This window comes from Salmo salar, chromosome 04 (assembly GCF_965601325.2).
Source record: "Salmo salar chromosome 04, fSalSal1, whole genome shotgun sequence".
Lineage (NCBI taxonomy): Eukaryota > Metazoa > Chordata > Actinopteri > Salmoniformes > Salmonidae > Salmo > Salmo salar.
The window spans coordinates 83,229,957-83,302,045 of NC_138294.1; the positions used below are offsets into that span (position 1 = coordinate 83,229,957).

Sequence of the window (72,089 nt, forward strand, 5' to 3'; positions counted from 1 at the left end):
GAATGATTGGTGGATTGGTCGCTGTGGGTGAAAATCCAGCACTTGAAGGAAGAGGAAATTAGGAATATATGTATAATTATTTAACTACATGTACCTTAACCTGTTGGGGATAGGGGGCAGTATTGACACGGCTGGATAAAAAACATACCCGATTTAATCTGGTTACTACTCCTGCCCAGTAACTAGAATATGCATATAATTATTGGCTTTGGATAGAAAACACTCCAAAGTTTCTAAAACTGTTTGAATGGTGTCTGTGAGTATAACAGAACTCAAATGGCAGGTCAAAACCTGAGAGATTCCTTTACAGGAAGTGGCCCGTCTGACCATTTATTGTCTTTCTTTGACATCTCATTCAATTACAAAGGATCTCTGCGGTAACGTGACACTTCCCACGGCTCCAATAGGCTCTCAGAGCCCGGGAAAAACCTGTTAAAATGAGTGAAAATAGGTGTAAGTAGCAGCAGGCGTATTGTTTACCGTTAGTTTACTCTAATCATGGGAGGGGTGGTAAGGGTAAAAAAAAAGGGGAATTAGAAATGATGCAAACAATTAAATTGATAGAACCCAAAACATATCTGCAATATTAAAGCTGATCTACACCCCAGAAAAAGCTGGGCCATCTTAATCAAATCTCCTCACTGATGTTTGTTTACTTGCCATATAGATCTAAAGCAACTTTAATCAGAAAATGTAAGTTTTCTAGTTTCACTTAATTATTTATCATTTAATTATTTATAATCTAATTAGCCCTCCACAATAAAACATTGTCATTGGAAGTAGTGTTTTTTCATTTTGAGTTATTAAAAGTTACAACATTAGAGGGCAGTATAAACCTACCAAAATGGATGCGTCTGTTCACAGCCATGTGAATTTGCCGACATGAAATTGTGCCATTTTCTCTCCACATCACAACTGAATGGAGATTGTGCTCTAAACAACACAGGAAATAACATTAACTCTTGTGGGGTGTTCAGGTTTGTGGGACCCATTTTCAATGTTTACTAAAAGAATAATGATACAATTAATAATTTTTTCAACCTGAGTCTGTGAAGAACATGTAAAAGAACACATTTTCATTGAGTGTGCACAGTGCACCCCCCTACACATTTATATTACATATGTGGTGTTCGGGTCCACTGGACTTGAGGGTAATAAAAGTGTGGAAAAGTGTTTGTGTAGGAGAAAATAATGGCAGGAGTGTCTTCCACTTTGGAAAATATAGAATTTTCCAAATATGAGGATCATGTCTCTGTCAATTAGGAGTCTGACAGTGAGTTAGAAGAAGAGGATGAGATTGACCCTCTGGGGGGGGGGGGGGGGGTCAGAATCATTGTGTCACCCGAGCCCAGAACCACGAGGTGGCAAAAGGGGACATTGCCCCCTCAGTTGAAACTTGTGCCTTCTCAGTTTAGTTGTATGTCCCTGTGGAAAAAAAATATCTGGAGCATTTTCAATTGCGGTTTTGTCACAGTTCCTTCTAATGTGTCCTGTGCCGCTTGTGAGCGTAGTAGAGGGAAAAAGCCCTGTTTCTGACAGTCATAGCTTTCAGGCATGTTGTAATAGCTAATAGCCCCAACAGTTCAAAAGCAAGGAACGAATTCGGAGGAAGAAAACAGAAACAAATCCGTTTCTGACAACCGCTATAATAGTGCATATCGGGTGGCCTCAAGCGGAAAAGGAAGGCAATATAACAGCAATGTATGTATTATTAAACAAATAAGTCCGCCACTGCCTAAGGTATGGAATGGCACAATGACTTATATTTTCATTGTCAAAACGTCCTTGCTTTAGTGAGTAGGGCCCTGTCCATGGTGCTGATACAGCGCAGCAGAGATGCAGATTTCCCGCCAAACTGTCACTTCAAAAGCATTCAATGGTCTCTGCATTTGAACTTTTATGTTTATTGTGGTATAGTGTGATATAAGCAGAATTGAAGGTTTGGCCGGGGTAGGCCGTCATTGTAAATAAGAATTTGTTCTTAACTGACTTGCCTAGTTTATCACGAATCAAGGTAAGACCCAAGTGCAGACAGTGTGAAGTAACAATGATTATTGTAACACCAGGGGCAGGCAAATGACAGGTCAAGGCAGGCAGGCTCAGGGTCAGGGACAGGCAGAGTTCAGTAATCCAGAGGTGGAGCAAAGGTACCGGACGGCAGGCAGGCTCACCCTTTACCTTGATGACAGCTTTGCACACTCTTGGCATTCTCTCAACCAGCTTCAGCTGGAATGGTTTTCCAACAGTCTTGAAGGAGTTCCCACATAAGCATTTATTTGGGCTGCAATTTCAAAGGCTGGTAATTTCAAAGGCTGGTAACTTCAATGAATGTATCCTCTGCAGCAGAGGTAACTCTGGGTCTTCCTTTCCTGTGGCTGTCCTCATGAGTGCCAGTTTCATTATAACACTTGATGGTTTTTGCCACTGTACTTGAAGAAACTTTCAAACTTCTTGAAATGTTCCAAATTGACTGACCTTATTGTCTTAAAGTAATGATGGACTGTCATTTCTCTTTGCTTATTTGAGCTGTTCATGGCATAATATGGACTTGGTCTTTTACCAAATAGGGCTATCTTCTGTATACCACCCCTACCTTGTCACAACACAATTGATTGGTTCAAACGCATTAAGAAAATAAATTCCACAAATTAACTTTTAACAAGGTACACCTGTTAATTGAAATCCATTCCAGGTGACTACCTCATGAAGCTGGTTGAGATAATGCTAAGAGTGTGCAAAGCTGTCATAGTTTTGATGTCTTCACCATTATTCTATGTCTGCTTAGAAAGTAGTAAAAATAAAGAAAAACCCTTTAATGAGTTGGTGTGTCCAAACTTTTGACTGGTATTGTATATACAGTGCCTTCAGAAAGTATTCACACCCCTAGACTTTTCCACATGTTGTTCTGTTATAGCCTGAATATATATATATATATATATTAATTCAAAATGAAAAGCTTAAATGTCTTGAATCAGTAAGTATTCAACTCTTTGTTATGGCAATTCTAAATAATTTCAGGAGAAAAAACGTGCTTAACAAGTTACATAATAAGTTGCATGGACTCAATCTGTGTGCAATAATAGTTTTAACATGCTTTTGAATGACTACCTCATCTCTGTACACCACACATATAGTTATCTGTAAGGTTCCTCAGCAGAGTAGTGAATTTCAAACAGAGGTTCAACCACAAAGACTAGGGAAGTCTTCCAATGCCCAGCAAAGCAGACATTGAATATCCCTTTGACCATAGTGAAGTTATTAATTACACTTCGGATGGTGCTTCGATACACCCAGTCAATACACAGATACACGTGTCCTTCCTAACTCAGTTGGTGGAAAGAAAGGAAACCACTCACTAATTTCAACATGAGGCCAATGGTGACTTTATAACAGAGTTTAATGGCTGTGATAGGAGAAAACTGAAGATGGCTCAACATTATTGTAGTTACTCCACAATACTAACTAAATGACAGATTGAAAAAAAAGATGACTGTATAGAAAACAAATAATCCAAAACATGCATCCTGTAAAGCGTCTGTGTGTAGCTGGTGAGATGAGTCAGGCGCAGGACAGCAGATATGAGTAATGAAAGCAATTTTACTCACAATTAATTCAATACACGTCGTATAAATACAAGGCCACAAATACGGACCGCAATACAATAAACAATTACTCACAAACAAACATGGGGGAACAGAGGGTTAAATAATGAACAAGTAATTGGGGGATTGAAACCAGGTGTGTAAAACAAAGACAAAACAAATGGATAATGAAAAGTGGATCGGCGATGGCTAGAAGGCCGGTGACGTCGACCGCCGAACGCCGCCCGAACAAGGAGAGGGACCGACTTCGGCGGAAGTCGTGACAGTACCCCCTCCAGCCGCGCGCCGACACCGACCTTGGGGACGACCTGGAGGACGAGGCACAGGGTGATCTGGATGGAGATGGTGGAACTCCCACAGCAACGAAAAGGGTCCAAGACGTCCTCCACCGCCACCCAGCATCTCTCCTCCGGACCGTACCCCTCCCACTCCACGAGGTACTGAAGGCCCCTCACCCGACGCCTCGAGTCCAGGATGGCTCGAACAGCATACGACGGGGCCCCCTCGATTTCCAGCGGGGGCGGAGGATCCTCCCGCACCTCAGACTCCTGGAGTGGACCAGCCACCACCGGCCTGAGGAGAGACACATGGAACGAGGGATTAATACGGTAATCTGGGGGAAGCTGTAACCTGTAGCATACCTCATTCAGTCTCCTCAGGACTTCGAATGGCCCCACAAACCGCGGACCCAGCTTCCGGCAGGGCAGGCGGAGGGGCAGGTTTCGGGTCGAGAGCCAGACCCGGTCCCCTGATGCGAACACCGGGGCCTCACTACGGTGGCGGTTGGCGGATGGCGCTCGCCTTCTGCAGCCTCACGACTTGTTGCAGGTGCACATGGGCGGCGTCCCAGGTCACCTCCGAGCGCTTAAACCATTCGTCCACCGCAAGAGCTTCGATCTGGCTCTGATGCCAAGGTGCCAGACCCGGCTGACACCCCAGTACGGACTGGAAGGGAGAGAGGTTAGTGGAGGAGTGGCGGGTTGAGTTTTGGGCCATCTCTGCCCAGGGGATGAAGCCGCCCACTCCCCCAGCCGGACCTGGCAATATGACCGCAGAAACCTACCCACATCCTGGTTTACTCTCTCCACCTGCCCGTTACTCTCGGGGTGAAAACCTGAGGTGAGGCTGACTGAGACCCCCAGACGTTCAATGAATGCTCTCCAGACCCTGGACGTGAACTGGGGACCCCGATCAGAGACTATGTCCTCAGGCACCCCGTAGTGCCGGAAGACGTGAGTGAATAGGGCCTCCGCAGTCTGTAGGGCCGTAGGGAGACCGGGCAAAGGGAGGAGACGGCAGGATTTAGAAAACCGATCCACAACGACCAGGATCGTGGTGTTGCACTGCGAGGGAGGAAGATCTACCAAGAAGTCCACAGACAGGTGCGACCACGGCCATTGTGGAACGGGTAGGGGTTGTAACTTCCCTCTGGGCAGGTGCCTGGGAGCCTTGCACTGGGCGCACACCGAGCAGGAGGAAACATAAACCCTCACGTCCTTGATCAAGGTGGACCACCAGTACCGCCCACTAAGGCAATGCACCATCCGACCAATGCCAGGATGACCAGAGGAGGGTGACGTATGGGTCCAATAGATCAAACGGTTGCGGACAGCAGACGGAACGTACAAGCGCCCAGCTTGGCACTAGGGGAGAGTGGGCTCTGTGCGTAACGCCCGCTCGATGTCCGAGTCCAGCTCCCACACCACCGGTGCCACCAGGCAAGAGACAGGAAGTATGGGAGTGTGATCCATGAACCGCTCCTCTGTGTCATACATCCGGGACAGTGCATTCTGGGAACCTGGTCTGTAGGACAGAGTGAAAACAAAACGGGTAAAGAACATGGCCCACCTTGCCTGGTGAGGGTTCAGTCTCCTCGCTGCTCGGATGTACTCCAGATTGCGGTGGTCAGTCCAGATGAGGAAAGGGTGTTTAGCCCCCTCAAGCCAATGTCTCCACGCCTTCAGAGCCTTGACAACAGACAACAGCTCCCGGTCCCCCACATCATAGTTTCGCCGGGCTGAGATTCTTCAAAACGAAAGCACAGGGGCGGAGCTTTGGTGGCGTGCCCAAGCGCTGAGAGAGCACGGCTCCTATCCCAGCCTTGGATGCATCCACCTCCACTATGAACGCCAAAGAGGGATCCGGATGAGCCAGCACGGGAGCCGAGGTAAACAAAGCCATCAGGTGACCAAAAGCCCTGTCCGCCTCAGCCAACCACTGCAGTCGCACCGGTCCCCCCTTCAGCAGTGAAGGCATCCTTTCACTCCCTCCTCTCTACATTTTCCTCTTCTGTCTCTGCTGCTAAAGCCACTTTCTACCACTCTAAATTCCAAGCATCTGCCTCTAACCCTAGGAAGCTCTTTGCCACCTTCTCCTCCCTCCTGAATCCTCCTCCCCCCCCTCCTCCCTCTCTGCGGATGACTTCGTCAACCATTTTGAAAAGAAGGTCGACGACATCCGATCCTCGTTTGCTAAGTCAAACGACACCGCTGGTCCTGCTCACACAGCACTACCCTGTGCTTTGACCTCTTTCTCCCCTCTCTCTCCAGATGAAATCTCGCATCTTGTGACGGCCGGCCGCCCAACAACCTGCCCGCTTGACCCTATCCCCTCCTCTCTTCTCCAGACCATTTCCGGAGACCTTCTCCCTTACCTCACCTCGCTCATCAACTCATCCTTGACCGCTGGCTACATCCCTTCCGTCTTCAAGAGAGCGAGAGTTGCACCCCTTCTGAAAAAACCTACACTCGATCCCTCCGATGTCAACAACTACAGACCAGTATCCATTCTTTCTTATCTCTCCAAAACTCTTGAACGTGCCGTCCTTGGCCAGCTCTCCTGCTTTCTCTCTCAGAAGAACCTTCTTGATCCAAATCAGTCAGGTTTCAAGACTGGTCATTCAACTGAGACTGCTCTTCTCTGTGTCACGGAGGCTCTCCGCACTGCTAAAGCTAACTCTCTCTCCTCTGCTCTCATCCTTCCAGACCTATCTGCTGCCTTTGATACTGTGAACCATCAGATCCTCCTCTCCACCCTCTCCGAGTTGGGCATCTCCGGAGCGGCCCACGCTTGGATTGCGTGCTACCTGACAGGTCGCTCCTACCAGGTGGCGTGGCGAGAATCTGTCTCCGCACCACGTGCTCTCACCACTGGTGTCCCCCAGGGCTCTGGTCTAGGCCCTCTCCTATTCTCGCTATAAACCAAGTCACTTGGCTCTGTCATATCCTCACATGGTCTTTCCTATCATTGCTATGCAGACGACACACAATTCATCTTCTCCTTTCCCCCTTCTGATAACCAGGTGGCGAATCGCATCTCTGCATGTCTGGCAGACATATCAGTGTGGATGACGGCTCACCACCTCAAGCTGAACCTCGGCAAGACGGAGCTGCCCGTTCCATGATCTCGCCATCACGGTTGACAACTCCCTTGTGTCCTCCTCCCAGAGTGCTAAGAACCTTGGCGTGACTCTGGACAACACCCTGTCGTTCTCCACTAACATCAAGGCGGTGACCCGATCCTGTAGGTTCATGCTCTACAGCATTCGCAGAGTACGACCCTGCCTCACACAGGAAGCGGCGCAGGTCCTAATCCAGGCACTTGTCATCTCCCGTCTAGATTACTGCAACTCTCTGTTGGCTGGGCTCCCTGCCTGTGCCATTAAACCCCTACAACTCATCTAGAACGCCGCAGCCCGTCTGGTGTTCAACCTTCCCAAGTTCTCTCACGTCACCCCGCTCCTCCGCTCTCTCCACTGGCTTCCAGTTGAAGCTCGCATCCGCTACAAGACCATGGTGATTGCCTACGGAGCTGTGAAGGGAACGGCACCTCCATACCTTCAGGCTCTGATCAGGCCCTACACCCAAACAAGGGCACTGCGTTCATCCACCTCTGGCCTGCTGGCCCCCCTACCTCTGAGGAAGCACAGTTCCCGCTCAGCCCAGTCAAAACTGTTCGCTGCTCTGGCACCCCAATGGTGGAACAAGCTCCCTCACGACGCCAGGACAGCGGAGTCAATCACCACCTTCCGGAGACACCTGAAACCCCACCTCTTTAAGGAATACCTAGGATAGGATAAAGTAATCCTTCTACCCCCCCCCCCCCCTTAAAAAATTTAAATGCACTATTGTAAAGTGGTTGTTCCACTGGATATCATAAGGTGAATGCACCAATTTGTAAGTCGCTCAGGATAAGAGCGTCTGCTAAATGACTTAAATGTAAATGTAAATTTAATGGGAGCCGCTACCTGACCAAAACCCTGGATAAACCTCCGGTAGTAGTTGGCAAATCCTAGAAACCACTGCACTTCCTTTACCGTGGTGGGAGTCGGCCAATTACGCACGGCTGAAATGCGGTCACTCTCCATCTCCACCCCTGAAGTGGAAATGCGGTACCCTAGTAAGGAGACGGACTGTTGGAAGAATAGACATTTCTCAGCCTTGATGTACAGGTCATGCTCCAACAGTCGACCAAGCACCCTGCGCACCAGGGACACATGCTCGGTGCGTGTAGCGGAGTATATCAGAATGTCGGCGATATACACCACTACACCCTGCCCGTGCAGGTCCCGGAAACTCTCGTCAACAAAGGCCTGGAAGACTGATGGAGCATTCATCAACCCGTATGGCATGATGAGGTACTCATAGTGCACTGAGGTGGTACTAAATGCCATCTTCCACTCGTCTCCCTCCCGGATATGCACCAGGTTATAAGTGCTCCTGAGATCCAATTTTGTGAAGAAGCGTGCCCCGTGCATTGACTCGATTGCACTGGCGATGAGAAGCAGCGGGTAGCTGTACCTCACTGTGATCTGATTGATACCCTGATAGTCAATACACGTGCGCAGACATCCATCCTTCTTCTTCACAAAAAAGAAACTCGAGGAGGCAGGTGAAGTGGAGGGCCGAATGTATCAATGCCCCAGGGATTCGGAGACATATGCATCCATAGCCGCCGTCTCCTCCTGTGACAGAGGATACATGTGACTCCTGGGAAGTGCTGCATCTACCAGGAGATTTATCGCACAATCCCCCCGTCAATGGGGTGGTAATTGAGTCGCCTTCTTCTTACAGAAGGCGAGAGACAAATCGGCATATTCTGAGGGGATGCGCACGGTGGAGACCTGGTCTGTACTTTCCACCGTATTCGCACCGATGGAAACTCCTACACACCTGCCTGAGCACTCTCGTGACCACCCCTTGAGAGCCCTCTGTCACCATGAAATAGTGGGGTCATGACAGGCCAACCAGGGTAGGCCCAGCAACACGGGAAACACAGTAGAATCAATAAGGAAGAGACTGATTCTCTCCTTGTGACCCTCCTCCTTGTGACCCTCATGCTTAATGGAGCGGTGGCCTCCCTAATCAGCCCTGACCCTAATGGTCGACTATCTAGGGCGTGCACAGGGAAGGGCATATCCACAGGAACAAGGGGGATCCCTAAACTATGAGCAAATTAACAGTCAATAAAATTCACAGCTGCGCCTGAATCTACAAGCGCCTTATGCTGGGAATGCAGGGAAAACTCAGGAAATTTAATAAACACATACATGTGAGCAACAGGGGGCTCTGGGTGAGCCTGGTGCCGACTCACCTGGGGTGATACGATAGTGCCCTGCCTGCTGCCTCGACTCCCTGAGGAACCTCCCCAGCACCCACCAGCAGTGTGCCCTCTGCGGCCACAGATGGTGCAGGAAATGGCCCCTCCTCCGGTCGCCCTAAGCGCAGCACCTCCCAGCTCCATGGGCGTCGAAGCGGAGGTGCTGGGGGATGGAAATGACAGGCCCCGATCAGGATGTCCGCGGGCAGCCAGCAGGTTGTCCAGCCGGATGGACAGATCAACCAGCTAGTCCAACGTGAGGGTGGTGTCTCGGAAGGCCAACTCCCGACGAACGTCCTCGCGCAGACTGTACCGGTAGTGATCGATCAGGGCCCTGTCGTTCCATCTCGTGCCGGCGGCCTAGGGCCCGGAAGTCCAAAGCGAAATCCTGCGCACTCCTCGTCCCCTGCCTCAGGTGGAACAGACGTTCACCCGCCGCTCAACCCTCAGGCGAGTGGTGGAAAACTGGCCGAAGTGGCGGGTGAACTCTGTGTAATGGTCCAACGCAGAACGCTGCCCGAACAAGGAGAGGGACCGACTTCGGCGGAAGTCGTGACATCCTGTTTGCAACAAGGCACTAAAGTAATACCGCAAAAAATGTGGCAAAGCAATTAACATTTTGTCCTGAATACAAAGTGTTACAGTGAGGGAAAAAAGTATTTGATCCCCTGCTGATTTTGTACATTTGCCCACTGACAAAGAAATGATCAGTCTATAATATTAATGGTAGGTTTATTTGAACAGTGAGAGACAGAATAACAACAAAAAAATCCAGAAAAACGCATGTCAAAAATATTACAAATTGATATGCATTTTAATGAGGGAAATAGGTATTTGACCCCCTCTCAATCAGAAAGATTTCTGGCTCCCAGGTGTCTAATATACCGGTAACGAGCTGAGATTAGGAGCACACTCTTAAAGGAAGTGCTCCTAATCTCAGCTTGTTACCTGTATAAAAGACACCTGTCCACAGAAGCAATCCATCAGTCAGATTCCAAACTCTCCACAATGGCCAAGACCAAAGAGCTCTCCAAGGATGTCAGGGACAAGATTGTAGACCTACACAAGGCTGGAATGGGCTACAAGACCATCGCCAAGCAGCTTGGTGAGAAGGTGACAACAGTTGGTGCAATTATTCGCAAATGGAAGAAACACAAAGGAACTGTCAATCTCCCTCGGCCTGGGGCTCCATGCAAGATCTCACCTCGTGGAGTTGCAATGATCATGAGAACGGTGAGGAATCAGCCCAGAACTACACGGGAGGATCTTATCAATGATCTCAAGGCAGCTGGTACCATAGTCACCAAGAAAACAACTGGTAACACACTACGGCGTGAAGGACTGAAATCCTGCAGCGCCCGCAAGGACCCCCTGCTCAAGAAAGCAGATATACATGCCCGTCTGAAGTTTGCCAATGAACATCTGAATGATTCAGAGGACAACTGGGAGATAATGTTGTGGTCAGATGAGACCAAAATGGAGCTCTTTGGCATGAACTCAACTCGCCGTGTTTGGAGGAGGAGAAATGCCGCCTATGATCCCAAGAACACTATATCCACCGTCAAACATGGAGGTGGAAACATTATGCTTTGGGGGTGTTTTTCTGCTAAGGGGACAGGACAACTTCACCGCATCAAAGGGACGATGGACGGGGCCATGTACCGTCAAATCTTGGGTGAGAACCTCCTTCCCTCAGCCAGAGCATTGAAAATGGGTCGTGGATGGGTATTCCAGCATGACAATGACCCAAAACACACGGCCAAGGCAACAAAGGAGTGGCTCAAGAAGAAGCACATTATAAGGTCCTGGAGTGGCCTAGCCAGTCTCCAGACCTTAATCCCATAGTGCTTTTATATTTAATAATGTCAACCTACTCAATTCAAATTCATTATATAGATACAGTAGGCACGCTTTCTTGTCTGGTTTAGCATCCCAGATAAAGCTAAATATTTTTTCAATTTCAAAAATGAATCATCAGGAGTAGGCAGCGCCATAAGTAAGTGAGTAAACTGAGATATGACTAAGAAGTTAATCAGGGCAATGTTTCCATAAATAGACAGGTATTTATCTCTCCATAGTTGCAGGATCTTGTCTAAGTTTTCTATTGAAATTCATTGTGGAGAGCTCATTTATATAATTTGTGATATGTATACCAAGTACTGTATGTCTACTTCACCGTCAGCCCATTTTTATAGGTAAACTGCAGGGTAATGTAAAAGTAGTATTTTTTAAAGATCCAATACTTAATATTGTACACTTATCATAATTCAGTTTTAGTCCAGAGAGTCTAGAAAAGTTATCTAGATCTTCAATGAGACATTGTAAGGATCTAGCTTGCGGTCCTAATGTAAAACTTGATTCATCGGCATACATGGACATCTTTCTTTTTAAGCCCGGGATTTCTAATCCTCTAATGTTGTTATTTGATCTGATTTTAATAGCTAGCATTTCGATGGCCATAACGAATAGATATGGTGACAGTGGACAAACCTTGTTTAACTCCTCTTGACAATTCAAAACTCTCTGAGAAGTAGTCGCTATTTACTATTTTATACCGAACTTAAGTCTTGATTGAATCTTTGCTATGTGCATTTCAGTCATCATGCACTGTTGGAATTAAGATATCTAAAGGCTTTCCCAAAAAGCCTTCCCAATTAAATATTGACAAAGTATAACTACCTGGCAGAATGATATCATGATGATTTGTATCAATCAGGATGGCATTTGTTTTACTAACTCTGCCATCACACTGCTAGCCAAATGCTATCTTGCTAGGTACGCAATTGAATTAAAGGGGAACTACACACTCCCCCCCCCCCAATTTTATTTACATTTTTTCCAGACCAACATTTTTTGAGAGAGTCAAAACTTTTTAAAAAACCTATAGGAAAACTCAAACTATAGGAAAACAGCATTTTTCACACAGGGCACCTTTCCTTCAGGCCATTTGGAAAAACATTTGCAAAATTAGAGTATACCTACTTCTCCAGGCACCACTACACCACGGGGTATCAGTTATCCCAAGTTTTTATTTATTTAACTAGGCAAGTCAGTTAAAGACAAATTCTTATTTACAATGACGGCCTACACCGGACGATGCTGGGCCAATTGTGCACCGCCCTACGGGACTCCCAATCACGGCCAGATGTGATACAACTTCTAGCACTGAGATGCAGTGCCTTAGACCGCTGTGCCACTTGGGAGTTGTTACCTCGGTAACTCAAACACCTCTTCCCCCTCAGGAGGTTAAAAAAGTTTGGCATGAACCCTCAAATCCTCAAAAAAGTTCTACAGCTGCACCATTGAGAACATCTTGACTGGTTGCATCACTGCTTGGAATGGCATCAGCACCGCGGAAACAGTACATCAAGTCTGACACCAACGGGCTCTTGAACAGGTTCTATCCCTAAGCCATACAACTACTAAATAGCTAACAAAATTGCTACACGGACTATCTGAGTTGACCCTTGTATTTATTTCACAGGACTTGACACACTCACACACACTGACACTCCAACACACACATAACATGCACAAACATTGTATTGACTCAAACATTGTACACACACGCACACACTCAAGTACAATCTTCATTTACCCTGCTGCAACTCTGTTTATCATACATCCAGATGCCTAGTCATCTTACCCCTATACATATCTACCTCTATCACTCCAGTATCCCTGCACCTTATGGTATTGGAACTGAGCCTGTATATATACAGTAGAGCTTCTTACTTACTTGTGTTCTTCTTATTTCTTATTTTTATTTATTGCGTGTTTTTTGTTCTACCTTATGTTATTTTTAGTGTTACATTGATATTGATTACTGCATGTTGGGTTTAGAGCTGGAAAGAAAGGCATTTCACTGTACTTGTGCACTTGACATTTAAACTTGAGACTTGAAAACCGGATTCGTAGTATAATCCTCACAGTAGCCAAAAACCATATTTGATTGGTTTAGTTGGCAGAACACTAATCAAGGAAGAGTCTCTCTATCGCTACTGAAGCTGCTCCTGTATAGGTAGCTGTAGGAGAGTTAAAACCGCTGTGTATAGCACCCTGAATTGGCAACATCAGTGTACTGTGCACTATAAAGACCATTACGCTCAGAGACTGAGAGAGACATGAGAGGATGTGCCTACACTTTGACATTTAATGAGCTAGTGTAGTTTGTGGGCTCCTATCACACGAATTGCAATGCCAATATTTTATTTTAAACTAATGGGATGGTGGATGTCACATGAGTGCTGCAACACTGAAGAGCCTCCGTTAGAGAAAGGAGTATTGATTTCTGCATCAGAAATGGTTATCCTCGGTCCCCAAGAGAGCTGCATGTCGAGGGTTCATTGCTTCCGAGGTAGGGTGAAATCATACATCTGATAGCACTCAGAGAAAATAAATCATCCCCAACAACCGTGGAAATCTTCTTCACAAATACCACACAGAGTGCTTTCAGTTTCCATACAATGTTCTCTCTTTCTCTCTCAATAAATCACACAACGTGGCATACTTCACAGAGAGCACTGAGTGGTATTTGTTTAGTTCTGTGGCCGGATACAGTAGATGGGAATGGATTTTGACACTTGCAGTGTGGGTGAAAGCCAGCCCATCTGTGATGAAGACAGAGTTGTCGTTCTCCCATCAGTCCCAATCAGAGCTATAAAGTGCAATGAATTTGGAAACCTCAAGAAACCTTTTCTCGGTAGAAAAACCACAAAGGACACTTAATATATAATTTAAATCATCCTGTAATGTTGTGACAGCTAGCCCGTGTTGATGTCCATCCATAGAGGGTGTGTGAAGAGGGTGTGTGCTGTGTTGAGAACACTGTCATATAAGATATACAGCAGATAAAGCCCATGTTAGGGTAAATTCCATGCCTGCTCATATGTATTTGAAAGATCAACATACTGTCCTAAAACATGCTTTGATCTAGTTCCAAGAATCTACCCTTAAAGATTGAGTGTGTTTTTTCCCCAGTCAGTGTAAGAGTTAATATATGCCTTGGTAAAGTATTCAGACCCCTTGACTTTTTCCACATTTTGTTACGTTACAGCTTTATTCTAAAATCACAATACCCCATAATGACAAATTCAAAACAGATTTTTTTTGCAAATGTATTTCAAAAATGAAAAACTGAAATATCACATTTACATAAGTATTCAGACCCTCTACTCAGTACTTTGTTGAAGCACCTTTGGCAGTGATTACAGCCTTGAGTCTTCTTGTGTATGACGCTACAAGCTTGGCACACCTGTATTAGGGGAGTTTCTCCCATTCTTCTCTGTTGATCCTCTCAAGCTCTGTCAGGTTGGATGTGGATTTTTCAGGTATCTCCAGATATGTTAGATCGGGTTCAAGTCCGGGCTCTAGCTGGGCCATTCAAGTACATTCAGAGACTTGTGCCGAAGCCACTCCTGCGTTGTCTTGGCTGTGTGCTTAGGGTCGTTGTCCTGTTGGAAAGTGAACCTTCACCGCAGTCTGAGGTCCTAAGCACTCAGAAGCAGGTTTTCATCAAGAATCTCAGCGTACTTTGCTCCGTTCATCTTTGCCCCGATCCTGGCTAGTCTCCCAGTCCCTGCCGCTGAAAAACATCCCCACAGCATGATGTTGCCACCACCATGCTTCACCGTAGGGATGGTGCTAAGTTTCCTCCGGAAGTGACTCTTGGCAATCAGGCCAAAGAGTTCAATCTTGGTTTCATCAGACTAGAGAATCTTGTTTCTCATGGTCTGAGAGTCTTTGGGTGCCTTTTGACAAAGTTTTGGCTATCATGTGCCTTTTACTAAGGAGTGGCTTCCGTCTGGTCTCTCTACAATAAAGGCCTGATTAGTGGAGTGCTGCAGAGATGGTTGTCCTTCTGGAAGGTTCTCGCACATCCACGGAGGAACTCTGGAGCTCTTTCAGAGTGACCATCAGGTTCTTGGTCACCTCCCTGACCAAGGCCCTTCTCCCCCGATTTCTCAGTTTGGCTGAGCGGCCAGGTCTAGGAAGGGTCTTGGTGGTTCCAAAATCTTCCATTTAAGAATTGTTGTACATAATTCTCAAGGATGATCAATGGAACCAGGATGCACCTGAGCTAAATTGTTAGTCTCATAGCAAAGGGGCTTAATACTTATGTAAATAAGGTATTTATTTATTTTTATACATTTGCAAAAATGTCTAAAAACCTGTTTTCGCTTTCTCATTATTATTGTGTGTAGATTGCTGAAGAAAAAGGTTAATTGAGTCCATTTTAGAATAAGGCTGTAGCGTAACAAAATGTGAAAAAAGTCAAGGGGTCTGAATACTTTCCAAAGGCACTGTAATACTGAACAGCTGGAGTTGTGATGAAATAGGGTATGGTCCAGCCTCTCATAGATCAAAAGGTTTCAACCAGTTTCAACTGGAGGTGGCGAGAGGTCACGACGAGCCAGCTGGAGGGGAGAGAGATGGACATAGAGGTGGATGACCTGGAGAGGAGGGGTGGGAGTGGCAGGAGGTATACTGTAATAGAGATTTTAGCCAGGGTCGTACACTCTGTCCCTTTATACGTGACACCAAATCACCATCACGCTGAAATCCACATAAACCTTATTAATTTTCAGTTTTTATAATCTGGGTTTAATCCCCACTATGGAATAATGCCACAGGTTATTATCTACATTTCTATAAAGACAACAGCAAGCCAGCAAGCCAGTTGAGTGGTGAGAGCCGAGAGAATAACAGGGTAGGACTTTATATCAACACCTTGTAATAAAGCATTTATTTAATGGATTAATAAATAGTTTATTCATCCTTTATTAATCACTACTCCCACATCTGTTAATGTTAGTAAGCTACTTATTTATAAACAACTTTTAAAGCATTTAAATAATGATTGCTATTCATTCATAAAGTGTTTAATATAGGAAGCATGCACTGACCAACTGGCAAATTCAACCTCTCCCTGTCCGAGTCTGTAATACCAACATGTTTCAAGCAGACCACCATAGTGCCTGTGCCCAAGAACACTAAGGTAACCTGCCTAAATGACTACTGACCCATAGAACTCACTTCTGTAGCCATGAAGTGCTTTGAAAGGCTGGTCATGGCTCACATCAAACCCTAGACCCACTCCAATTTGCTTACTGCCCCAACAGATCTACATATGATGCAATCTCTATTGATCTCCACACTGCCCTTTCCCACCTGGACAAAAGGAACACCTATGTGAGAATGCTATTCATTGACTACAGCACAGCGTTCAACACCATAGTGCCCTCAAAGCTCATCAATAAGCTAAGGACCCTGGGACTAAACACCTGTCATGATGTTGCCCTCTTTGAGTACAGGGAGCACAGTTGACCCCCTCCCCCTTGCACCATCCCCCTACCTACCTCTCCCTACCCAGGCCCTGTGAAGGCGGTCGTAAAATTCTAAAGGAGAATGTCCTGCCGCATGGCCCAGTTGAGACAGAGAGGGGTTTCATAGAGAGACAAAGGAAATTCTTCCAACTCACAGAATTGGAGAACCGAACGACATTTATGTTCTGGAGAAGGTATAAAAGATCGGTGAAGAATCCAGCTACGAACTGGTCCGCTTGGTACAATTTTGTGATACTCATTGGAGACAATAGTACCATATTACCATACTAAGGTTTATATAATAGCCTCAGCTATGGGACTTGCATCTAAATGGTTGTATACAATGATTTAATAAGATTAAAGCTATTTGGAATATGTTGAGAGGCTATGTACTGATGTTAATGTGATAGAATTGTATTTCTGTTCAAAGCTTCACTCAGTCATCGGCACGCCCCCAGGGACACAGACAAAACCTGGTGTCACGAGACAGCCTTTTTCTGTCATTCCGAATAAAACCCCCACCCAGGGTTACTTTCTTTAGACCAGGCCTCCACTCCATTACGAGTGGCCAATAGGTTTGACCCTGCATCCCTCTACTTAACTTTAACCATACCACGTGGTTAAACTTTTAGACTATCGATACCGACAGAATAATAACAAGTCTTTGATATTAATTAATAGTCTGCAGATAGAAATTCTATCATTGAACGCGAAGACTGACGAAACATCCATTCTATAACGACATTAATGAATGTCGCTTTGAAAGATCCATTCTAACCGAGTGAGAGAGAGCGAGAGAGAGAGAGAGAGAACTCTCCAACAGAACGACCTTTTCAACGAAGATCACAACAACACACTGAGCGTAAATATATATATTGATTGCAATTGTTTCCGAATGAGTGAGCGTTCATGTGCAAAGGCTTAGCATATCAATTGTTAATATTTATCAACTCTGTAGTGTTTTCTCAGCTGACCCCCACCACCCTTTGTTTAACAAGCCGCCATGCCGGTTTAGCCCACTAGGGCACATTCCTCTACCATTTCTTTGTAACGATAACTACTGTTTGTATGCTTTCTGTGAATTACTTAGTTTAGTAAATAAAAGATTATAATATAGGAAAGTTATATTAGGAAAATTATAACTTTGTAATTTGAATATTTTCCTTGGTGCCCCGATCTCCTAGTTAATTACAGTTAAACGATTAATCAGTTTATTCGCGTAATAATAATAACAGGGAGTTATTTTGATAAACATGTCTTCAGTTAATGGTGCCCAAAGACACGACACACCTCCCTCTGTAACTGGATCCTGGACTTCCTGACAGGCTACCCCCAGGTGGTAAGGGTAGGTAACAACACATCCGCCATGCTGATCCTCAACACAGGGGACCCTCAGGGGTGCGTGCTCAGCCCCCTCCTGTACTCCCTGTTCACTGATGACTGCACGGCCAGGCACAATTCCAACACCATCATTAAGTTTGCCGATGACACAACAGTGGCCTGATCACCGACAACAACGAGACAGCCTATAGGGAGGAGGTCAGAGACCTGGCCGTGTGGTGCCAGAACAACAACCTCTCCCTCAGCGTGATTAAGACAAAGGAGATGATTAAGATGATTGTGGACTACAGGAAAAGATGATCGAGCATGCCCCCATTCTCATTGACAGGGCTGCAGTGGAGCAGGTTGAGAGCTTCAAGTTCCTTGGTGTCCACATCACCAACAAACTAACATGGTCCAAGCACACCAAGACAGTCGTGAAGAGGGCACGACAAAACCTAAGATTTGGCATGGGTCCTCAGATCCTCATATGGTTCTACAGCTACACCATTCAGAGCATCCTGACTGGTTGCATCACTGCCTGGTATGGCAACTGCTCGGCCGCCAACCGCAAGGCACTACAGAGGGTAGTGCGAACGGCCCAGTACATCACTGGGGCCATGCTTCCTGCCATCCAGGATGTCTGTACCAGGCGGTGTCAATGGAAGACCCTAAAAATTGTCAAAGACTCCGGCCACCCTTGTCATAGACAGTTCTCTCTGCTACCTAACGGCAAGCGGTACCGGAGCACCAAGTCTAGATCCAAGAGGCTTCTAAACATCTTCTACACCCAAGCCATTAGACTCCTGAACACCTAATCAAATGGCTAGCCATACTATTTGCATTGCCCCCCCCCCCTCTCTCTTTTACACCGCCTGTACTCTCTGTTGTTATCATCTATGCATAGTCACTTTATTAACTCTACAGTGAGGGGAAAAAAGTATTTGATCCCCTGCTGATTTTGTACGTTTGCCCACTGACAAAGAAATGATCAGTCTATAATTTTAATGGTAGATTTATTTGAACAGCGAGAGACAGAATAACAACAACAAAAAATCCAGAAAAACGCATGTCAAAAATTGTATAAATTGATTTGCATTTTAATGAGGGAAATAAGTATTTGACCCCCTCTCAATCAGAAAGATTTCTGGCTCCCAGGTGTCTTTTATACAGGTAACGAGCTGAGATTAGGAGCACATTCTTAAAGGGAGTGCTCCTAATCTCAGTTTGTTACCTGTATAAAAGACACCTGTCCACAGAAGCAATCCATCAATCAGATTCCAAACTCTCCACCATGGCCAAGAGCTCTCCAAGGATGTCAGGGACAAGATTGTAGACATTTACATTACATTTTAGTCATTTAGCAGACACTCTTTTCCAGAGCGACTTACAGTAGTGAATGCATACATTTTTTCATACATTTTTCTCCGTACTGGTCCCCCAGGGGAATCGAACCCACAACCCTGGCGTTGCAAACACCATGCTCTGCCAACTGAGCCACACGTAGACCTACACAAGGCAGGAAAGGGCTACAAGACCATCGCCAAGCAGCTTGGTGAGAAGGTGACAACAGTTGGTGCGATTATTCGCAAATGGAAGAAACACAAAAGAACTGTCAATCTCCCTCGGCCTGGGGCTCCATGCAAGATCTCACCTTGTGGAGTTGCAATGATCATGAGAACGGTGAGGAATCAGCCCAGAACTACACGAGAGGGTCTTATCAATGATCTCAAGGCAGCTGGGACCATAGTCACCAAGAAAACAAATGGTAACGCACTACGCCGTGAAGGACTGAAATCCTGCAGCGCCCGCAAGGTCCCCCTGCTCAAGAAAGCACATGCCCATCAGAAGTTTGCCAATGAACATCTGAATGATTCAGAGGACAACTGGGTGAAAGTGTTGTGGTCAGATGAGACCAAAATGGAGCTCTTTGGCATGAACTCAACTCGCCGTGTTTGGAGGAGGAGGAATGCTGCCTATGACCCCAAGAACACCATCCCCACCGTCAAACATGGAGGTGGAAACATTATGCTTTTGGGGTGTTTTTCTGCTAAGGGGACAGGACAACTTCCCCGCATCAAAGGGACGATGGACGGGGCCATGTACCATCAAATCTTGGGTGCGAACCTCCTTCCCTCAGCCAGGGCATTGAAAATGGATCGTGGATGGGTATTCCAGCATGACAATGACCCAAAACACACGGCCAAGGCAACAAAGGAGTGGCTCAAGAAGAAGCACATTAAGGTCCTGGAGTGGCCTAGAAACCTTAATGACTTGGAGAAGATCTGCAAAGAGGAGTGGGACAAAATCCCTCCTGAGATGTGCGCAAACCTGGTGGCCAACTACAAGAAACGTCTGACCTCTGATTGCCAACAAGGGTTTTGCCACCAAGTACTAAGTCATGTTTTGCAGAGGGGTCAAATACTTATTTCCCTCATTAAAATGCAAATCAATTTATAACATTTCTGACATGGGTTTTTCTGGATTTTTCTGTTGTTATTCTGTCTCTCACTGTTCAAATAAACCTACCATTAAAATTATAGATTGATCATTCCTTTGTCAGTGGGCAAACGTACAAAATCAGCAGGGGATCAAATACTTTTTTCCCTCACTGTACCCACATGTACATACTACCTCAGCTAACCAGTGCCCCCGCACATTGACTCTGTACCGGTACCACACTGTATATAGTCTCACTATTGTTATTTTACTGCTGCTCTATAATTACTTCTTACTTTTATTTCTCATTCTTATCCGTATTATATATTTTTTTAACTGCATTGTTGGTTAGGGGTTCGTAAGTAAGCATTTCGCTGTAACGTCTACACCTGTTGTATTCGGCGCATGTCACTAATAAACTTTGATTTAATTTGATTTGATTCAGTCCTTGGATCTATAGCTCTGTCAATGAATTTGAGAGTGGTTACGTTTCTCATTATATAAATGCTTTAAAAGTTATTTAGAAATGTGTGAATAAGTAGCTTACTAACATGAACAAATGTGTGAGTAATGATTAATAAATTATGACTAAACTATTAATTAATCCATTATAAATGCTTTATTACAAGTTGTTATTATAAAGTGCTTGGTCAGTCACTCCCTATAATTGAGTTGGATTCTGTGTGCAAGATCATATTCCCTAGAAATTAAACAGAGAATCACGGGTTGAAATGGGGGAAGGCTACAGTAGTGCATTATTTCATGAATATTACAGCCATATTAGATCCATTCTATATTCCGTTCCGTAAATCCCCATTTGAAAAACTGAATAGCCTATTATGCTGTCGCCATTGTGGCCTTGTCACCGGAAAGCACTGTGCTCTTAGAACAATATAACTCTCCTAGGGAACAGAACGAGGAAGCACGTCTGTTTGTGCAGTTAGACCACTCTCCATTCTAAATTCCCATTGGCCTTTTGCCTGTTGAATAATACAAGGAAAGTATAGCGTCCACAGTCTGAATTTTCAATATGTTATTGCCTTAATTTTGTATCAATTAGGTAACACTTTTACTTGACATCCAGTGTCATAACCTTGTCATAATATGTCATAACAGCTGCCATAACTTCTCATAACCTGTCATAATATGGTCATAACACTGTCATGACCCATATATTTACACCTGTTTTGACATATATTGTGTTATTTTATGGCTGGTTATGACACCTACAGGAAAATACACTTTATGACACTGTCAAGAAGCATTATGACCATCATAATCATATAAGCCAGATAGGCCTATCACATACAGGCCATTGTATCAGTCATCAGTCAAAAACAGGGTGTCTTGACCTGCTCCTGAAAACTACTCCTGCATTCATCACAGTCATTAGCAACAGAGCATTGGTGTAGGTGCATTTCTGACATCAACGTGTGTGCAATTACAATGGTAATTTAACATGGTCAATTTAAAAATATATACAGCGCCTTAGGAAAGTATTCAGATCCCTTGACTTTTTCCACATTTTTGATATGTTACAGCCTTATTATAAAATTGATTAAATTAAGAAAAATCCTCAGTTAATTTACACACAATACCCCATAATGACTAAGCAAAAACAGGTTTTTAAAAATCTTAGGTACATTTATATATATATATTTTTAAATGTACATAAGTATTCAGACCCTTTGCTATGAGACACGAAATTGAGGACAGGTACATCCTGTTTCCATTGATCATCCTTTAGATGTTTCTACAACTTGATTGGAGTCCACCTGCAATGTGGAAAGGCACACACCTGTCTATACTATATGGCCCCACAGTTGACAGTGCATGTCAGAGCAATAACCAAGCCATGACGTTGAAGGAATTGTCCGTAGAGCTCTGAGACAGGATTGTTTCGAGTCACAGATCTATGGAAGGGTACCAAAACATTTCTGCTGCATTGAAATTTGGAACCACCAAGACTCTTAGTAGAGCTGGCCGCCCAGGCCAAACGGTGCAATCGGGGGAGAGGGGCCTTTGTCAGGGAGGTGATCAAGAACCCGTTAGTCACTCTGACAGAGCTCCGGAGTTCCTCTGTGGAGATGGGAGAACCTTCCAGAAAGACAACCATCTCTGCAGCACTCCACCAATTAGGCCTTTATGGTAGTGGCCAGACGGAAGCCACTCCTCAGTAAAAGGCACATGACATTCCGCTTGGAGTTTGCCAAAAGGCACCTAAAGACTCTCAGACCATGAGAAACAAGATTCTCTGCTCTGATGAAGCCAAGATTGAACTCTTTGGCCTGAATCTCAAGTGTCACGTCTGGAGGAAACCTGGCACCATCCCTAAGGTGAAGCATGGTGGTGGCAGCATCATGCTGTGGGGATGTTTTTCAGCAGCAGGGACTGGGAGACTAGTCAGGCAAAAATGAACGGCACAATGTACAGAGAGGTCCTTGATGAAAACCTGCTCCAGAGCGCTCAGGACCTCAGACTGGGGCGATGGTTCACCTACAACAGGACAACGACCCTAAGCACACAGCCAAGAAAACAAAAGTGTGGCTTCAGGACAAGTCTCTGGATGTCCTTGAGTGGCCCAGCCAGAACCCGGACTTGAACCCATTCAAACATCTCTGGAGATAAATTAAAATAGCTGTGCAGCGACGCTCCCCATCCAACCTGACAGAGCTGCAGAGAAGAATGGGAGAAACTCCTCAAATACAGGTTTGCCAAGCTTGTATCATCATACACAAGAAGACTCAAGGCTGTAATCACTGCCAAAGGTGCTTCAACAAAGTACTGAGTAAAGGGTCTGAATACTTATGTAAATGTGCTATTTCATTTTTTTATTGGTTAAATACATTTGCAAAAACTTCTAAAAACCTGTTTTTGCTTTGTCATTATGGGGTATTGTGTGTAGATTGTTGAGGGGTTAAAATGATTTAATCCATTTTAGAATAAAGCTGTAAAGTAACAAAATGTGGAAAAAGTCAAGGGGTCTGACTACTTTCCGAAGGCACTGTGTATTACATAAACATACTGTTGACACCTAGGCTATGGTGTAATGGAATGTTTTGCCTTGTGTGGTTTTGACAGTCTTATGTAGGTGTCATAAACAGACATAAAATAAAGCAATATATGTCACAACAGGTCTAAATATGTGTCATAACAGTGACCATATTGTGACAGGTTATGTCAAGTTATGTCAGCTGTTATAACATAACTTGATATGACGCTGGTGTCAAGTAGTGTTTCTAGTTTTTACGACAAAGGACAATAGGATGACTTATTTATTTGACAGATTATTGTCAATACAATGACAAAATGACAAAATCAAGACTCAAGACTTAACAGATTCCTTGTATTATTCAACAGGCATAAGGCCAATGGGCTTTAGAATGGACAGCTGCCCTAGCTGCACAATCAGACATGCTTCCTCCTTCTGCTCCTGTGATCTTTGCTGCCACTTAAAAGCACATAAAAGCAGTTGATTGTATTATGTGTTCGAAATGGAGTACTTTCTCACTCAGTTCAGAGAACAGATAAGTGTTGTCATTTTGGCAAAGTATTTCATCAAAGGGAATTCACTTGGGGAGTAATGAGGTTTACACAAAGGCACTGATGAAAGTTTGTTATAAAAAAATAACACAACTGCCAAACAGAGCCTGATGTTTTGATTGATACACCCAAGTAACCCCCCAAAGTCTATTCATGTCCACTAATGGAAAACGATTATGACAGAGCTTCTATGGATGAAAGTGTCATTGGTGTCGTAAGGATTGGACCAAGGCGCAGCGGGTAAAGTGCTCATCTTCTTAATTTATTAGAAATAACACTTAAACAAAAGAAACAAACGATGAAACAGTCCCATAAGGTGCACAGACTATACAGGAAATAACCACCCACAAAACACAAGTGAAACAAACCTCAACTAAATATGGCCTCCAATTAGAGACAACGACAACCAGCTGCCTCTAATTGGAGGTCCTACCAAAAACCCAACATAGAAATAGAAAACTAGATTTAAACAGAAACACCAAAACACACAAAACAAACATCCCCTGCCACGCCCTGACCAAACTACAATGACAAATAACCCCTTTTACTGGTCAGGATGTGACAGAAAGTGTGACATGACATCATAAGGTCTAGCCAGCTATCACTGATGTCTTTGATCGACATGTACAAAACAGTTGCCAACAGTTGCCAATTTGTCCGTAAAACTTTATTGCAGGCTATGTCAAAGCTAATTTTCATGGCTCATGGTAGTCATAAGCAGTTTGTGTTTGCAACAAGTGTTGTCAATTTGCCAAACAGAAGCAAGCTCTGGGATAGCACTGTTGTCTGGCATGGCACTTGGAAATATATGATGGGTTTGTGCAAATAAAATCAAACCAAACACATTTTTTATTTCATCTTTACAGCAAAGGTCTCTTTGACTCAACTTAAGGCCAGCAGTGACTACACACTCCTAACATGTGCTTGATTACCTTTATTCCTAAAGTGAGTCATAAAAACCAGTCATGTAAAATACATCTTTACTGCCCCATATTACTCTTTGGTATACTGCAAGCAGGGTATTTGCATCTCTCTCTCTCTCTGTCTCTCTTCAATTAAATCCAAGGGGCTTTATTGTCATGGAAAACAAACGTTTACATTGCCAAAGCAAGTGAAATGGATAAACAAAAGTAAAATAAACAATATAAAGTGAACAGTAAATGTTACACTCACACAAGTTCATATTATGTCTATATACAGTGTTGTTGCGATGTGCAAATAGTTAAAGTACAAAAGGGAAAATAAATAAATACGGGTTGTATTTACAATGGTGTTCGTTCTTCACTGGTCACAAGTCTTGCTGCTGTGATTGCACACTATGGTATTTCACCCAATAGATATGGGAGTTTATCAAAATTGGATTTCTTTCCGAATTCTTTGTGGGTCTGTGTAATCTGAGGGAAATATGTGTCTCTAACTCTCTCTCTCTCTCGCTCTCTTGCTCCCTCTGCCCCTTTCTCCCTCTCTCTCTCCCTCTCCCTCTCCCTCTCCCTCTACCTCTACCTCTCTCCCTCTCTCTCTCTCCCTCACTCACTCACTCACTCACTCAATCTCTCTCTTTCTCACTCCGTCTCAATCTGTGTGGCAGAGTGCTTGCTTTGGACATGTGAGGCTGAGACCTAAACTTGACCAAATTCAATTTAATGCCAGGATCATGGAAGTCACAGGCTCAGAGTGAAAATGAAAGAGGTGACCTGAGGACTTGGCTTCAAACAGCCGTGACATATGTTATCTCTCCATTCCACATCACTGACTTGCCCTTTAATATACACAGAGGGCTAATGTCAACAGTATGCATGTCAGTTTCTCTTGGCTCAACGTAGAGGATAGGTAGACTGCATCAATTCTTGCTTTTGAGAGAAATATTAATGTTGAAAATTCTAAATTGTCTGTATAATCAACTTGTCACGTCCTGGCCCTAGTAAGATGTCATTTTCTATAGTAGAGTAGGTCAGGGCGTGACAGGGGGTGTTTTGGGTTTTCTATGTTTTCTATTTCGATGTTTAAGTTCTAGTTTTTCTATTTCTATGTTGGGGTTGTTTGGGTTAATCTCCAATTGGAGGCAGCTGATCCTCGTTGCCTCTGATTGGAGATCGTATTTAAGTAGGGGTTTTCTTTCTGGGTTTTGTGGGTAGTTGTTTTCTGTTTAGTGTATGTCACCTGACGGGACTGTTGTCGGTTGTTTTGTTAAAGTGTATTCATTAAAAGTTAATATGAGCACTCTACACGCTTCGCCTTGGTCCCCTTTTTACGACCCACGTTACACAACTTACATATACCTCTGAGAGACATACAGTACCCACCCCAACAGAAATGCCACCAGGGGTCTCTTCACAGTCCCCAAATCCAGAACGAATTCAAGGCAACTCTATTATATAGAGCCCTGATCACATGGAACTCCCATCTCAAATTACTCAAGCAAACAGCTAAACTAGCTTAAAAAACAAACAAATAAAACAACATCTCACAGCATAACGGCTCTGCCCTATCAGACCTAAATAACTCATAGGCATGTGTAACTGTCTGTAGGACCTTTTTAGCTTCCATTGTTCTTATGTAAAATGTGTGTAGTTCAGTCCTTGAGCTGTTCTTGTCTATTGATGTTCTGTATTTTGTCATGTTTTATTTTTTTGTGTGGACCCCAGGAAGATTAGCTAGTGCTTTACCAAGAGTTAATGGGGGATCATAATAAAATACTAAAATACTAATACTGACCATTGCCATGGGCCACTTGAAGTGGTGACAGCTCAATTTTCAAGACCCAGTCTGTTGGATGTAGCTGCGACCGAACTAACCCAAATGTAATATTTACCCAGTCCTATGGACACTTAGAAACTGTTGAAATAGACAGTAATAATTACGGTATAAGGGCTGTTTGGAAAGACAACAGGCACATTGACAAAAGCAGAAACAGACTTCTGTGTGGGTCATGACCTCTCCCAAGGTCATGGCAGCCATTTGAAAAACCAAATAATTTCACCCCCTATCTGAAGCTCCGAGCACAAATTCAGATGAGTTTCATTCCTCTTTCTAACAGTTTTGGTTGCTAATGGATATCGTCACTATCACTTTATTATTCTATTGAAATATAGACTTAAAAGTAGCTGCCTTGATAGTGTTACCATTTCATCTTCAAGGAATTTGGAAAAGACGCCCAGTGCAGACTTTCTCCTTTTCATTGCTGTTAATGTGCTCTGACAACTGTACAGCTCCCCACTGAAAGTCATGAATATAACTTATTTTCAATGTAGCACCAGGGGTGCACAAACTGCTCAGTTTCACCATTTCACCTTAAAAAGGTTGCCTGGGAAGGGTGCAAGGTGAGAGCTAGAACAAGCTGCTGACTTCTCTTGGCGTTAGTTGATGTACCGGTAGCTATTTCATGCTGTACGATTCTGATGATTATGCAAATGTTATTCCATGTTGGAACGAGTTCAACAGTATGTAGAGTAATGGAGGCACGAACATGCTTAAGATTGGTTGTCATGTATTGGTTGACCTCTTATCAAGTCAACATCCAATTAGAAATGCAGTACTAACAAACCACATGGCAATGACAAACCAGGATTATAGCTTAGTGCTCATTTTAGGGGATTCTTTTTATTTATTTTTATTTTATTTCACATTTATTTAACCAGGTAGGCCAGTTGAGAACAAGTTCTCATTTACAACTGTGACCTGGAATCTCCTCACAGGGGGAAGGGGAGGACCATCCTCCTCAGTGAATTTAATAAAAATAAAAATAGTTAAACATGAAAAAAGTTATCCTTTTTAGAAATAACTATATTAAATATATTCACATCACCAAATAATTGATTAAAACACACTGTTTTGCAATGAAGGTCTACAGTAGCCTCAATAGCATTCTCTTGGATAGCACCATGGTGTAGCCAGGGGACAGCTAGTTTCCATTGACTTCAATACAAAACTTGGAGCCTCATGGTTCTCACCCCCTTCCATAGACTTATACCGTAATTATGACAACTTCCGGAGGATGTCCTCCAACCTATCAGAGCTCTTGTAGCATGAACTGACGTGTTGTCCACCCAATCAAAGGATCAGAGAATTAATCTAGTACTGAAAGCATAAGTTACAGCTAGCTCGCACTGCAGTGCATAAACTGGGGTGAGGAGTTGACTCAAAGAGACAGAAGGACAATAGCTGAACAGTCTAGCTAGTTTAGCCTACTCAAAGAGAGGGACGCTATGTGAGCTAGCTGGCTATGGCTATCCAACACTGGAACTCGTCCAACTGAAGGTAAGATTTTGGTTTTACTAATGTACTGCCACCGGAGCCCGCCAGTGTAACCGCTAAACTGCTTGCTGTACACTGTACTGCATGACTGTAGTGGGTTTACTAATGCGTTAATTCTAGTAGCTATGTTGACTATGACGTTAGCTAATATAGTGACAATGATGTAAGCTGTGTGTAGCGGTTAGTGGTTATGGTATGAAGGTTTGGCTTGGAAAGTTTTTTTTGCCTGGTCACAGACAGCTGTTGCGTTGTTCACTGTCCACAAGCGAAAGGAAAAAGTGAGAGGAGGAGAGTGTGTAGAAGCAAGAAGGAATTATACAATTATACAATGAGAAAATTGATATGTGGCTGCTATGAAAGTGAACTGTGTTTACGTGTGATCAGGGGTGTATTCATTCTGAAGATTCTGTTGAAACATTTTTCTTAAATGGAAGCAAACGGAACGAAACGGGGATAAACATACTGGAATTTGTCCAATAGAAATTCCTGTTGGACTAATGATTACACCCTAGATCAGCTAGATGCAGGCAAGAGTGTGCAGATGAAATATGAATGACAGTCATCCAATATGCTGTTGTAGAAAATAAGGCCATGCTAATAAAAAAAAAGAATCGTCCTCCTTCATCTTAAACGGCACAGACCACGACTGGCTCATATGAATATGGCACATTGTAGGAAAATCTATGTGAATGGGATCTGCACTATTTAATTCGGTAAACTGACATGTTACTGATAGTCTGTAGTCTGTAGAGCATCTACAGATGTACCATCCAAATCAAGTGTTACCTTATGCTCTCTGTCGTAAGACCTGAATAGTTTACAGATGTATTATCTTAATTTGATCACCCTGTTGCAGGAGACCTTTCCTGCAATGCAGGACATTTACAACTTGTAAAATATTTGAGGTTTAAAAAGGCTTCTGAAGTTTGTAATTTCCACGTAGAAATTTCAGACATGATTTTCTCTTACAAAAAAAGTATCAACCCCTACAAACATGTGGCCTCCCAAGTGGCACAGCAGTCTAAGGTACTGCATCGCAGTGTTTGAGGCATCACTATAAACCCAGGCTGTGTCACAACCGGACGTGACCGAGAGTCCTATAAGGCAGTGCACAATTGGCCCAGCGCCGTCCGTGTTAGGGGAGGGTTTGGTTGGCAGGGATGTTCTTGTCCCATCGCGCTCTAGCGACTCCCGTCTGTGGCGGGCCGGGCGCAATGCACGCTGACACGGTCGCCAGGTGTACGGTGTTTCCTCTGACACATTGGTGTGGCTGGCTTCCGGGTTAATTGGGCATTGTGTCAAGAAGCAATGCAGCTTGGTTGGGTCGGGTGTGTTCGGAGGACACACCGCTCTCGAACTTCGCCTCTCCCGAGTCTGTACGGGAGTTGCAGCGATGAGACAAGACTGTAACTACCAATTGGATACCATGAAATTGGGGAGAAAAATGGGGTAAAAAGTAAAAAAATATATAATAATTAGAATATGAAATATTGTACAGTATATGATGTGGCTTCCCTGTGGCTCAGTTGGTAGAGCATGGTGTTTGCAACGCCAGCATGGTGTGTGCAGGGTTGTGGGTTCAATTCCCACGGGTGGCCAGTACAAAAAAATGCATGAAATGAAATGTATGCATTCACTACTGTAAGTCGCTCTGGATAAGAGCGTCTGCTAAATGACAAAAATGTATTTTATATTAAATAAAATGTTATGAATAAGGCTTGAAATGACTTATATTTTTCCTAAATATAGTATAATCATTTTATAAAACGACTAACTATAAGATTTCACCTTCCTTATAACTGTATAATTCATATTTGTATATTTAGTGTCCAGTGCACTACTATTGTGTATTTTTTTGTTATGATTTTTTATGGGGTGCTGCAGCACCCTCAGCACCCCTACTTCCCGCGGCTATGTACGGTGTCCACAGATAGATTTACAGTTCATTCGGAAGGTATTCAGACCCCTTGGCTTTTTCCACATTTTGTGGAAAAGCCTTATTCTAAAATGTATTCAATTTTTTCCCCTCATCAATCTCATCAATCTACACACAGTACCCCACAACGACAAAGCGAAAACAGGTTTCGTTTGGACATGATTTGGAAAGGCACACACCACAACATCCCACAGTTGACAGTGCATGTCAGAGCAAAAACCAAGCCATGAGTTAGAAGGAATTGTCTGTAGAGCTCCGGAACAGACCAAGGCACAGATCTGGGGAAGGGTATCAAAAAAAGAAGTTTGGAATCACCAAGGCGCTTTCTAGAGCTGGCCAAACTGAGCAATCAGAGGACACGATGTTCACTCTGACAAAGTTCCAGACTTCCTCTGTGGAGATGGGAGAACCTTCCAGAAGGACAACCATCTCTGCAGCACTCCACCAATTAGACCTTTATGGTGGAGTGGCCAGATGGCAGCCACTCCTCAGTAAAAGGCACATGACAGCCCACTTGGAGTTTGTCAAAAGGCACCTAAAGGACTGTAAGATCATGAGAAACAAGATTCTCTGGTCTGATGAAGCCAAGATTGAACTCTTTGGCCTGAATGCCAAGTGTCACATCTGGAGGAAACCTGGCACCATCCCTACGGTGAAGCATGGTGGTGGCAGCATCATGCTGTGGGGATGTTTGTCAGCGGCAGGGACTGGGAGACTAGTCAGGATCGAGGGAAAGATGAACGGAGCAAAGATCTTTGATGAAAACCTGCTCCAGAGCGCCCAGGACCTCAGACTGGGGCGAAGGTTCACCTTCCAACAGGACAACAACCTTAAGCACACAGCCAAGACAACGCAGGTGTGGCTTCAGGACAAGTCTCTGAATGGCCTAGCCAGAGCCTGCACTTGAACAGGATAGAACATCTCTGGAGAGACCTGAAAATAGCTGTGCAGCGACGCTCCCAATCCAACCTGACAGAGCTTGAGAGGATCTGCAGAGAAGAATGGGAGAAACTCCCCAAATACAGGTGTATCAAACTTGTAGTGTCATACCGATGAAGACTCAAGGCTATTATTGCTGCCAAAGGTGCTTCAACAAAGTTTTTATTTATTTATTTTTATTTAACTAGGCAAGTCAGTTAAGATCAAATTCTTATTTACAATGACGGCCTAGGAACAGTGGGTAAACTGCCTTGTTCAGGGGCAGAACGACAGATTTTTACCTTGTCAGCTCGGGGATTCGATCTCAAATCAAATTAAATCAAATCAAATTTTATTTGTCACATACACATGGTTATCAGATGTTAATGCGAGTGTAGCGAAATGTTTGTAAAATGCTAGTAACCTTTCGGTTACTAGTCCAACACTCTAACCACTGGGCTACCTGTCACCCCAAGTAAAGTACTGAGTAAAGGGTCTGAATACTTATGTAAATATGATATTTAATTTTATTTATTTTTTTATACATTTGCGAAAATTTCTAAAAACCTGTTTTGCTTTGTCATTATGGAGTATTATGTGTAGATTGATGAGGGAAAAACTATTTAATCCATTTTAGTATATGGCTGTATCTAACAAAATGTGGAAAAAGTCAAGGGGTCTAAATTCTTTCCGAATACACTGTATAAGCTAAAATGTCGGTCGGGAACCAGTACCAGAGCCACGCAGGTCCCCTAAATAAGGGACTTTACATTGAAGAGGATTTATAATTCACATAATAATTAACATTTCCTGTTGCTGCAGGATTATTTTCCTGCTGTAGTAAACTGACTCAAATGAAGATCCTACATCTGTAGTGGCTGAGTTATATTCTCTGTCAACAGACCTGAATAGCCTACTATATTAATGTTCATTTGATAGGTTTCTTAACTGTAAAAATTATTGTTCTTATATGTGTAAATTCTATGAGCTTCCACAAACAGATTGCCTGAGAGCTTAAAATGTGTGCAACAAGTATGTACTTTGCCGCTATAACTGATTTGCAGAGCATCATTTTCTGAGAACTAAATGAGTGGTTTTATTGGCAACATTCTGAATCATGTGTGCAGATTAACCCAGATCTTTATTGCCATGCTTTCATTGCCAAGAAATTATTTTGACACTATCAAATGGGGCTGTGGACAGATGGCATAAATATTAACAATTGAAGTGGTGATAATGGGAAGATCCTGCCCTTTCAGAGAAGCCAGCTGTTTAAGTGTACCGTAATAACATAGAATATGACATTGTCTCTGTCGTATACCTCAGGTGCGGTACAAGGGAGGTTATTTAGTCTAAGAATGGAGACTCCACTCTCATTACTGAGACCCATTTAAAGCTTCAGAAAAGTAATCTGAAGAGTCACTGTAATACCCCTAAGCTCTTAGACAACATCTCCCGACGAGCAGAACTTCAAATGGCATTCGAAAAACCATGAAAATCCCCTGGTTCAGTCTGCAACAGCCAGAGCAATTATGTCTCCTTCATTTCAGAGTAAGAATAGATGCATGCTGTTGAGTGTGTGTCTTCTGGCAGAGATCTGGGATTACTGCCAAACATCCTCTCCCAGTCTTTCTGATGAGCTGGAGACCTGGAGACCAATATGTGGCGAGGTGACAGAGGATTTGTGGGAGTCGGATTGCCTAGTAGTCTAAGCATTGTGTTGCTGATGACAGGGGGTGACTGTCGACATGAAATTGCAAGGTTTGTATCTGTGAAATCCCCTAAATCCCCTAAAACCCACTCACACACCACATCTTTGCTTTACAAGCTTCTTAATCTTTCTGTGGGCGTTTGTTGATGCAAGATGAGTCAGAGTATCTTTATACACAGTAGTATCTTTATATCTTTATACTATGTTAGCCTAGTCAAATGCTGGATATGATTCGCAGGTGAGATCAATTACAGCTATAAAAGCATAATCTCCAGACAATTACTATTGTAGCGGGGATTTGAACCAGACAGAATGAGTAGTGGAGAGAACTGGGTCACTCAGTTCTACACAAGGTGATTGGGAAGCATGTGGGAGAATGATGGATCACACCATCATCAGGTCCAAGGTCTGCCTCAACTGGGTCATGTTCAATAGGCCAAAACAAGACAAAACGTTTCCAACAGGAAGACGGAAATTGTCATACATACTGGACCCAGTGCTATATCCAGGGCTGTAACCAGGGTCGGAGTTTTAGTGACATTTATACGACACATTTTGCTAATATTTCTACTTCTTTCTCCATGTTGAAATGGCTTCCAATATATTTGTAACATCACTAATGTATACATGTGCAAATGCAAACATATTTGTAAATACAGCACATGCTGGTATCATCTTGTCCAACCCATAATCTCCCCTTACTACTTATATATATAAAAAAAAGAAATATTAATAATAATCATCATCATCATCATCACGATAATAATTTCCCCTTACTACTTATATCATCACCACCACCACCACCACCATCACCACCACCACCACCATCACTACCACTACCATCACCACCACCACAATCACCACCACCACCATCATCACTACCACCACCACCACCATCACCACCATCACCACCACCACCACCATCATCACCACCATCACCATCACTGCCACCACCACCACTACCATCACCACCACCACCACCACCACCACCACCACCACTACTATGACCACCAGCACCACCAGCACCATCACCACCACCATCACTACCACCACCATCACCACCACCACCACCACCATCACCACCACCACAATCACCACCACCACTACCATCACCACCACCACCACCACCACCACTACTATGACCACCAGCACCACCAGCACCATCACTACCACCACCACCACCATCACCACCACCACCACCATCATCACCACCATCACCATCACTGCCACCACCACCACTACCATCACCACCACCACCACCACCACCACTACTATGACCACCAGCACCACCAGCACCACTACCATCACTACCATCACTACCACCACAATCACTACCATCACCATCACCACCACCACCACCACCACCACTACTATGACCACCAGCACCACCAGCACCACTACCATCACTACCACCACAATCACCACAATCACTACCATCACTACCACCACCACCACCACCATCACCACCACCAATTTCCCCTTACTCCTTACACTGAGCACACTCTGTTCATTTTCTACTTGGTTAGGAAACAATACTACAGCTCTGAAATTATAAGTATTAAGTAATCGGTTCACCACAAACAAAACCATAACAATACAAAGATACTTCATTACTCTGTAGCATCCCTGCAAGTCCATCCCAGCTATTGCACGGGTTCATTTGAAGACATTCCAGTAAATGTTATATAGTGTATGTTGAAATAGCATACAATTACTGTAATTCTGAATTCCATTCCATTATGTTATGCAAATTGCAATATGTGGCCTATGCCAAGGGGCGTGATTAACCATCTTTCTGGCTCTGACGCTGTCATAGACCAGTCTTAGTCTTAGTCTCTCAGTCTTATACCATTCCTCCTATCAGAGACAACCAGGCTGGGCTCTATGCCCTGAGACATTTCCTGTCGTCCCATCAGTCATTAGTCATCAAAGATCCGACAATATGAATATCAGCTCTGACGTGCTCTTTCATGACTTTTCTAGAAGGTTGAATTTTGGATATAAATATTTGAATACAGTATGTGATTTTGCTTTAGGATGCGATGCAGAAATAGATGACCACGTGGATGGTGGTATGTGGTGACAGGGAGACTGAGCTTTGACTGAATGTTGCTGCACGCACGTCTTTGCTTGGTGCTACAAGGAGAAGTGGGCGTGTAATCCGCCAGGCCTCAGACACTTGGTTGTCTACATGAATTACTCACACATGTATACTACACATCAGCGGAGGCTGCTAAGAGGAGGATGGCTCATAATAATGATTTGATTTGATTTGGAATGGAGTGAATGGAATGGAATCTGTTTTTTATGTGTTTGATACCATTCCATTCACCCCATTCCAGCAATAAATCTCCATTCCAGACATTATTATGAGCCAACATCCCTTCAGCAGCCCCCACTACTACACATAGATGGCAGTATGGAAGGGTCCATTGACATTTTCAACTTGCTAAACAGTCCAAACTGGCCATTTTGTTGCCTGTAGTCCACACAGACCTATGTCAACACATACTGCACATGTGTCCTTTCTTATTGCCTCTGGAAAATATTAGATGTATTGGTGTTCTTATTCGGTGATGTCGATGATGATGATAATAGCCTAACATAACCTTGCAGCATCCCACGTTTTCATTTGTTTTATTATTAATACATATGGTCTCCAGTAGATGGCCTCATTGTGCCTATCTATCCACAGCGATTGCCTTCAAGTTCAACTTTGAGACAATTTCAGCATGAGATGTTTCATAATTTCGTGGTTCATTTTATTTAATACCAATTTGTGCTATCTTATCAAATCCCTTATATGATATACGGGAGAACCGGGACCGAAAGTAACACTTTATTTTTGGCACTCACTCCACACAGTTTTAGTAGACTAAATCAATTGCTGTAATATTACGCTACTGTATAATTAATCATGTAATTATAAAAGTAATATCAATATCGAAGCGTGGGCTTTAATAGGAACAAATGAACACATTTCAGCTAAAAATCCTGTTGATGCATGAGATGAAACAAGCTGGTGGGGACGTTTCCAGAGACCCTGGCGCGCAGCTGAGTGCATATGGCGCACAAAACGTCTCATCTTCCCTCAACCTACAAGTGAGAGACTTCACTTCGGACACGTCAGTGGTGGATAAGGACTGGAGACTTTGATAGAATGGGGATCTCTTCACAATAACTTCAACATAAGAAGAAAAAATGACATCTAGTGCGTTTAGAAAACCGTGACTAACTCGTGCTCGTATTCTTGTTGATCTGGAGCTTATGGGAAGATGCACACGTTGAATTGATTCTATCGGATGGTATTTTGACCTTCTCTGGATGTGGTCACACAGTTTTTCGGGTGAAGATAGAAGGAAGTTTGAAAGGACATATAATGAGAATAACACACTGCTAGCGGTACTGAGGCTGCGAGCTGCATCTGGAGCACACGCGAGGAGAGCAGACAGAGGCGCGCGCTTCTGTTGTAGACAGATACGTGGGAAAGAGAATGTGTAGAGCCTGCTATTTCGAAGTAAACCATGGCTTACCATTGAGCTTTCTTTGAGGATTTAAGGACATTTCCAAAAAAACGGTTGTTTAAAAGAAGTTGACAGCTCATCTTCTATGGAGTCCCATTGCAATTTTGGAGACTCGATGTGGGACAAAAATGGACCGCACGAACGGACTGAGCTCCAGGATTATCGTTGTGTTGCTCCACAGTAAGATGTAGCCTGTTGTGTGTTCTTGGTGCTTATGGAAACTTAATTGCTACATTTTCATAAAACATAAGCTACAGATGCCACGTTTCATGCGTAAAGATTCGGACGATGTATTTATTTTGTTGTAATGATGCGTGTGCATTTCAATTCAACAATATTGCAACTGCATGTCTACATTTCCATCAGCGTCCAAAGCATCAGGCAGCTTGTCCAGTGCATGTGCCCTGCAATTGCTTGTCCTGGATGGAGCGTCAATAAGGGCACGAATATAATCACACGGACACGCCTCGTCAGTCATTAAACAAATCAGATAAACACAGTGTTAATATGATCAATAGACTGTATCGACGAGCCAGTATATAAGGCTAATGATTGGCCTAGCCTCTGTTTACTTAACATGCCTACGAGAATATGGTGTAAAATTTTCAGATGACTGCTGACAGGTCATTGAAATAGACATATGATAAAGCAGAGTAAAAGTTTAGATTCGTAGGTACATCATATTAAACTCTTCAATAACAGATGGAATACCCATAGTTGAAAACTGCTGCTCTAACAGTAGAATGTCTTCAAGAATTCATGAACAGGGTGCATTTTTTGGCTAATTTATAAAGAGTGCTTTTTGAAATATTTATAGACACTATTCTGCAGGATGATTGCTGTGATGAGCATGGTGAACCAGCCTCCAGACTTGATGGTCCCCAGGCAAGCGGCCAAGGGTCCATTTTCCATCTAATTGGCCTGAGTTCAGGTGATTGGAATTATGGGGTGATTTCTATCTCTACAAGCTGACAGAAACATGGATTTGAACTTCTCCACGGTCCGCGATAGCGATAATTTGCTGGAGAGAGACTCATCCAAGCGCGTTCTGACAGGCTGCTTTCTCTTTGCGCTCATCCTGACCACACTGCTGGGGAACACACTGGTATGTGTTGCAGTCACCAAGTTCCGCCACCTGCGCTCAAAGGTCACCAACTTCTTTGTGATCTCTTTGGCCATTTCAGACCTGCTGGTGGCCATCTTGGTGATGCCATGGAAGGCAGCAACAGAGATCGTGGGCTTCTGGCCGTTCGGTGCCTTCTGTAATGTTTGGGTGGCGTTCGACATCATGTGCTCAACAGCGTCCATTTTGAACTTATGTGTCATCAGCGTGGACAGATACTGGGCGATCTCAAGCCCATTCCGCTACGAGAGGAAGATGACACCCAAGGTGGCGTTTATTATGATCAGTGTGGCATGGACGCTGTCTGTGCTCATCTCTTTCATCCCTGTGCAGTTGAACTGGCACAAGGCTGCGGCGTTGGAGCTCAACGGCACTTACGGTGAGCTGCCGCCGGACAACTGCGACTCCAGCCTTAACAGGACCTATGCCATCTCCTCCTCCCTCATCAGCTTCTACATCCCTGTGGCAATCATGATCGTGACTTACACCCGGATTTACAGAATTGCCCAGATACAAATCAGGAGGATCTCAGCACTGGAGAGGGCTGCGGAGAGTGCCAAGAACCGCCACAGCAGTATGGGGAACAACTCCAACATGGAGACGGAGAGCTCCTTCAAGATGTCTTTCAAAAGAGAAACCAAAGTCCTAAAGACCCTCTCTGTCATAATGGGGGTGTTTGTGTGCTGCTGGCTACCCTTCTTCATCCTCAACTGCATGGTACCCTTCTGTGAGCCCAACGGCACCTCTGATTTCCTCTGCATCAGCCCCGGCACCTTCGACGTGTTCGTCTGGTTCGGCTGGGCCAACTCCTCACTCAACCCCATCATATATGCCTTCAACGCGGACTTCCGCAAAGCGTTCTCCATCTTGCTGGGCTGCCACAGACTCTGCCCGGGCAGCAATGCCATAGAGATAGTGAGTATCAACAACAATGGATCCCAGCCGCCTGCGTCCCAGTATCAGCCCAAAGGGCACATTCCCAAGGAAAGCAACAATGCCACCTATGTGATTCCCCACAGCATCCTGTGTCAGGAGGAGGAGCTGCAGAAGAAGGATGGGATTGGGATTAAGACCTTGGAGAAACTGTCCCCGTCCCTTTCTGGGAACTTGGGCAGCGATGCCGATGTGTCACTGGAAAAGATTAATCCTATAACTCAGAACGGCCAACACAAAACTGTGACATGTTGAGGGGTGTATGTATTGGTATACAAACAAGAGAAGGAACTCAAAGGGAGAGACTTGGCAGTATGCCTAGCAGAAGTGTGATATATACAAACTGAGCTTCACTGCGAACCTTAAAACTCGAATCACTATGGAAATCTACAGAATGTTTCAAATGAAGGCACTTTATCCTGGATAACTATCTGCAAAACACCTTCAGCATTTATTATTAAAGTATAGACAGATTTGTTGATAAATGTTCCATAACTTGAATAAAGTAAAACAAAATACACACGTGTATACATGTGTTGTATTTACAAATATGTATACATTTGCATGTGTACACAGTAGTGACAAATATCCTGGAAGCTGTTATAACATGGAGAAAGAAGTAGAAATATTAGCAAAATGTCTCGTAGGTAAGTGCTTTACATTTATATGTACAGCGTGTTTCATATTCTTACAAAGATAACTATAAAGATAATTGGTTTTGATTGTTTTTTTCGGTGTCAACCACATTGTGTAATTATTTTACATTTTATTTACAATATTCATCATAATTTATTAGAGAGTTGAATACACTTCTGGTTAATGATAACTGACTAAAATCATATGGAGAGAGACCATAGGACGGTGAAAATGGTTCAAAACAACCCTCATCAACTCTTGCATTTGTGTTGTTGTGAAATTGAAGTGGTAAGCCTCAGCGTGGGAGGGTTGTGGTAAGGTATGCATGTATGCATTTGATATTTGGAACACGTTGTCAGTAACGGAGGCTTTAAATACCTTTCATTTTCACAGAGATACAACGTCTTATGCCAAGTATGTCATATTTCTATATATTTTAGTTGCATTCCCCTTTTGTAGTACATGATTTTTCTAATTGGGAAATGCAAAAGTGTTGATGGAGCTCACTCTGATTGTCACACCGGATTTCAAAGAATCTTCTGTCAAACCTGATTTTAAAGAACCTTCTGTCAAACCTGATTTTAAAGAACCAGCTGTTAAACCTGATTTTAAAGAACCTTCTGTCAAACCTGATTTTAAAGAACCTTCTGTTAAACCTGATTTTAAAGAACCTTCTGTCAAACCTGATTTTAAAGAACCTTCTGTCAAACCTGATTTTAAAGAACCTTCTGTCAAACCTGATTTTAAAGAACCAGCTGTTGAACCTGATTTTAAAGAACCTTCTGTCAAACCTGATTTTAAAGAACCTTCTGTCAAACCTGATTTTAAAGAACCAGCTGTTAAACCTGATTTTAAAGAACCTTCTGTCAAACCTGATTTTAAAGAACCTTCTGTCAAACCTGATTTTAAAGAACCTTCTGTCAAACCTGATTTTAAAGAACCTTCTGTCAAACCTGATTTTAAAGAACCAGCTGTTGAACCTGATTTTAAAGAACCTTCTGTCAAACCTGATTTTAAAGAACCTTCTGTCAAACCTGATTTTAAAGAACCAGCTGTTAAACCTGATTTTAAAGAACCTTCTGTCAAACCTGATTTTAAAGAATCAGCTGTCAAACCTGATTTTAAAGAACCAACTGTCAAACCTGATTTTAAAGAACCAACTGTCAAACCTGATTTTAAAGAACAAACTGTAAAATCTGATTTTAAAGAACAAATTGACAAAACTGATTTTATAGAACACACGCTCAAATCTGATTTTAAAGAACAAACTGTCAAACCTGATTTTAAAGAACAAATTTACAAACCTGATTTCACAGAACAAACTGTCAAATCTGATTTTAAAGAACAAACTGTCAAACCGGATTAAAGAAAACTAACTGGCAAACCTGATTTAAAAAAATAACTGGCAAAGCTGATTTTAAAGAACAAACACCATGTGTCTTTAACAGTCCCGTGTGAAACAGGGCCTACTTTCTAAGCCCTCCTAGCACCCATCATCGTATCAGCAAGTCAAGTCAAGTCTACCAGTGTAGCTGTAGCATAGGCATCACCGTGGACACAGCTCTCTCCCAACTTCATCCCCATTTCTCTCTCTCACTAGACACTTCTTCCCCTAAAAAGTGTTACCTCTTCACACTCTTAGGGCATCAGTGATCCTTTTGGCAAGTCAGGGCCCATCAGACATTTCTTCAAATGTTTTAGAATGGGCATCCTATTCCCTAAAGGCTCTGGTCAAAAGTAGTGCACTATATTAGGAGGCAACCTTCTACTGTCCTAATGCAGAGAGCTGATTCTGATTCTATTAACGGTCAGTTTGCATGGAAACAATCAGCTTAGTGAGCAGTAGTAAATGCTGTCAATGCATAATTGAAAAATGTAATTATTGCACCTTATGCAAGTCAACAGTCACACAACCAGAACACAATTGACCTTTGGTAAACCGCTGAAAACTGATATTGTGAATTGTTTTAGCTGGAGCTGTGATGTTTTAGGGAACAGTGGGAATGTTGTTGTGCTCATAGCAGCCAGATTGAAAACACCCACTGTATGCTTTGGTCCTGTCACTCTTCTGATCAAATATCTAATTTGTAACTGTGACTGTTGAGTTGTTTTCTATGCAGTATTGAATTTGACCGATGGCAAACAATACGCTGTTCGTGAAAATGAGGAGCAATTATATAGAGCTAGTGTGGTTAAGGCTTTCAATTAGTACCTGTATGGTTTTTCATTTCAGGAGGCATTGCATGAATCGACATTGGAATTAGGACAATTGGATTTTGGGGTGTGAATTGGGTGAAGGACATATTTTAACACTCTTTACAATTCCCAATTTATCATAGCTCCATGATGGGAAGTCTACGGGACATGGTTTTGATGTCAAAATGAACTAGAGTTAATGCATTGTGGCTCAGTTGTTTCCAGGCCTCAACCTTGTTCTTGTATTGCCAGGGTTAAAAGCATGGAGTTGTCATACATCAATGGTAATTTAATAGTATTAGTCTTAAATTGGTTCTGGGAAATCAAATTTGGTATAAATGCAACAGGGAGAATGTTTTTGAATCAGCACCTAGCTCCACCCCCTCCTGTAATCCTATTGAGTTTTTATGACCTCATTTTATTTGCCTGGCCCTGGATTCTTAAGAGTGTATTTCCATCAAGTCTAGCCTTCTATGAAAAGTGCCAAAATATGAACTGTCTCTGAGAAGACCTCTGTCTCGGTCATTATGTAGATGAAGGTGGAACGTGCCCACTGCTCAGCTCTACTCGAATTGTCAAGGGGTGCTAGAAGCCATCAATTCCATAATAAACAAGTTTAAAAAAAGTGCTGACTTGATATAGTAGCATCTGATTTTAAAAAGGTTTTTCCCAATGCATTATGTCTTTGATGAAGGCAAAACTGCAGCAACTACGTGAAGGTTGGCTTTTTTCCATTTTCTACCATATCAGTTGTCCTATTCCCAAATATTGACCAGTCTCTCAATGATGAACTATATCCTTTGCTTATAATTTATTTTCTAATTATCTACAAACATGAGTCCGCTCAAATCTACGATAAAAAATTAACTCTGCATAATCTGAGCAGCTATGGGGAACATTCCAGGAGACTTTCTTTGTTTGCTCAGTGCTCCTCCTGTCAGGCCCTGTCTAATCAGTGGAGAAGCTGTTACTCAGAGGGATTTAGTTCATTAGTAAACAATCCTTCCCTGCTGTTCCCCTCTGAGGTTCTATCACAACACGCACACCTGGGCATACAACTAGGTAATTGGGCCTGCATAAAGATGCCCTATATAAACAATTGTCTATTCATATTTTGTTTCCAATGATTTTGCTGAATGTGAAGTTCATGCTGTGAGATGACAATGTTTTATAAAGTTTTATGAGTTTCATTTTCTTAGCCATATGAACAATTATGACACTGGCATGGCACTTTGAAGTATCAGGATTTGTCCAGAGTTTTTGGTTTTATACATTTATACAGATTAATATTCATTTTGGTTTTAGATGGTTTAACTATCTTGCTTGTTGCTATATTTGTATAATTCCTGAGATAGATTTAAGCCGCCAAATTTACCAGTCATGTTTAACTCTGCTCACCACAGTTTGCTGGCACTTTATGATTTGGGCATTACATTGCAAAATTACAAAAGCAGAATGCCTTGTTTGCTCAAATGTCTTTCCTAGGGGTGCCCCACAGGTTATGAGAAACAAGTGTATTGTTCTGTCTAGATGTTTGTTGTGACATCACATGTAACAGTGCTTTTGTTAACCTAGCTGACAGCAAAGCATTCCTCTGCATCAAATGACAAACAGGAAAATATAACTGTCTCCTTGTATGACATTAAACAACATCCTTTTTGGATGGGTCCAACTGCAAGGGTTTTGTTCTCCAGCTCATTTTGTTAAGGTTATTTATTTATGGTGGCACCCCTACCTCGACATTCAACAGCAAAACTTCATCTAACATAAAATGAAAAACAGTATTGTATAATGTTCAGATCTAGATGTGAACACAAGTGCTTTTTAAAAAAAAAATCTTAGAATCCTTAAATGTGAGTAGAAAACTGTTTGTGCTGTTTTTCAGTGTGGATTAATTGAAAAGTCAAGGCACTCGTCAGTCAGATTAAATAATGTTCTGCAGTTGTCAAGAAGGTGTTGAAGAAAAACAATCCTCAAATGTATTACAATACCTAGTTTACAGTTTGTACAATATGTGCCCTTACTACATGTAGAATAAACGTGTATGTTCATTTTTCACCTGTGCCATTGATTTGTATGTATTTAGATGGGGTGACTTGGTGTGATACTCTAGTTTGATTGCAACCGTTTCTTGGAAAATCATGTCTTTGTGGAGGATCAATAGGAATTGACTCCTGTAAACAATGACACACATTTTTTTTCTTCAGCTTTGATGGCCTCACTCTGTTCATATCCCACATAATTTACATAACTACATGAGGATGAAAGAGTTGAAAAAGCCTTTCATTCCGTTTTTACAAAAGAAAAACAAACCACAATGCAGTCACTCTGATCTGATATCAAAAATACAACTGCTCTTTTAATCCCATTTTCAAGCAACTGTCGATTTGTTTGATGCTGATTTTAAGTCGACACCATTATGGGAGATGCTCTACAAGCATATGTAATTTGTAAAATTTTTCCATTGAAGAATAATGTTACAGCTACAGTGTAAAAAAAGTATCCATACACATTGTGTATTGGTGTGGGTGGAAACAAGGCCCTGGGTGACCACTCTGTGCCGAGCAGTTCACATTCAATTAGTGGCTCTTTCTAATCTCAGTCATCCAGGTAATGTGACTCAGCGCAGAGCCATTCAGCTGAGCTCAACTGTGAAATCAGTGGCTGTGGTGGTATGGAGGAGAAGATACTTTAACCCATTTTGCTCTGTGTCTGTAATACTGTACCACAGCCTCATTCTGCTCTGTGTCCGTAATACTGTACCACAGCCTCATTCTGCTCTGTGTCCATAATACTGTACCACAGCCTCATTCTGCTCTGTGTCCGTAATACTGTACCACAGCCTCATTCTGCTCTGTGTCCATAATACTGTACCACAGCCTCATTCTGCTCTGTGTCCGTAATACTGTACCACAGCCTCATTCTGCTCTGTGTCCATGACACTGTACCACAGGCTCATTCTGCTCTGTGTCCATGATACTGTACCACAGCCTCATTCTGCTCTGTGTCTGTAGTACTGTACCACAGCCTCATTCTGCTCTGTGTCTATAGTACTGTACCACAGCCTCATTCTGCTCTGTGTCTGTAGTACTGTACCACAGCCTCATTCTGCTCTGTGTCTGTAATACTGTACCACAGCCTCATTCTGCTCTGTGTCTGTAGTACTGTACCACATCCGCATTCTGCTCTGTGTCTGTAGTACTGTACCACATCCTCATTCTGCTCTGTGTCCGTAATACTGTACCACAGCCTCATTCTGCTCTGTGTCTGTAATACTGTACCACAGCCTCATTCTGCTCTGTGTCTGTAGTACTGTACCACAGCCTCATTCTGCTCTGTGTCTGTAATACTGTACCACAGCCTCATTCTGCTCTGTGTCTGTAGTACTGTACCACAGCCTCATTCAGCTCTGTGTCTGTAATACTGTACCACAGACTCATTCTGCTCTGTGTCTGTAATACTGTATCACAGCCTCATTCTGCTCTGTGTCCGTAATACTGTACCACAGCCTCATTCTGCTCTGTGTCCATGATACTGTACCACAACCTCATTCTGCTCTGTGTCCGTAATACTGTACCACAGCCTCATTCTGCTCTGTGTCCATGATACTGTACCACAGCCTCATTCTGCTCTGTGTCTGTAATACTGTACCACAGTCTCATTCTGCTCTGTGTCCATGATACTGTACCACAGCCTCATTCTGCTCTGTGTCCGTAATACTGTACCACAGCCTCATTCTGCTCTGTGTCTGTAAAACTGTACCACAGCCTCATTCTGCTCTGTGTCTGTAATACTGTACCACAGCCTCATTCTGCTCTGTGTCTGTAATACTGTACCACAGACTCATTCTGCTCTGTGTCCATGATACTGTACCACAGCCTCATTCTGCTCTGTGTCTGTAGTACTGTACCACAGCCTCATTCTGCTCTGTGTCTGTAGTACTGTACCACAGCCTCATTCTGCTCTGTGTCTGTAATACTGTACCACAGCCTCATTCTGCTCTGTGTCTGTAATACTGTACCACAGCCTCATTCTGCTCTGTGTCCGTAATACTGTACCACAGCCTCATTCTGCTCTGTGTCCATGATACTGTACCACAGCCTCATTCTGCTCTGTGTCTGTAGTACTGTACCACAGCCTCATTCTGCTCTGTGTCTGTAGTACTGTACCACAGCCTCATTCTGCTCTGTGTCCATGATACTGTACCACAGCCTCATTCTGCTCTGTGTCTGTAGTACAGTACCACAGCCTCATTCTGCTCTGTGTCTGTAGTACTGTACCACAGCCTCATTCTGCTCTGTGTCTGTAATACTGTACCACAGCCCCATTCTGCTCTGTGTCCATGATACTGTATCACAGCCTCATTCTGCTCTGTGTCTGTAATACTGTACCACAGCCTCATTCTGCTCTGTGTCTGTAATACTGTACCACAGCCTCATTCTGCTCTGTGTCTGTAGTACTGTACCACAGCCTCATTCTGCTCTGTGTCTGTAGTACTGTACCACAGCCTCATTCTGCTCTGTGTCTGTAATACTGTACCACAGCCTCATTCTGCTCTGTGTCTGTAGTACTGTACCACATCCGCATTCTGCTCTGTGTCTGTAGTACTGTACCACATCCTCATTCTGCTCTGTGTCCGTAATACTGTACCACAGCCTCATTCTGCTCTGTGTCTGTAATACTGTACCACAGCCTCATTCTGCTCTGTGTCTGTAGTACTGTACCACAGCCTCATTCTGCTCTGTGTCTGTAATACTGTACCACAGCCTCATTCTGCTCTGTGTCTGTAGTACTGTACCACAGCCTCATTCAGCTCTGTGTCTGTAATACTGTACCACAGACTCATTCTGCTCTGTGTCTGTAATACTGTACCACAGCCTCATTCTGCTCTGTGTCTGTAATACTGTACCACAGCCTCATTCTGCTCTGTGTCCATGATACTGTACCACAGCCTCATTCTGCTCTGTGTCTGTAATACTGTACCACAGCCTCATTCTGCTCTGTGTCTGTAATACTGTACCACAGTCTCATTCTGCTCTGTGTCCATGATACTGTACCACAGCCTCATTCTGCTCTGTGTCCGTAATACTGTACCACAGCCTCATTCTGCTCTGTGTCTGTAATACTGTACCACAGCCTCATTCTGCTCTGTGTCTGTAATACTGTACCACAGCCTCATTCTGCTCTGTGTCTGTAATACTGTACCACAGACTCGTTCTGCTCTGTGTCCATGATACTGTACCACAGCCTCATTCTGCTCTGTGTCTGTAGTACTGTACCACAGCCTCATTCTGCTCTGTGTCTGTAGTACTGTACCACAGCCTCATTCTGCTCTGTGTCTGTAATACTGTACCACAGCCTCATTCTGCTCTGTGTCTGTAATACTGTACCACAGCCTCATTCTGCTCTGTGTCCATAATACTGTACCACAGCCTCATTCTGCTCTGTGTCCATGATACTGTACCACAGCCTCATTCTGCTCTGTGTCTGTAGTACTGTACCACAGCCTCATTCTGCTCTGTGTCTGTAGTACTGTACCACAGCCTCATTCTGCTCTGTGTCCATGATACTGTACCACAGCCTCATTCTGCTCTGTGTCTGTAGTACAGTACCACAGCCTCATTCTGCTCTGTGTCTGTAGTACTGTACCACAGCCTCATTCTGCTCTGTGTCTGTAATACTGTACCACAGCCTCATTCTGCTCTGTGTCCATGATACTGTACCACAGCCTCATTCTGCTCTGTGTCCGTAATACTGTACCACAGCCTCATTCTGCTCTGTGTCCATGATACTGTACCACAGCCTCATTCTGCTCTGTGTCTGTAATACTGTACCACAGTCTCATTCTGCTCTGTGTCCATGATACTGTACCACAGCCTCATTCTGCTCTGTGTCCGTAATACTGTACCACAGCCTCATTCTGCTCTGTGTCTGTAATACTGTACCACAGCCTCATTCTGCTCTGTGTCTGTAATACTGTACCACAGCCTCATTCTGCTCTGTGTCTGTAATACTGTACCACAGACTCATTCTGCTCTGTGTCCATGATACTGTACCACAGCCTCATTCTGCTCTGTGTCTGTAGTACTGTACCACAGCCTCATTCTGCTCTGTGTCTGTATTACTGTACCACAGCCTCATTCTGCTCTGTGTCTGTAATACTGTACCACAGCCTCATTCTGCTCTGTGTCTGTAATACTGTACCACAGCCTCATTCTGCTCTGTGTCCGTAATACTGTACCACAGCCTCATTCTGCTCTGTGTCCATGATACTGTACCACAGCCTCATTCTGCTCTGTGTCTGTAGTACTGTACCACAGCCTCATTCTGCTCTGTGTCTGTAGTACTGTACCACAGCCTCATTCTGCTCTGTGTCCATGATACTGTACCACAGCCTCATTCTGCTCTGTGTCTGTAGTACAGTACCACAGCCTCATTCTGCTCTGTGTCTGTAGTACTGTACCACAGCCTCATTCTGCTCTGTGTCTGTAATACTGTACCGCAGCCTCATTCTGCTCTGTGTCCGTAATACTGTACCACAGCCTCATTCTGCTCTGTGTCCGTAATACTGTACCACAGCCTCATTCTGCTCTGTGTCTGTAGTACTGTACCACAGCCTCATTCTGCTCTGTGTCCGTAATACTGTACCACAGCCTCATTCTGCTCTGTGTCTGTAGTACTGTACCACAGCCTCATTCTGCTCTGTGTCCATGATACTGTATCACAGCCTCATTCTGCTCTGTGTCTGTAATACTGTACCACAGCCTCATTCTGCTCTGTGTCTGTAGTACTGTACCACAGCCTCATTCTGCTCTGTGTCCGTAATACTGTACCACAGCCTCATTCTGCTCTGTGTCTGTAGTACTGTACCACAGCCTCATTCTGCTCTGTGTCTGTAGTACTGTACCACAGCCTCATTCTGCTCTGTGTCCATGATACTGTACCACAGCCTCATTCTGCTCTGTGTCCGTAAGTGACATGCTGGGCTGCAGCCAAAAATGCAATGCTCCCATTCTCACTGACTTACATCTGAACAAGACAGCAGTTGTCTAGAAATCCAACAATGTGAGGGTATTCAAAAACATTAGGACCAAGAAGTCTGCATGGTTTGGATACAGTAAAATACATTAATATTGTGATGTTATGAGGCTTTGTGTTAACCCGATGCATGGAGGTTTGACACATCCCGTAAGCGGTGCGTACATTGTGTGGATGGATGACCTGCACTTTCCCTGCAGATCCACACAGGCAGGAGTTGAAGGGGGGTCCACAGTGGAAACAGAGTCAAGGTTAATGACAGGCCGCAGGCGGTGCTTGCCATGGTGAGAGAGGGTGGCCATGAACTACTGCTGTAATGGTGCTTATGTAACAAACATTCAGCTTCTCATTTCACCACCAAGCACAGCATCAGCACCACTGCTCGCAGTTCGGACTGACAAAACAACAGAGCTTTAATATGACAGTACAACAGGCACTAGGAGCTATGTTGTGTTTTCATCTGGGTGTTATACTGAGACTCATGGGGTGATTATCCCAGGTTTGTTTTGCAGGGGGAACTAATAACCATCAGTCTGCATTATGGACAGCAAGGCAAAGCCTTTAGTGCCAGATGAGGGTTTTTATTAATGTACTTGATCTAAATAGTATTTTACACAACTACCCTCTTTGCCTTCTTCTTCTGTATAGCTGAAATATCTATGGAGAGAGTAAATCTTTAACATTCCCTGGAAGACATACATAAAATGTTTTTGATTCAGAGAGCAGTTAACAGGGTAGAATTCCATTAGTCTCCAGAATTTGAGTTGATATGAGTTGATAACAGAACATTGGCAAGTGTGTTCTCTTGAACAAAGTCAATGTAGCTACAGTATTTTCCAAAAACGACGATCCAAAACCTGGTAAGATGTATTGCTGTTATCGATTGTAAGGGGTAACAACGCAGTTCACAATTCTATGGAGAGAGAATATTTTTGCAATGTTACCCGTAATGTTCCCCTAATGTTTGAGTCTCCAGTTTTCCGTTAGTTAGGGGAACATTCTATCTATGTTAGCAAACACCTTCTGTGAACCTTTTTAGCATGTTTTGGTGTTAAAGTTAACCTCTTTTAAGAGAACAGCCCCTAATGTCAAGAAGAACTACTATAGGTTACAACGTGGTTACAATGTTATCAGAATATACAACATTAATGTTCCAGACGCGTTTTATGGGACGTTGCAAGAACATTCAAGTGTCCAGTTTTCTAAGGGTTGGGAGAATATTCCATCAACATTCCACCAAACATGCACAGAACATGGTTGCCAAGTTCTCAAGATTTGTCCTTGAGCAAGGCACTTAACAGTCATCAGGCAGTTAACCCACTGTTCCTAGGCCGTCATTGAAAATAAGAATTTGTTCTTACCTGAATTGCCTAGTTAAATAGATGTAAAAAAAATGTTTTTTTACATTTGCTCCAGGGGCACCGTACTATGGCTGACCCTGTAAAACAACACATTTCACTGCACCTATCTGGTATGTTACAAAACACCAAAAAGTGTAATGACATTCGGAGATTGTCAAGCCAAGCCTTTGATTCTAGGTAAGCTTTCAAGGTAGGTATTGATAACACTTTACTTGACACTCAGTGTCATAACACGTTATGAGACAGTCATAACATGTTATAACCCAGTGTCATAACACGCTACGAGACAGTCATAACCATGTATACAGTGCATTCGGAAAGTATGCAGACCCCTTGACTTTTTCTATCATTCTTAAATGGAAGAAGTTTGGAACCAGCAAGACTCTTGCTAGAGCTGGCCGCCCGGCCAAAGCGAGCAATCGGGTGAGAAGGGCCTTGGTCAGGGAGGTGACCAAGAACACGATGGTCACTCTGATAGAGCTCCAGAGTTCCTCTGCGGAGATGGGAGAACCTTCCAGAAGGACAACCATCTCTGCTGCACTCCACTAAATCAGGTCTTCATGGTAGTGGCCGACAGAAGCCACTCCTCAGTAAAAGGCACATGACAGCCAGCTTGGAGGTTGCCAAAAGGCACTGAAAGGACTTTCAGACCATGAGAAACAAGATTTTCTGTTCTGATGAAACCAAGATTGAACTCTTTGGCCTGAATGCCAAGCGTCTTGTCTGGAGGTAACCTGTCACCATCTCTATGGTGAAGCATGGTGGTGGCAGCATCATGCTGTGGGGATGATTTTCAGTGGCAGGGACTGAGAGACTAGTCAGGATCAAGGGAAAGATGAGCAGAGCAAAGTACAGAGATCCTTGATGAAATCCTGCTCCAGAGCGCTCAGGACCTCAGACTGGGGTGAAGGTTCACCTTCTAACAGGACAACGACCCTAAGCACACAGCCAAAACAACACAGGTGTGACTTCAGGACAAGTCTCTGAATGTCCTTGAGTGGCCCAGCCAGAGCCCAGACTTGAACCCGATAGAACATCTCTGGTGAGACCTGAAAATAGCTGTGCAGCCACGCTCCCCATCCAACCTGACATAGCTTGAGAGGATCTGCAGAGAAGAAAGGGAGATACTCCCCAAATAGAGATGTGCCAAGCTTGTAGCGTCATACCCAAGAAGACTCGAGGCTGTAGTCGCTGCCAAAGGTGCTTCAACAAAGTACTGAGTAAAGGGTCTGAATACTTTGGTCTGATTATTCCAAATTTGAATTTTTGGTTCCAACCGCGGTGTCTTTGTGAGATGCAGAGTAGGTGAACAGATGATCTCTGCATGTGTGGTTCCCACCGTGAAGCATGGAGGAGGAGGTGTGATGGTGTGGGGGTGCTTTGCTGGTGACACTGTCAGTGATTTATTTAGTTTTCAACACACACTTAACCAACATGGATACCACAGCATTCTGCAGCGATACACAAATCCCATCTGGTTTGCGCTTAGTGGGACTATCATTTGTTTTTCAACAGGACAATGACCCAACACACATCCCGGCTGTGTAAGGGAGTTGGACCGCAGAGTGAAGGAAAAGCAACCAAGTGCTCAGCATATGTGGGAACTCCTTCAAGACTGTTGGAAAAGCATTCCAGGTGAAGCTGGTTGAGAGAATGCCAAGAGTGTGCAAAGCTGTCATCAAGGCAAAGGGTGGCTACTTTGAAGAATCACAAATATAAAATACATTTTGATTTGTTTAAGACTTGTTTGCTTACTACATGATTCCATATGTGTTATTTCATAGTTTTGATGTCTTCACTATTATTCTATAATGTAGAACATAGTAAAAATAAAGAAAAACCCTTTACTGAGTAGGGGTATACTGTAGTCTATGGTGTAATGGAATGTTTTGTCTTGTGTGGTAAGTTTTGTGGGTTTTGACACTTATGTAGGTATCATAACCAACCAAAAAATAACTACCGTAGTAGGTTTTGTGTGTTTTTACACTCTTATGTAGGTGTCATAACCAGCCTTAAAATAACACAATATGTGTCACAACATAATTATGTGGGGTTGAAAACGCAAACCATGATATTGAAGTGCCCAAAGTGGGTATGCTTTGTTTATTGGTTGTATGGTGCATCGGCACAGAAACCTGTTGGTGGAAAATTATTTGCATATATTTTATATAATTAGAAATATATCATCAAAATTTTGAAAATCAGATTTCCCCCAAGGTGATCATTGTCTTCAGCCGGCTTTGATCGTAGTGTATTGAAACAGGCAGGAAGAGTGGTGGTGGTCTGTGGTCGGAGAACCCTCAGCTTTCTGTCCCGTAGCCCTGCGTGGCATCGGCTGTGCCACAAAAGCATTCTGTTGATATCCATGTTTCTAAACACAGTTACTGTTATTTGTGGAAATAAACATTATTTTTAGTTCCTTCTATGAGGCGGGAGGGTGTTACATTTATTTTACAGTACAAGGGGAGGGACATTTGAAAATATTTTTAAACGTTGGGGAAGGGGGTGCTTTTTATTTTATGACACCTTGAGTTGGACCAGCCCCTCCCCCCAGTACAATTTTGATCTGTCCCTTATCATAATGTGTATAGATTTATCCTCTTCACACATTTCTGGAATTTTGGCTACCAACTTTCTGCCTTTGTCCACGACCTTGATTGAATATTCTCCTAACCGACAGAAAACTGGACACATTAATGTTTTTGCCACGTTCCCATGAAACGTGTCTAGGACAATAATAGCTTATATACTGAGAATATGGCAACCATGTTCTATGAATTTTTGGTGGGACGTTGATGGAATATTCTCCTAACCCACAGAAAACTGGACACATAAATGTTCTTGAAACGTTCCCATGAAGCGTGTCTAGAACATTAATATCTTAAGATCTGAGAACATGGTAACGACATTCTGGGTAAGTTCTATTTGATATTAAGGGAATGGTCTCTTGGAAACATTCCTTGCACATCACGGGAACATTCCTATGAAAACATGAGTAAATAACTGAATGAGACGCTTAAGGGAATGTTCTCTAAAGTTGTAGGAATGTTTGTTGTTAGCTGGGTATATTTTATTTAAGATGTTTACAGTTCTGCTGGTAATGCAGCAACTTGACATTGCTTTGATGTGGAGTTCTGACATACAGCAGCCCAAATTAAGTTTACAAACTGGGAGCTACAAGTTAGGATGGAAAGTTTCCCTCAGTCACCTCTTTGAACCTCCTTCATGTCACATGCTATTACTCTTATCAAACAGGCAGGCTAGCAAAGGCAGACTTTCCTACTGCTTTCTATTTCTGCCCCTGACTCATGGCATCTGTTCAGGACCCATGCAGTGATGTGATTTGTATTAGTTCTCATTCTCCTCTAATTCTAAAAGGCTTCCCAGCTAGCACATTTGCTTCCTTGGAAGTTGTGGGAACGAATGTTTTTGGTTTCGTATTGATTGTGGGAACGAAGCCATGCGTTTTCTGACCGGTAAAACTAAATGTTTTTTAAACGTTCTGAGAACAATATTGAACATTTCTCCTGTCCTGGGGAACATTTATGTTTAAATAAGACATTTAATAACACTGCTCGCTTATTTTGGGTTAACTTATTTTTAACTCCAAGCACATAGGACAGATGGAAAATAAATTCCTTAGGCATTAATCATGCAAACACATTTTTAATTGTGACGGCATCAAACACGGCATCAGAGATTCAAACATATAATCTTTGTGTTTCTATCCATGGAATTAGTCCACTGCACCACCAGGATGGAGCTAGCATGCCATGTTTGTTTTACACATACAAAGCTGTTCATTTTTGTCTATAAAACAGATCCAATTTCAAAGGAAACAAGAACTTATTAAAATAAGGTATGGCCAATTAGTGGGCATAGCCAACATACCTGAACACACTTAACAAGATAGAGGATAGAGAGATTTTTGTTGATGCTGAGAACGGAATTTATATATTTTTAAATACAATTCTTAGAACGTTCTCTTTTTTTTGGGATCGTTTTCTTAATGTTCTCAGAACAATTTGAGGACATGACTTTAAATAGAACCATGAAGAAACCTGTAGGAAATGTTATGCTGAAGTACTGAAATTCCCACAGAAGAATGTGGTTTCTTAACATTCTCTGAACTGTCAAGCCAGTTGGAGAATGTTCATAGAACATTCAAACAATTTGTATTAAATGTAACCATGTTTGAACTTGTAGGAAACGTTCTGTTAAAGTATGCAAAGTAACCATAGGACAACCATGCTCTCACCAAGCTCTAAGAAACATATGGTTCTCAGAACGTTATGTGCTAGCTGGGTTTGTGTTGGATAAAGCTGATTTATGACAACATGCCCATGGTTGTTCACCGCTCTGGTCTAGAAATTATGTCAAGGGTTGTCCATAAATGTTGCATTCCACTGCCTGTCTGCGGAGAAAATTTAAAATTATAATTATAGTCAGGGCTGGCAAAGTCTATCAACTTCCTGTGAGGTGTGTTTAAATTCAGCTCAGTTAGTTTCTCTACCCATCTCTGCTTTCTCTGCTTTTGAAGGTTCAACAGTCTGATCAGGTGCAATTTCTGACCAATGACGACCTCCAAGCCAAAGAAGTAATTTGCATCATCCCTACCATCACACTCACATAAATCATACCCTTCAGATTGAGGGGGGAATTTTAAGGTTTAAATTGACAGGTTTAAATACATCCCAGAGAAGACATTCCGGAGAAACACTATTGAGGGAAAATGTACATGCTACGACAGTGATATGTGGATGTCTCACCTTGCTATCTTAAGATTAATGCACTTATTGTAAGTCGCTCTGGATAAGAGCATCTGCTAAATGACTAAAATATGAATCTAAATGTAGAGAAGTCAATAGACCCTTACCATTACACACCCCATTCTTTAGAGAAGGGCTGTTCGATGTCGGTCCGGAGGGCGGAAACACTTCTGGATTTCATCCTCTACTCCTAATAAGGGACTAATTCAGACCTGGGACACCAGGTGAATGCAACTAACTAGCAGGTAGAAACAAAAAACGGAATTGTTTTGGCCCTCCGGGACCGGAATTGAACAGCCCTGCTTTAGACGGCAGTAGCAAACTCCCAGAACTGACTTCCTGTCAGAGGGATTACAACAGGAAGGACGTGTCTACTTTCTACAAATTGTGCCAATCTCAATGTCAGAAATGGCGTCCTAATGTTTGGACCACTAATTATGGACGACTGACACATGACACATGGTCTGGTCTTTTGTTTCTTCATAGTTTGTTTCACCTCAAACCTTTTTACAAAACCAATAACCTTTAAATAAATAAATAATCATTATCTGGGACTGGCCGACCAAGTGTGTCAATTCTCCATATCTGAGAGGAGACATTTGAAGGTCCAGGTGAGCTGACTGCCTCTGGGCACTACAGACATACACAGTCTCAAATCAAAGTTTATTGATCACGTACACAGTTCGGCAGATGTTATAGCGGGTGCAGCAAAATGCTTGTGTAACCAGCTCCTAACAGTGCAGCGAAATGCTTGTGTAACCAGCTCCTAACAGTGCAGTGAAATGCTTGTGTAACCAGCTCCTAACAGTGCAGTGAAATGCTTGTGTAACCAGCTCCTAACAGTGCAGTGAAATGCTTGTGTAATCAGCTCCTAACAGTGCAGTGAAATGCTTGTGTAACCAGCTCCTAACAGTGCAGTGAAATGATTGTGTAACCAGCTCCTAACAGTGCAGTGAAATGATTGTGTAACCAGCTCCTAACAGTGCAGTGAAATGCTTGTGTAACCAGCTCCTAACAGTGCAGTGAAATGCTTGTGTAATCAGCTCCTAACAGTGCAGTGAAATGCTTGTGTAACCAGCTCCTAACAGTGCAGTGAAATGCTTGTGTAACCAGCTCCTAACAGTGCAGTGAAATGATTGTGTAACCAGCTCCTAACAGTGCAGTGAAATGCTTGTGTAACCAGCTCCTAACAGTGCAGTGAAATGCTTGTGTAATCAGCTCCTAACAGTGCAGTGAAATGCTTGTGTAACCAGCTCCTAACAGTGCAGTGAAATGATTGTGTAACCAGCTCCTAACAGTGCAGTGAAATGATTGTGTAACCAGCTCCTAACAGTGCAGTGAAATGCTTGTGTAACCAGCTCCTAACAGTGCAGTGAAATGATTGTGTAACCAGCTCCTAACAGTGCAGTGAAATGCTTGTGTTACTAGCTCCTAACAGGGCAGTAAAAATGTCAAACAAGGACACAAATAATAATCAAAAGCTAGAAACAAGAACGCACTGATGTCAGGACGAATCCAGTTAACAAACCAAATAACACTATATCAGTAATCCAAATGCAATCTATGCACATTTACACCAAATAGTATTGAGACAAATTCACTTATATGTGTATTAAAGTAGTCAAAAGTTTAGTATTTGGTCCCATATTCCTAGCACACAAGGATTACATCAAGCTTGTGACTCTACAAACTTGTTGGATGCATTTGCTGTTTGTTTTGGTTGTGTTTCAGATTATTTTGTGCTCAATAGAAACAAATGGTAAATAATGTATTGTGTCATCTTGGATTCACATTTATTGTAAATAAGAATAGAATATGTTTCTAAACACTTCTACATTAATGCAGATGCTACAGTTCCATGATTATGGATAGTCCTGAATGAATTGTGAATAATGATGAGTGAGAAAGTTACAGGCACAAATATCATACACCCCCCAAAAAATGCTAACCTCCCCTGTTATTTTAATGGTGAGAGGTTAGCATGTCTGGGGGTATGATATAAAATGCTAACCTCCCCTGTTATTTTAATGGTGAGAGGTTAGCATGTCTTGGGGGTATGATAAAAAAACATTTGTCACTGTCCCAATACTTTTGGAGATTACTGTATATTACACTGAGCTATGTCAAAAATAAACTCATATTTCAATGTCACGTTAAATTGCAGTCAGGTTACAAATAGCCTGTAATTAGTCAGTTGATCTCCTACAGCACATTTGCATGGATGTAGTAGTAGTGGGGAAGGGGTAGTGTAGGTAGTTCGGAGGGGTGCTAAGCCCACCGTCCTTAAAGGAGAATTCCACCCAAAAACTGTCTTTTAGTATTTATTTCATTAGTCCATTGTTGATATAGTCCCAGCATGTTTTGCATGTCAGCAATCAAGTGTTCAAGATATATAACTTTCAAAATACAGAAATACAGCTGTTTGATGCATTTTCCTTTAAGTTGGAGAATTTCTCATTTTTCAAATATCTGAAACAGCTATTTCCTGCAATCTAGAGCCATAATCATTATGCTTGAACCCCTTGAGCTTTCTGTATGCTCCTGACTGGTGGTTCTTTTTTTTTTATAAACTAAATACGCTTCTCTGTGAAAATCTGGGTAAAATATTGAAAGGAATGAGTCTTATTCAGTACATTTAAACCTTGTTTATACCTGTTGCTAACATGGGTACTTTGTCCTGATCTTGTCTACATTCTGATTGTGCCCATATTTCCAGAAATGTGTCTACACATGTTTTTAAAATGTGTCTGTTATCCGTCCACTGTGTCTGCATTGTGACCAGATTTCCTGGTCCCTTACTTTATGCAAATTATTTCACAGCTATAACAAAAAAAATGTATTGTAAAACAATGAAAAGCGTTGTTTTCTCATGGCTTTTTAAAAAAACTCATTTTCAAGTGTGGATTGGTGTTACAATGTATTACAATGAACAATAGCAGGTCTATTTAGCTCCAGCAGCTGGTATTTTTCTGTTCACTATTCACTTGTGGGAACATGGCGGCTCTCAAAACCTGACAACAGAAAGAGTTGGACTCTACTATCCTAGAGATTGTTCGTGAGGAAATTACCTCTGCCTTCGACTTGCAATTAAAACTGATAAATTAATCTCTTGCTCTGCTCACTTCTAAAGTGGATACCTACTCAACTGAAGTGGAAAGTTTGGAGACTTTCCACTTTAATTCAAGAAGATATCAGAATTGGAAATGTTCTTAACTGTATTAATGAGACAGAAACCAGCATATGCCATCCTTCGAGTAAGACTCAACCATTACTTCCATAGTAATCGTCCCATTCATTTACTGGCTAACAAGCTATGCAGTAATGATCAAATAGCTGATACAGCAACTATTGAATCTGAAATAGCTGAATTACTATCAGAACCCAAATTAATCCACACCAGGCCAGACTAAAATCTTTCTAAAATAATTAAGAACCTATCTTCTCTCAACAGAGGAAGCCACCTCGCTGGGAGCCCAATTCTCTCTCAATGGCATTGGATAGCATGAAAAAAGGTAAATCACCTGGATGGGACAGTATTCCTCCTGAGGTCTATTACAGGTGCACTATGCAGAAATCACTCCTGGTTGCTAACATTCCAATAGTTTGCCTAGTTTAGTTAAATTTGACAAAATAAGCAAGTATAGTGTAGAGAATCATTGTACTATCTAAACCGCTGTGAATTATATTTTCCTTAACCGAAAATATTGTATTTTCAGCTGTTTGAAGCTGGTGTACAAAACCGAAAGTGAGAGACGCAAAAACAAAACTAATGAACAGGAAGCATAGAAATAGAGCACATAGAACCAATCTACTGCTACTTAGACTTGCTTTCAAAGACAATGACATATCTATAATTCACATTTCTATGTGAATTTGGTCGCGTCACCTAAAAAGTTACATATTGCAGCTTTAAATATTTTGAAATCAATTAGATCCACTATTGCTCAAAATGATTAATACAGCCGTTCACAAAGCTTAATTTGGGAGAGATGTGAACACGGCACTAATGTCACTTTTATTAAAAAAGGTAAGGATGCCACCCAGTGTTTTCAATATTGGCTGCTATCTTTGATGAACACAGATATTAAACTGGTTTCCAAAATGTGTTCATCTTGTCTCGAGACTTACTTCCCCAAAGCGGGTTTGTCAAAAAGCATTTATCTTCGGATAACCTTCGTCGACTATTACATATCTTAGATGCTTCATCAGAAACAGCTCCTTGGGCTGTATTATCTCTCGATGCAGAAAACCTTTTGATAGACTAGAATAGACATATCTCTGCTCTGTCTTGGAACATATGGGAATTGGCTACAATTTCATTAATATGATTAAAATACTATATGCCAATCCCTCAGCCATAGTTAAAATAGGCAATATCTCTGCCATTCAGAATCACTAGAAGCAGCAGACAAGGCAATCCAATTTTGGCCTCTGCTATTCTTATTATCAATGAAACCTCTGGCCCAGGCAATTCGTCAATCAAAGGAAATTACAGCAATTTCTCAAAAATCTACCGATCACTTCATCTCATTATATGCAGACGATATTTCACAAAATCCATACAATGTATCTCAATGGATCCCAAACACATTGAAGATCATAGATAAATTCAGCATCTCATTATAAAATGAATCTAACCAAATCAGCCCTACTGCCTCTCAAGACCCCGGTAGAGGACTACTTGTGGAATCCCAATCGTTTCCCATTTCAAATATTTGGGAGTAGATATTTCCTTCTTTAGATAAAACCAGACACTTTAATTAACAGAATACTCAAATCAACTCAATCCGACCTCAATAGATGGAATAATATCCCAGTTGCTTTAAACGGCAGAATATCTATTGTCAAATTGAATATCATTTCTGTAGTTCAATGCTTCCCATGGCTCCCCTTCTGGATAAAATTCATAGTGTGGCTTCAAAATGTATATATCAAGGTAAACAATCCAGAAAAAATTATACATTTAGAAAGAGGGAAAGATGTAGGAGGATTATCCGTAACTAACTTTAAATTGTATTTCCAGGCTGTAGCATGAGGTAGTGCCCTGCAGTTAAATGCTTCTGGGGCAAAGTTACAAAATTAATTTAGAAGTGCATGAATTTAAATATTCAATGCTTTCAATCTATTATGTTAATTAGCGATGATAGCCCCTTGGATCCCTCAACCAATTAGAGAAGATTAGTGCTGGCAGGCAGCAATACTGAAAAAAAAACACAACTCTGTACTTTGCTCCGTTCATCTTTGCCTCACTTCCTGACTAGTCTCCTAGTCCCTGCCGCTGAAAAACATCCCCACAGCATGATGCTGCCACCACCATTCTTCACCGTAGAGATAGTGCCATGTTTCCTCCAGACGTGACAGTTGCCATTCAGGCCAAAGAGTTCAAGCTTGGTTTCATCAGACCAGAGCGTCTTGTTTCTCATTGTCTGAGACTCTTTAGTACCCTTTTGGCAAACTTCCGTCTGCCCACTCTACCATAAATGCCTGATTGGTGGAGTGCTGCAGAGATGGTTGTCCTTCTGGAAGGTTCTCCCATCTCCACAGAGGAACTCTAGAGCTCTGTCAGAGTGACCATTGGGTTCTTGGTCACCTCCCTTACCAAGGCCCTTCTGCCCCGATTGCTCAGTTTGGCAGGGAAGAGTCTTGGTGGTTCCAAACTTCTTCCATTTAAGAATGATGCTCTTGGAGACCTTCGATGCTGCTGGCATTGTTTGGTACACTTTCCGAGATCTGTGCCTCCACACAATCCTGTCTCGGAGCTCTACGAACAATTCTTTCAACCTCATGGCTTGGTTTTTGCTCTGACATGCACTGTCAACTGTGGGACCTTGTATAGACAGGTGTGTGCCTTTCCTAATAATGCCAATCAATTACATTTACAACAGGTGGACTCCAATAAAGTTGTAGAAACATCTCAAGGATGATCAATAGAAACAGGATGCACCTGAGTTCAATTTTGAGTCTCATAGCAAAGGGTCTGAATGCTTATTTAAAAAAGTTATTTCAGTTTTTTATTTTTAATAGATTTGCAAAAATCTTCATAGATTTGCAAACATTTCTAAAAACTGTTTTTGCTTTGTCATTATGGGCTATTATGTGTAGATTGCTGAGGAAAAAAATATTGAATCATTTTTAGAATAAGGCTCTAACGTAACAAAATGTGGAAAAAGTCAAGGGTTTGAGAAGGCACTGTATTTTTATTTAGACTTTTCTTACTTTCTTTACTTTCAGGCCCATGGGGAAGGGGTGGTACACAATCAGATCACAATGTGTCTTTTGATTGTCTGCACCTGTCTGAAAATGTGTGCACAATCAGAATGTGGACAAGATCAGGGAAAAGGACGCAAGTTAGAACCAGGTATAAACGGGGCTTTAGTTATTTCTTGCTTTTCTAAAGTCTACTAACCTTGCCAGCAGGCATGCCAGCTAAGATAGTTATACAAGCTAACTACTCTAACATGATTGATAGCCTGAAATGACTTCTTGGTAGCTGTTATGAGGTTGAGAACCTATCTAGGCTATCTAAAGCTAACTTCATAAAATTGCTAGGTGACAAGTAGTATTACTAGCCACAAAAACATAAACAAATTAAATAATAATAATATTAAAAACAGGACAAATGTGAGGGGGCAGAAGCCCCTGTGCCCCTATCTGCATGGCAATTCTGATTACATGGTCTTAAATAGAGAAATATCAATACAAAGTAACAACGTAAACTTAACCAACAATTGTATCATCAGTAAAATTGCATCAGTGTGCCTGATACTCTTCTGGGGCATGTCACTGAATGATCATTTTAAAAAGCACGTCACTGAATGAATACTGGACGTAAATCAAACTCAAATCTCCAAGAGTCCTGTGTCTGACAGGAAAAATACTATTTTGACTCTTCAGTCCTCAGTGTGCTTTAGGTCTTCTTTTTTTGAGAGCCACTAAGACATAGAGTTAAGAATAAGGCACACACCTTTTCCCTTTAACCCTCCCTTCCTCAACATCCAGAAATGTGTTTACCAAATCCACAGGGGAGATTTCAATACAACACAAATACGCTACCATCCATTCATACTGTACAATACTGTACTATGTGCCAGGTGGGAGAGACAAACAAACGCTTCCACCTAAGAATAACTTCTGTTTTTACCTCAAAGGCATATTTAAATTCATGAGCAAAAAGAGCAAAAACAAAGCACAGTGCAGGCACAGTATTTCCACGGTCTTCCTTATTAGAAAGAACAATGCAGCATTTGTCTGTGATGTGTTCTAGTAAACAGTGCACTACCACCGTGGGTCATTATAATAGCTCGGGGAGAGAGCTGGAGGATATGTTGACACTGAAGGATGAATCTAGGAATCCAGTCTAGATTGGACGGTGGTATATGACAGTGTTATATGTACACACACGGTGGCTGGTGGCCTAAAGGGATCTGTAATTGAACTCAATGAGGCTGCGGGCCTCATAACAAAGCGGGAGCGCTAATGTCTTGTCATAATTGCTTTGGGGAGCTCCGAGATCTGGCCCGAGTACATCTCCCCCCGGAACACCATGTTCTGTCTTTTTGCCAATGGCTTATCAGCTTAATGAATGTGACAAAGACCGTGTTTTATTCTAACAAGCCTGTTCACTGGATGGAATTGTCCTGTTCTGCTAGAAAAGCCAACGAGACAAGAGTCCCCTGTATGTATACCAGATATGTCTGAGTACCATTTAATGTGTAATGTGTACATAAAACTACTAAATATTTTCTGTCATGTAATAATGTGTATAGAAGTAACATGCATGTGAAATGTAGAAATATTGTATATGTTACAAAATAGCTGTAAAAAAAACTAAAATGTAAATGTGACAGTATGGTAATATTAATATATTTATTTGTAATGCTTTGTAGTACACCAATGTTTGAATATGGTGAAACATTCCAATTGCTAATATCATACTTCTAGATTCTGATCAAAGTCTTATCCACTATGTTCATTATATACAATCAACATTAACAGCAGAATACTATTATTTTAATGTATATATTTTTTTATTGGCCCATCTACTATGCTTCTGTTTTTCAACTCCAAACCCAACACGGGTGTGCGTGGCCAAGGAGCTCACAAACTGGTTGAATCAATGTTGTTTCAACGTAATTTGGCAACATATTGTCAAGTGGAATGTACGTGTAAAATACTTTGGATTTGAAAAAAGTCAACACCAACTGATGTTTTGAGGGTGAAATTTCAACCACAGGAACATGTCATCATGGTAATCAAATTTCAACATAGACAAACCTTCTATAAAATATGTTGAATTTGTACCTTTAAAACAACGTCAGATCTTCAACGTTATATCCACCACCTACAGGATAATTGATCTATCTACAGCTATCCTGTTGTTCTCCCATCCAGAGTTAACCAAGCTAGCCCTGCTTAGCAATGTCACTGACTATTACCAATGCGCTATCGTGTGAACGATTGCTGAGAGAGCGCCACTTAAAAACAAAATAGATTCACTGTTGCTATCAAAGTCATTCTAAAGGGTAGGTTTAACAGAGCAAATGAAATGTCACCATACTCTAACCCTCATATAGCATCAATGAGACTATTTAGGCCTATATAGTATTTACAAAGTCATCAACAGCTATTGTTTCAATTCAACCCAGAATTAAACTAAAAATAGACAATACAATAGGCCTCGGGTTTCAAGCTCTGGTTTTATCAGCGGCAGGGACTGGGAGACTAGTCAGGATTGAGGGGAAGATGAACGGTGCAAAGTACAGAGAGATCCTTGATGAAAACCTGCTCCAGAGCGCTCAGGACCTCAGACTGGGGCGAAGGTTCACCTTCCAACAGGACAACAACCCTAAGCAAACAGCCAAGACAACGCAGGAGTGGCTTTGGGACAAGTCTCTGAATGTCCTTGAGTGGCCCAGCCAGAGCCCGGACTTGAATCAGATCTAACATCTCTGGAAAGACCTGAAAACAGCTGTGCAGCGACACTCCCCATCCAACCTGACAGAGCTTGAGAGGAGCTGCAGAGAAGAATGGGAGAAACTCCCCAAACACAGGTGTGCCAAGCTTGTAGCGTCATAACCAAGAAGACTTGAGGCTGTAATCGCTGCCAAAGTTGCTTCAACAAAGTACTGAGTAAAGGGTCTGAATACTTTTTTATTTTTAATATGTTTGCAAAAATGTCTAAAAATCCGTTTTTGCTTTGTCATTATGGGTTATTGTGTATAAATTGATGAGGGGAAAGAAACTATTTGATCAATTTTAGAATAAGGCTGTAAAGTAACAAAATGTGGAAAAAGTCAAGCGGTCTGAATACTTTCAAAATGCGCTATAAATGATTGAAAGCGCAGTGATAGACATTTGGGTGACAACTGAACCAAAAATCTGACATTGGAATTGTGATTGTGATTTTAGATGGTTGAAAGCATGCTGATCAACGTCTCAACCAAATCATCCAAACGTGGTGTGCCCAGGAGTTTGATAAACGGCATTGGCTCTTGAATTTGAACCGGTGTTATGGTCAGATGACATGAAAATAGAGCTCTTTGGCCACACACACCAGCAGTGGGTTTGGCGTTAAAAAAACAGAAGCATATGCAGAGAAGTACATAGCTCATACCTAGAGTTAAATATGGTGGTGGAACTTTGATGTGATGAGGCTACTTTGCATCCATTAGTCATTGGGTCCTTGTTAAGGTCAATGGCATCCTAAACTTTACCAAGTCAATCAAATCAAATTTTATTGGTCACATACACATGGTTAGCAGATGTTATTGCGAATGTAGTGAAATGCTTGTGCTTCTAGTTCCGATAGTGCAGCAATATCTAACATGTAATCTAACAATTCCACAAAAACGACCTACTACACACACATCTAAGTAAAGGAATGGAATAAGAATATGTACAATATAAATATATGGATGAGCAATGGCAGACCGCCATAGGCAAGATGCAATAAATGGTATAAAATACAGTAGAAACATATGAGATGAATAATGCAAGATATACAGACATTATTAAAGTGGCATTATTAGAGTAACTAGTGATCCATTTATTAAAGTGGCCAATGATTTCAAGTCTGTATGTAGGCAGCAGCCTGTTAGTGATAGCTGTTTAAAAAGTTTTCTGGATCGGTGTCCCTTCCATGGGACGGTTGAGCTAATGTGGGCTAATGCGATTAGCATGGGGCTGTAAGTAACAAGAACATTTCCCAGGACATAGACATATCTGATATTGGCAGAAAGCTTAAATTCTTGTTAATCTAACTGCACTGTCCAATTTACAGCAGCTATTAGAGTGAAAGAATACCATGCTATTGTTTGAGGAGAGTGCACATTTTGAACATGAAAAGTTATTAAGAAACAAATTAGGCACATTTGGGCAGTCCTGACACAATATTTTGAACAGAAGTTCAATGGTTCATTGGATCAGTCTAAAACTATGCACATACACTGCTGCCATCTAGTGGCCAACATCTAAATTGCACCGGGGCTGGAATAATACACTATGGCCTTTCTCTTACATTTCAAAGATGATGGTACAAAAAAAATACAAAAGAACGGTTGTTTTTTTCTTTGTATTACCTTTTACCAGATCTATTGTGTTATATTCTCATACATTCCTTTCACATCTCCACAAACTTCAAAGTGTTTCCTTTCAAATGGTACCAAGAATATGCATATCCTTGCTTCAGGGCCTGAGCTGCAGGCAGTTAGATTTGGGTATGTAATTTTAGGTGAAAATGAAATAAAAGGGTATCCTTAAGAGTCTGATGGCCTTGAGATAGAATCTGTTTTTCAGTCTCTCGGTCCTAGCTTTGATGCACCTGTACTGACCTCGCCTTCTGGATGGTAGCGGGGTGAACAGGCAGTGGCTCGGGTGGTTGTTGTTCTTGATACTCTTTTTGGCCTTCCTGTGATATCGGGTGTAGTAGGTGTCCTGGAGGGCAGGTAGTTTGCCCCGGTGATGTGTTGTGCAGACCTCACCACACTCTGGAGAGCCTTGCTGTTGTGGGCGGTGCAGTTGCCATACCAGGCGGTGATACAGCCTGACAGGATGCTGTCAATTGTGCATCTGTAAAAGTTTCTGCAGGTTTTACATGACAAGCCAAATTTGCCCGCCAAATTTGCAACGCCAAATCTTGAAGCGTGGATTCCAATTAGTCAGACCAGCATTGAATAGTCCTTAGCACGGTTACATCCTGTTTTAGTTTCTCCCTATAGGAAGGGAGGAGCAAAAGGGAGTCGTGGTCAGATTTGCCGAAAGGAGGGCGGGGGAGGGACTTGTATGCATTGCAGAAGTTAGAGTTTTTATTTTATTTATTTAACCTTTATTTAACCAGGAAGGGCTCATTGAGATTTAAAATCTCTTTTTCAAGAGCGTCCTGGCCAAGATAGGCAGAGCCAAGTCATTACAAAAATTACAGACAAACAACATGAAAAACTACAAGAAATCTGGTAAAAACCATAGAATTAACAAAGAATATAACAAAATCAAAAACAGCAAATTAAAAACATTGACAGGTCAGGGAATCAGTCTCCAGATCACAGTCAATTTGTTGAATTTAGGTATCCATATTCACAAATTAGCTTTGTTAAAATCCCCAACTACAGTAAATGCAGCCTCGGGATATATGGTTTCCAGTTTGCATAAAGTCCAATGAAGTTCCTTGAGGACCGTTGTGGTATTGGCTTAAGGGGGATATACCCGGAATTTGATTGTGAGGAATTCTAGGTCAGGTGAACAAAAGGACTTGAGGTCCTGTATGTTGTTACAATTACACCATGAGACGTTAATCATGAAATATACACCCCCGGCCTTCTTCTTCCCGGAGAGATGTTTATTCTTGTCGGAGCGACGCACAAAGAATCCAAGTGGCTGTATCGACTCCGACAGCATATCCCAAGAGAGCCATGTTTCCATGAAACAGAGTATGTTACAATCCCTGATGTCTTTCTGGAAAGCAACCCTTGCCCTAATTTCCTCTACCTTGTTATTTAGAGATTGGACATTAGCGAGTAATGTACTCAGAAGTCGTAGATGATGTGCGCGCCTCCGAAGTCTGACCAGAAGACCGCTCCGCCTACCTCTTCTCTGGTGGTGTTGTTTTGGGTTAGCCTCTGGAATCAGTACAAATGCACTGGGTGGTTCGGACAAAGGTTCCACTTCGGGAAAGTCGTACTACTGGTCGCAGTAATGGTAAGTTGATATCCAATAGTTCTTCCCGGCTGTATGTAAAACACTTAAGATTTTCTGAGCTAACAATGTAAGAAATAATACATAAAAAAATAGGACTAGAAGCGACAATGTAAGAAAAAAAAAATAGGACTAGAAGCAACAATGTAAGAAATAATACATAAAAAAAAGAAGGACTAGAAGCGAAGCAGCCCTCTCTGTTGCCGCCATCTTGTACCGGTACCAGTACCAGGACATTTTAACCAAAGGCATGGTTGCCTCTTCTAGGAGGCTGACACTTGGCCACAACATCAAGTGGATCTTCCAACAAGACAGTAACCCCAAGCACTAATCAGAATCCACAAAGAAATGGTTACTAAGATCCCTCCCAATTTGTTCTCCAATCTCAGAAAACATTTTCGAAAAATGCTGTGTTGTCGTTATCCTCACAAAGGGAGCTAGATAGAGTATTGAACACAGGGGGGCCAATAATTGTGATTTTTTTTTATTACGAAATCTCTCTCTCTGAGCAATTGTATTACTGTAAAATAATATAAGTTCCACATTGATTTTGAGCATCCAAAACAACCTAGCTCAGCATTTGTGTTATTTATTTTATAGTCTTTTTTTACTCATCTTTATCAAGGGTGCCAATAATTATGGACCTGACTGTAACTCATTTGAGAATTTTTCGCTGTGTACTGTATCTCCATATGAAATCTCAATTTAAATGTCTGTCTAGTGTACAGTAGGTGTACGTGTCCAATAGTCCATTTAAATGCTCTCTGTTACATGCCATCTGAACCAACAAATAGTCAATTTACATGCTCTCTGTTACATGCCATCTGAACCAACAAATAGTCCATTTACATGCCTTCTGAACCAACAAATAGCCAATTTAACTGCTCTTTACTGTAATGTTACATGTCGTCTGAACCAACAAAGTGCTTGTTCTTGTTTCTATTTGGAGTCAGAGTAAATTGTATGATTTATGCCCACCCTACTTTTCACTGCCCCATTGTTAATGTGCAAAGGCTGCTTTAAAATCAAATCAAATCAAACTTTATTTGTCACATGCGCTGAATAAACAAGTGTAGACCTTACCATGAAATGCTTAATTACAAGCCCTTAACCAACAGTGCAGTTCAAGAAGAGTTAAGAAAATATTTACAGAATAAACTAAAGTGAAAGTAACACAATAGAATAACAAAAACGAGGCTATATACAGGGGGTACCGGTACCGAGTCAATGTGCGTGGGTACAGGTTAGTCGAGGTAATTTGTACATGAAGGTAGGGTGAGGTGACTGTGCATAGATAATAACAGCGAGTAGCAGCAGTGTACAAAACAAATGGGGGGGTGTCAATGTAAATAGTCTGGTGGCTATTTGATTAATTGTTCAGCAGTTATGGCTTGGGGGTAGAAGCTGTTAAGGAGCCGTTTGGTCCTAGACCTGGTGCTTCGGTACCACATGCCGTGCGGTAGCAGAGAAAACAGTCTATGATATGGATGACTGGAGTCTCTGACAATTTTTGGGGCTTTCCTCTGACACCTATTATCTAGGTCCTCGATGGCAGGAAGCTCTTTTCCAAGATGGCGCAGCAGTAAGACTTGTTTGTTTTTTGTCCCATGTAAATATTCAGTCTTTTTCGGGTTTTTGTATACATTTCATTATATTTCAATCTTTTTTTTCCATTTTCGAATTAAATATACCTTCCTGCAACCCGCCTCACCCAATGTAGTACGGATCTGCTATTTTTTAGACCTTATAACTGGAACCTCCATCAGAAGCTAGCCATCATAAGCTAGCCAGCTAATTAGTTACTAGCTATTTAGTCATTGTTAGCAACTGCTAGCGGTCTTTACCTTTAGCTCGGACACCAGCCGCTTTAGCCCGGACAGCCCGGATAATAAAGCCAGTCAGCACAGCGCGATATCAGCCCTGAGCATATCGGACTGTTTTTTCCCCCCACTACATCACCGGATTCCTGCCGCAAGCTCTGGACCATTACACCAGATCTTCGCAGCTAGCTAGCTGCTACCGAGTGGCTATTGTGGCTAACGCCCTTGTCCAGAAGCATACACCAGTTAGCCTCGAGCTAGGCCCATCTCCCGGCTAGCAAACGAAGTACACCAACTACTATAGCTCTCTTGCCAATTGGCCTGGACCCTTTGTCGACACTGAGCCCGCCGATCCATCACGACTGGTCTGCTGGTCTGCTGACGTAATCCGGACGATGTGCTCTCAACCGGCCTCTGCGTCGTGGATGTTGGTGTAGATCCATCTGCTTGCCCCGGCCTGCTAGCTTCCTGAACGCCGTCTCCCACTCGTCTAGCGTAGTAATCGACTACCGAACGGCTTCCTGTTTCATCTATTGCTGCTCATTGGACCCTATAATCACTCGGCTATACAGCTGATACCTGCTGGACTGTTTATTAACACGGTACTTCATTTTGTTTATCTGTCGGCCCCAGCTTCGAACTCAGGCCCTGTGTGTAGCTAACTGACCCTCTCTGCCCATTCATTGTCATTTACCTGTTGTTGTTGTCTTAGCTGTTTACCCATTGTTGTCTCACCCATTGTTGTCTTAGCTCTCCCAATCAACACCTGTGATTGCTTTATGCCTCTCTCTAATGTCAATATGCCTTGTATACTGTTGTTTAGGGCATTGTTTTATTTTACTGCGGAGCCCCTATTCCTGCTCAACATGCCTCAGATATATGCCTTGTCCCACCTCCACACATGCGGAGACTGCACCTAGCATATCTGGTGCCTCCAGAGATGCAACCTCTCTCATCATCACTCAATGCCTAGGTTTACCCCCACTGTACTCGTACCCTACCATACCCTTGTCTGTACACTATGCCCTGAATCTATCCTAGCACGCCCAGAAATCTGCTCCTTTTATTCTCTGTTCCCAAAGCACTAGACGACCAGTTCTTATAGCCTTTAGTCGTACCCTCATCCTACTCCTCCTCTGTTCCTCTGGTGATGTAGAGGTTAACACAGGCCCTGTGTGTTCCCAGGCGCTCTCATTGGTTGACTTCTGCAACTGTAAAAGCCTTGGGTTCATGCAAGTTAACATCAGAAGCCTCCTCCCTAAATTTGCTTTATTCACTGCTTTAGCACACTCCGCCAACCCTGATGTCCTAGCTGTGTCCTAAATTCGGAAATTTCCATCCCCAATAACAACATTTTCTGTCAAGATAGAACTGCTAAAGGGGGCGGAATTGCAATCTACTGTAGAGATAGCCTGCAGAGTTCTGTCATACTATCCTGGTCTAATGCCCAAACAGTTCGAGCTTCTAATTTTAAAGATCCATCTCTCCAGAAATAAGTCCCTCACTGTTGCTGCTTGTTATAGACCCCCCTCAGCTCCCAGCTGTGCCCTGGACCCCATATTTGAATTGATTGCCCCACATCTATCGTCGGAGTTCGTACTGCTAGGTGACCTAAATTGGGATATGCTTAACACCCCGGCCATCCTACAATTTAAGATCGATGCCCTCAATCTCACAAGTAACCTACCAGGTACAACCCAAAATCCGTATACATGGGCACCCTCATAGATATCATCCTGACCAACTTGCCCTCTAAATACACCTCTGCTGTTTTCAACCAGGTTCTCAGCGATCACTGCCTTATTGCCTGCATGCGTAATGGTTCCCCGGTCAAACAACCACCCTCATCACTGTCAAACGCTCCCTAAAACACTTCAGCGAGCAGGCCTTTCTAATCGACCTGGCCCAAGTATCCTGGAAGGATATTGACCTCATCCCGTCAGTAGAGGATGCCTGGATGTTCTTTAAAAGTGTTTTCCTCACCATCTTAAATAAGCATGCCCCTTTCCAATTTTTTTTTACTAGGAACAGATATAGCCCTTGGTTCACTCCAGACTTGACTGCCCTTGACCAGCACAAAAACACCCTGTGGCATACTGCACTAGCATTGAATAGTTCCTGCGATATGCAACTTTTCAGGGAAGTCAGGAACCAAAACACACAGTCAGTTAGGAAAGCAAAGGCTAGCTTTTTCAAACAGATATTTGCATCCTGCAGCACTAATTCCAAAAGGTTTTGGGAGACTGTAAAGTCCATGGAGAATAAGAATACCTCCTCCCAGCTGCCCACTGCACTGAGACTAGGAAACACTATTACCACTGATGAATCCACGATAATCAAGAATATCAATAAGCATTTCTCTACGGCTGGCCATGCTTTCCACCTGGCTACCCCAACCCTGGCCAACAGCTTTGCACCCCCCCACAGCAACTGGCCCAAGCACCCCGCTAATTCTTCACCCAAATGCAGACAGCTGATGTTCTAAAAGAACTGCAAAATCAGGATGCCTACAAATCAGCTGGGCTAGTCTTCGAAAGCCAAGTGAACAAACAGAACACCGACCGTTTCGAATCCCACCGTACCTTCTCCGCTATGCAATCTGGTTTCCGAGCTGGTCATGGGTGTACCTCAGCCATGCTCAAGGTCCTAAACAATATCATAATCACCATTGGTAAAAGACAGTACTGTGCAGCCGTATTCATCCGTATTCTTATAAACAGACTCAACAGCCTTGGTTTCTCAAATGACTGCCTCGCCTGGTTCACTAACTACTTTTCAGATAGAGTTCAGTGTGTCAAATCGGAGGGCCTGTTGTCCGGACTTCTGGCAGTCTCTATGGGGGTGCCACAGGGTTCAATTCTCGGGCCAGGTCTTTTCTCTGTATATATCAATGATGTCGCTCTCGCTGCGGGTGATTCTTTGATCCACCTCTACGCAGACGACACCATTCTGTATACATCTGGCCCTTCTTTTGACACTGTGTGAACAAACCTCCAAATGAGCTTCAACGCCATACAACACTCCTTCCGTGGCCTCCAACTGCTCTTAAATGCTAGTAAAACGAAATGCATGCTCTTCAACCGATTGCTGCCTGCACCAACCCGCCCGACTAGCATCACTACTCTGGACGGTTCTGACTTAAAATATGTGGACAACTATAAAAACCTAGGTGTCTGGCTAGACTGTGTCATGACATTGCCCTCTTTGGACACTGCGAGCACCATCCCCCGACCTCTATACTTCTGACACCAGGCTCTGTAAGAGCGGTCATAAATTCCTACGAGGAGACCCTCTCCTCATGGCCCCAGTATAGAGAGAACAAAGGAGTTCTTCCACCTCACAGAACTGGAGAACCGAATGATATTCAGGTTCTGGAGAAGGTATAAAAGATCGGTGAAGAATCAAACGGACCAGCTACGAACTGGTCCGTTTGGTACTATTTTGTGAAACTCATGAGAGACAATACCGCCACATTACCATAATCATGTTTATACAATAGCCTCAGCTATGAGACTTACATCTAAATGGTTGTATAAAATGAATGACTAAGGATGGAACTGTTTGTGAAATTGTGTAATGTGATTTTGGACTGTTTAATGAAGGAAACTCCAATTCCCTTTGGAGTCTTACCTAAGTCCTTGTCACACCCCCAGGGATACAGACAGGACCTGGCGTCATGAGACAGCCTTTTTCTGCTCTTCCGAATAAAACCCCCACCTTGGTTTTCTATCACCAGACCGAGCTTACCTCAATTACGAGATGGCTAAAGGTTGGAGACTAGCTTACCTCGATAACGAGAGGGCCAAGGTTTGACCATGCATTCCTCTTTCTGAACTTTAACCATACCACGTGGT

At 42.7% G+C, this 72,089-nt stretch overlaps 1 protein-coding gene across 1 annotated transcript; it reads left to right on the top strand.

Moving 5' to 3' along the window:
* The first annotated feature begins 35,576 nt into the window (after window positions 1-35,576).
* LOC106603867 (D(1)-like dopamine receptor) lies at window positions 35,577-43,114 on the top strand. Its single transcript, XM_014198071.3, has one exon. It carries the CDS (start codon window positions 37,150-37,152, stop codon window positions 38,479-38,481), a length of 1,332 nt encoding a protein of 443 aa, XP_014053546.1. The 5' UTR covers window positions 35,577-37,149; the 3' UTR covers window positions 38,482-43,114.
* Window positions 43,115-72,089: the final 28,975 nt, after the last annotated feature.

Coding starts and splice junctions, on each gene's coding strand:
- LOC106603867 (XM_014198071.3), top strand. CDS start 37,150: ATGGATTTGAACTTCTCCACGGTCCGCGATAGCGATAATTTGCTGGAG.